The sequence below is a fragment of the Acomys russatus genome, chromosome 15 (assembly GCF_903995435.1).
Source record: "Acomys russatus chromosome 15, mAcoRus1.1, whole genome shotgun sequence".
In the NCBI taxonomy this organism is placed as follows: Eukaryota; Metazoa; Chordata; class Mammalia; order Rodentia; family Muridae; genus Acomys; species Acomys russatus.
Window position 1 is genome coordinate 13,402,665 of NC_067151.1, and position 72,089 is coordinate 13,474,753.

At 43.3% G+C, this 72,089-nt stretch overlaps 1 non-coding gene and 1 pseudogene across 1 annotated transcript; both read right to left on the reverse strand.

Annotated features, from left to right (window-relative positions):
• Positions 1-15,364: 15,364 nt before the first annotated feature.
• On the reverse strand, positions 15,365-15,619 carry LOC127199102 (NADH dehydrogenase [ubiquinone] 1 alpha subcomplex subunit 3-like; annotated as a pseudogene).
• An 11,108-nt stretch (positions 15,620-26,727) lies between these two features.
• Positions 26,728-26,857, reverse strand: LOC127199689 (small nucleolar RNA SNORA17). The gene has a single exon (XR_007831965.1). It is a non-coding gene; the product is annotated as a small nucleolar RNA SNORA17 (small nucleolar RNA).
• Positions 26,858-72,089: the final 45,232 nt, after the last annotated feature.

Sequence of the window (72,089 nt, forward strand, 5' to 3'; positions counted from 1 at the left end):
AAAGAAAAAAGAAAAGAAAAGAAAATATCTTCAGTAAAATCACAGAAGAAAACTCCACAAATCTAGAGAAGGAGATGCCCATCCAGGTACAGGAAGCCTATAGACAAGACCTATAGACAGGACCTATAGATAGGATCTATGGACACCAAATAGACAGGACCAAAAAAGGAATTCTCTATGATGTATTTTAGTTACAGCATTAAAAACAGAATAAAGAAAGGCTCTTGAAAGCTGTACGAGAGAAAAGTTAAGTCACTTTAATTAGCATAGCACCTTATTATCCAACAGAAATCTTTAAAGCCAGAAGGATCTAGAAAGATGTAGTCCAAATTCTGAAAGACCACCCAGCGAAAATATTCATTAGAATTAAGGAGAAATAAAAAACTCTTCATGCTTAAACACAGACTAAGGGAAATGTTTGACTAATAAGCCAGTTCTACAGGGGATAGTAAAAGTGGGTTCAAAAGTGATTAAAAGCAGAGCTAAGACCCTGATATGCAGAACTGCCAATAGGAAAGGAAGAGGGAGAGCTCCTTGATACTCTGGGCAGTGAGACATCAGGTGTAGTCTCCAAACACAGGAAGCAAAACACAAATAGGGAGTGAGGATGACACCACAGAACAGCAGTAAGGAACAGCCCAAGGGACAGGGCACAGTGCTGATCTGAGTCTGACTATGACCTGGATGTGGTTTGTGTCCCCCAAAAACTGGTCTCCAGTGTGGGACCTTTAAGAGGTGGAAGTCACTTTGATATAATTAAGCTGTTGATGACAACACCCTCGGGGGGACCTAATGCAGTAGAGAAGGGCTCTGGTTCGTTTCCTCAGGAGTGTGTTGCTATGGGCTGGAGAGACAGCTCAAAGGTTAAGAGCACTGGCTGCTCTTCCAGAAGTCCTGAGTTCAATTCCCAGAAACCACATGGTGGCTCACAACCATCTATAATGAGACCTGGTGCCCTCTTCTGGTGTGCAGATCTACACGCAGACACAACATTGTATACAGAATAAATAAATACATCTTGATGGATTATCAGCTTTAAAACCATAGCTTAGCTTTTCACAGTGGTACATTTGGGATGTTGAGGCAGGAAGATGGCTATGAGTTTGGGGCCAGCCTTTGTAAAGCAGATCTTGTCGAAAATAAACAAAAGCCTCCAAAACAGTGAGCTAAACAAACTCCTTTTCTTTAAAATTTGCAAACTCAGGTATTTTGTTGTATCAGCAAAATTGGACGATTTTTAGAAGTTAATATCTAATCTGTATGTGGAATTCAAACAACTACTGCAACAGAACAAATAACCTGATATAAAAACAGGCAAAGGACCTGAATAGGTATTTTTCCAAAGATATAAATGGCTAGTAGATACATGAAAGGATGTTCACTGTAACTTATAATTAGAGAGATGCATCCAAAACTGGTGGAAAGTACCGCAATCTCTTGTATACTGTCAGTGGGATTACAAAAGAAACTGCATAGAGGTTCCTCAAAAGTTACACACTGAACTGTCACATGACCCATCATTCCTATTTCTAGATGTATAGATCCACAGGAGATTATGACAGCATTTGGAAGCACCGTCATGCTTAGTGTTACTGCAGCACAGTGACCATGATGTTGGAAAAAAAAAACTATACCGGTGTCTCCGTAGCTGAATGACAAAGAAGAAATCTCTCTCTCTCTCTCTCTCTCTCTCTCTCTCTCTCTCTCTCTCTCTCTCTCTCTCTCACACACACACACACACACACACACACACATACACAAACACATACAGGGAAAGAAGGAAGGAGTGATGGAGAAAGAAAGAGGGAACCGCCAATCCTTACAAATGACGGCTGAGGGCACCCCTGCTACATGAGGTAATTTTGGTGACCCTTGAGGACATTACATTAAGCGGTCAGCCAGAGGCAGCTATCACTGTCACCAAAGCAGGGAGCAGAAGGGTGGCCCCCAGGGGCTGCAGCAAGTGACATGGGGTCCAATTTCAGTTACAGAAAATGGAAAGGTTCCGGGAGTGCAGTGTATGCTATGGGGACTGTGGCTTCCAGTACGCTGCAGTGTACTGGACACTTGCTAAGACAGTTGCGGGTTGAATGAGATGATGAGATGTCTCTCATGGTCTCAGGCACTTGAATACTTAACCCAAGGTTGTGAGTGTTGTCTGGGGAGGTTTAGGAGGCGTGCCCTTGCTGGAGGATGTGTATCAATGGGGGCAGAACTTGAGGATTTAAAGCCTTGCCCTACTTCCTGTTTGCTTTCTCTGCTTTGTGTTTGCTGTTGATGCTGTGAGTGCTAAGCTTTCAGATCCTGCTTGCTGCCTGGTTTCTCCACTGTGATGGAACTGGAAGCCCAACTAAATAATTTCTTCTATTTTGGTAATGGTATTTTATCACAGCAACAGAGAAATAATTAATTCAAGAGTGAATTGTGTGTATTTTCAACACATTTGTGGTATCCATGTTTCTTTTTGTTTTGTTTTTCAAAACAGGGTTTCTCTGTGTCACCCTGGCTGTCCTAGAACTCTGTAGATCAGACTGGCTGAGAACTCACATCAATCCTGCCTTTGCCTCCAGAGTGCTTGGATTCCAGGTGTGTACTACCACGCCCGGCTCCAGGTTACTTGCTAGATACATTAATTAGCTTCATTGTACCAAACTCTTAACAAGTGCATGTATTAAAGCATCAAATCAATCAATAAATAATTGAAGATTATCTCATAAGAGGTAAAGTTGGTGTCAAAATTCTTAAATTCTGGCAGAGGTATTTGAACTGGAATTTTGGGACCATGTGGATATATAGTGCGTTGTAAATGTATTTAGTTGGTATGGAGAAAAAGGTTATAAAATATATTTGTGACAAAGCTGAGAGGGCACAGAGAAACAGTGTCCAACGTGATGGTTAGTGCTAAGAGGCACCTTGACAGAAGCTAGAATCACCAAAGAGGACCAAAAGAGATCTCTGGGTATGCTGGCTCATTTTTATGTCAATTTGACATAGACTAGAGTCATTTGGGAAAAGAGAATCTCATTTGGGAAAATGTTCCACAAGATTGGCCTGTGGGCATTTTCTCTTTCTTTCTTTCTTTCTTTCTTTCTTTCTTTCTTTCTTTCGAGACAGGGTTTCTCTGGGTAGCCATGGCTGCCCTGGACTCACTTTGTAGACCAGGCTGGCCTCGAACTCACATTGATCCACCTGCCTCTGACTCCCAAGTGCTAGGATTAAAGGCGTGTGCCACCATGCCCGGCCTGTGAGCATTTTCTTAATTAGTAATAGATGTGAGAGTGCCCAGCCTTTTGTGGGTAGTACCACTCCTATGCCTATGGTATGGGTGCTATAAGAAATCAAGCTGAAAAAGCTATTGAGAGTAAGGCAGTAAGCAGCATCCTTTCGTGTCCTCTGCATCAGTACCTGTTTCCAGGTTCCTGCCTTGAGGTTCTGCCCGGACTTCCCTGGATGGTGGACTACATACAAGCTGTGAGCTGAAATAAACTCTTTCCTCCCCAGGTTGCTTTTGGTTCTGTTGTTTTTATCACAGCCATTGAACTCTAAGACACTGGGCATGCGTGTAGGGATTCTTTTGATTGTGTTAATAGATGTGGGAAGACCCATGGAAAGCACAGGCGGCGGCAGCCCCTGGGCAGGGGGTCCTGGACTGTAGAAAATGTAGAAATCTCTTTACAGAGTGGACAGGACAATAATGCAATGTCCTGAACCACCATCCCTAAAGAATTGTGGTGGGATCACGGAGATAACTTTGGTGAAATACTGTGAAAGTTTTTTGTCATTTGTTCTGAGCAAGTGTTAGGTGATCATAGACGTTTACTGCTAAGAAGAAGGCTGAAGTCTTAGCAAGGTCTAATCCAACATAAAAATATTTTGCTTATTGGTGTCGATTATCTGGATTTTTTTTTTTTTCGAAGCAGGGTTTTTCTGTGTAGCCTTGGCCATCCTGGACTCACTTTGTAGACCAGGCTGGCCTCGAACTCACAGCGATCCGCCTGCCTCTGCCTCCCGAGTGCTGGGATTAAAGGTGTGCACCACCACGCCCGGCTTCGATTATCTGGATGTTTTATCCTGGAGTATTTATATGGGACCTCTGTTTATACTTTACCCTCATGAATTTAATGTAGCCGGTGCTAGCTGCTTAGTCTAGCCTAGGTCAGTGGAGGAATAGTCACTTATCTCCTTGTCTATGTCAGCACCTGTTTCTTTGGCTGGGTGATCAGTTTATGTGACCAGAAGAGAAATACACATAGTTTACTGGGAGGAAGCAGCTGTGCACCCCTTATCAGGCTTAATCTCATTTGCCTATACTCTACATAAATGTTTACTAACTGTTGTGGGAGGGATAGTAGATTCTAGATGTCTTCTCTATTCCAGCTAGCTCCCAAGTAATCGAGACAGGACCTTCTAGATTTATAATAAGCTTTAAACGCTATAGCTGGGTGGATAGCAGCCTTCTAAGCTATTTTGCTATTTCCCAAGTTATTCACCATCATTGTTCCTACCTGGACTGCTTCTGTTCCATCAGGCCAGCCCTCATGACCACGTGCTCATGCCCCATGGTGACTTCCTTCTCTCCAGCATCCTCTCCTGTTACATCTTCTTCTCCCTCTTTGGTCCCTCTGACCCCCAAGCCCGGGAACCTAAGCCCCACCTACTTTCCTTCTGCCCAGCTACAGGCTGTCAGTTACTTTACTTAACCAGTCAGAGAATATTGGTGAGCAAAGTTTACACAACATCACTTGCTGTACATGAGAATGTGCTTATCTGGGCCACCTCCAGATCTTGGGGGCCATTTATTAGCATTACAGTACATAGCAGCAGACCAACCCCCAAATATTACACATTTTTGCCTAAATAAAAAGGCTCTTTCTCTTACAATAATAAACCCCATACTGCAAGAAGAAATATGATGCTTGTTTCCTTTGATACTTTTGGGGACTCCACCGAATCATCACATATATCTAATATATATTTTATTCTTTCATATCTCTATGGTCAGAATGTGGGTGCATGAGATCCATGGAGTTCAGAAGAATGCATTGTATCGATGAGTTTTGGATGATGGTGAGCCACCATGTGGGTGCTGGGACCTGAACCCTAAGGTTCTCTGCAAGATTAGCAAGTGCTTAACCACTGAGCAGCCTCTCCAGACACTAAATATTTTAAAAATATGAACAGAAGATTAATACATTTACAGTTTAACCTGGGACTTTCGGTTACCCTTCAAGATCTTCATATGCCTCTGGCCACTGTTGGAGAAGGGGCTGGAAAGGCTCTCACTAGTGGAGACCTCCTACCTCCGTGATATCAGTTCACAACCTATGGCTTGTGACCCCTTTGGCGTCGAATGACTCTTTCACAAGGGTCACATATTAGATATCCTGTATATGTGATGTTTACAGTATGATTCACAACAGTAGTAAAATCAGAGTTATGAAGTAGTAATGAGACAATTTTATGGTTGGGGTCACCGCAACATGAGGCATGGCATTAGGAAGGCTGGGAACCAGTGCCCTATGGAAGGTGCAGTCAGACTTACCTGCCATTTCCCCAGCTTCCTGCGTTTTACCACTGTGGTAGACTCTTTGCCATCCCTGAAGCTCTTCCAAAGATTCACCAGCACCTGATTTGAGATCTTATATGCTTATCTCCTAGGGAGTATGGCTTGCTGAAAAATCTGCCCACACTAGTCTCCAAGTGACATGTTTGGCTTTTTTCTTTGTATCTGTTTTTACTTGTGTTAGTGCCGTACAGAGCTAGCTTGTGTATATGTTGACTTAAGTAATTCTGGTCTGCAGAAACCCATCTCACTTTACAAAGATCTTGTCCTGACATAGGACATACCAAAGGTACTAAAGCTTCTACCAGGCCCAAGGTTCCTGATACGGTCGCCTTTTTCTAAGCTACACAGACACACACACCACACACACACACACACACACACACACACACACACACTAAGCTACCTACAGCAAGAAGAACCACAAAACAATCAGGAATTATATAAATGTTACATTCATAGTGTTTTTGACTGTTCTTTATCAACTCTTGTATGGATGAAGTCTTCTCTGACACTGTGGACCGAGCATCAAACACTGGTCGTTTTATGCTTAGTTTTTACCTCCACTGCTGCCGTCATCGTCCTCCTCTGTATCTTATTTTTTTTTTTTCCTTTCCTTACTATCATGTATGGGTTCTAAGTTTTTCGATTCAGGAAGGGCTATTTAGCACAGATTTTAAAAAAATATTTATTTACTTATTTAGCATATATACAAGTATTTTGCCTGCATGTAGACCAGAAGAGGGCACCAGATCTCATTATAGATGGTTGTGAGACACCAAGTGGTTCCTGGGAATTGAACTCAGGACCTTGGAAGAGCAGCCAGTGCTCTTAACATCTAAGCCATCTCGCTAGCCCCTATTTAGCACAGATTTAACTGGTAATTTTTCTTGTATCCTTCCAACTCTAAGAATCAGCATGACATTAACTTAGTTTCATCCTTTACACAAGCAAAACCCCAGCCTTTGGCACATCTTGGCCATAGATAGATGGTCACTGTACACAGCAGTGGTCTCACTGAGCAGCACCTTGGCCGTAAAACACATGGTCATTGTATAGAGCAGTGGTCCCAATGAGCAGCCATCTTGGCCTTAGACACATGGTCACTGTAACAGCAGTGGCCCCTCTGGGCAGCCACTTGACCTTAGACACAGGCATCTCTGTACTCACAACACTGAGTACTACTCACTCATCAAACAGACATGCCACCCTGTTCCACATAGAAGATGACAGCCTATTGGGGTTTTCCTCATGGTCTCCCCACCACACTTTTCTTCTGCATGGAGAACCCAGCCTTGGTGGAATGTTTCAGCACCCTTGCAACTGCTAACACACAGAAGCCGCCACACTATTGCTTTCTTTATAGCCATTTCAAGGACCAGCTGATCAGTTTAGAATAAAGACCTCTCTGAATTGTCCTCAAGAAAGGTCACCTCTGAGAAGGCTTCATTGAGCCTTGGGATGAACACAGTACTCTTTAAGGTAGACAACAAAGTCCAGCACGTGACCAAAACTGTTTCAAGAGGGTAAAACCATGATGTCTCACACCATCACCAGATACAGAAAAATAAGCAGGAGCCATAGAAAGAAGAAAATCAACTGAGATGTGGCGAGAAATGATAAAAATCAGTTGACAAGACCGAAATGTCAATTACATGTTCTATACTCATGATCTAGGGGGAACCACACAGATGACCAACAAAGAAACTGAAGAATAAAAGGACCCAATAGAATTTCTAGACATAGAACTTACAGTGCGGACTAGGCTTCTGTTGGGCATGTGGCTTGCGGACAGCATGTCTCCTGTCCTGCTTGACTGTGAGCAGGCCCTACACAGTTCACACAATGACTTTTATAACGCCAAAGAACTGAGGCCATAAAGTAAACAGGTGAGCTCAAGAGCAAGGCGCTCTTCTAGGGGCTAAGTGATGGCTCCGTGGCTAAAGGCTCCATCTGCCAAGCCTGAGGACCTGAGTTCACTGCCATGAACCTACTTGGTGGCAGGAGAAAACTGACTCCGGTAAGTTGTCCTTTGACTTACACACACACACTGGGGAAATCACGGCCCTCGGGCTAAGTCAGGGGAGCTGGCTCATTTGGCAAAGTGCCTGCCACATAAGCCTGAGGATCTGCCTTCTGTCTCTGGAACCCATATCACAAGCTAGGCATGCTGACATGTGCCTTTAATCCCAGCATTGGGGAGGTGGAGGTAACCAGATTCCTGATGTACACTGGTCAGTTAGCTTAGTGTACTTGGCAAGCTCCAGGACCCAGTAAAAGACCCTGTCTCAAAACTCGGACTGGCTCAGGGTACCTGAGAAATGGCCTCTGAGATTGACCTGTGGGCTCCCCATGCATGCTTCTCTCTCTTACACACAGACTCCCCTAAAGCTGGTACCTATGTAACATTTGGGGCTGGAATGATGGCCAGTGGGTAAGCTCATGTTGAGCTTCTGCAGAGGACCTGAGTTCGGTTCCCAGGACTCATATCAATTGGCTTCCAGCTCCAGTGTCAGGGGATCTGGCCTCCGTGGGCACTGCACTTACATGCACACATCCCCAGCAGACAAGCATGCAAATACACAATTAAAAAAAAAAACTTGCAGAAAAATATGTATAAGAGCTAGAATCTCAACAAATTCTTCCAAGCTGACTGGGCTAACAAATGGATCTCATCTGGGTGCCCCAGGTGTTAGAGCAGACAGTCCAGTAAACTGTTCTTTTTTTGTGGGCCCAATGGGGGAGGGGCTGGGCAGCATAGGCACTGGCTGGACTCCATCAGTGTTTCTCAGAACAGCTTTGACCATCATTTCTTGCCATGTTCCTTCCACCCTGCGTTAGAGGTGGGGAACTTGGCCTGAGGACAGGACTTGCCCTTTCTCCCACTGGCTACAGGCCTTGAGGCCTTATTCCAGAGAAGGGCAAAACCTAATGGTGAGCTGAATTTGGAGGTAGAGCTGAACACACACACACACACACACACACACACACACACACACACACACACACACGGTGAGGGTGGGATAGGGGGGAGTGGGGTGGGGTGGGGCTTGCTCTCATGAGGAGAGCTGGCACTTTGCCGTAACTTAAAAAGTAGCTTAAACCTCATCTGTTGTGACAGACTGGAAAAGTGTGAGGAGATGTAGTTTTTACAAGTCTGAGATAGGTAATGCCCCCCATCCCATGTTTGCAGCCATGTACATCTTTGTTAGAGAAAACCAGTGCCTCCAGCTGAGCAAGTGGCTGTTCTACTGATTGGCAACAAGGCCAGCTATTGGGAAGCCCTGCCAATGTGAAATGGATTAGACAGGGGGTTGTGAGGACAATGGTGGTTTCCATTTATTGAGCACTTACTAGGGCTAGGTTTGTGGTAGCCATTCATTATCTCCTCAGGGGTGCTGACAAAACCAATAGGGCGCTAGATTGGATGACCTCTGTGTGACCTTCAGCCCCAGGACTGTGAAGTCAGAAGCAGCATTAGGCAATTTGTCTGGCATAAATATGGCTCTTGGCTTTTTATCTCCATTATCTTGGGAAAAATGCCTCTGTAGCTCTAAACGTGTAAAGCTTGAAGTTGGGTAGAAATGGCTGGTCCACCCAGTGCTTCCTTTCCCTGCTCTGCCTTCCACAGCCTCCAAAACTGCCACCGGAGACTGTGCCACGGACCATCTGAACTCTGAGGATCTTCCACACAGAACCCTGGAAGAACACGTTTCTTCCTCAGTGTGTTTGACACAGACAGAACAAAAGGACCCGTTTCAGAAAGGGCTCCCTTCCTTGACAGTCTTCCTGTGGCTTCTCAGTAAAATTGTGACCTGCCTTGTGATGAGGTAAAGGAAAGGTTGTTTCTGTCATCTTTTGCAATCACCCTGGTTATCCTGGAAGTTTTGAAGTCTTTTGCCAAAATACAGCCAGAATTCCTTGCAAACCTAGCCTGCACACACGAATGTAACAAAACTGTTATGCCCTGGTTTGATCTTGGGGTGTTTTTTTTTAAAGGTACTATTTTACATGTTCACATCTAAGGTCTGTCACTTGTTTGTTCCCCTCAACTCATTTTTCCCCCAATTAAATAGCTGGAATGATGTGTAAAACCGTTAGCTCCAGACTAAAGAAAACAAAAAGGTAATATTTAGATTAATGCATTTTAATGGACATTTTTTTGAAGGGTTACAGGCACAGGAACAAAAATCAAATTGCTATATGGTTGCCACACTTGAGAAAAAGAGTCAAGTTTAATGATAAAAGTGCTGGCCTTAGAGAGCCAGCCAGAATGGATAGGGTCTGAATAGGATTTAAAAACCCAACTGTGTGCAGAAATTAGAGTTTTGCCCTGAATCATATGGAATTACAGTGCTGGGTGCGTGTGCCATGCCTACACAATAAAACCCAGAGGAAGCAGCTATTTCTGTTGGTTTTATTAAACCAACCAAGCAATTTAATTCTTTTGTTCAGGAGAGTTCTACTTCATTGATTAACAAAAGCAGGGATATAATTTTTTCAGCCTTTTTGAAAAGCCTGAAATGTCAAGCCTTTTAAAGCAGATTATTGTGCCTCTGTGCAGTGAATACAGCCAGAGTAACCTTTTGTCTACAATTAAATATTCTAGCATAAATATAAAAGAAAATCAGAGATGGGAAAGATTGACTCACAAGAGATTGGAGAGGTAGATCCTCTCACTGATAGTGAGGCAGCTTGCTTCTAATTAAATATGCGGCTGACTCTCCCTGCATTTGCTTTCAGCCGCACAGAGGAGAAACGGCTGAGGAGAGGAAGGAAGGAAGCTATCACATCATCTCTCTGTCCACAGGCTTTCCTTGGGGCTTATGAAGGTATTTTAGAATTTTTATATTGGCATTTTTCAGGGGAGATAAAGGTGAACCCTCAAGGGCAGGCAGACCTCAGTCTGGAAAGTTTAGACTCATTGCTGTACACCAGCCTGACTTTCCTAGCTCCCTTCTTCCACAGAAGAAACCAAGGGGAAACAGCAATGACTTTTGTTTTGAGGGTTGGAGCCATCCAGTTAGGCTGCAGCACGAAGTGACCTTTTGTTATTTTGAATTGGGGGTGACTTGATGATTTTCCTCTTCTTTAGCCTATCGCATGGTAAAGTCTTTAGTGCATATTTTGGTATTTGCACCTTAAGAGTATGAACCCAGAAAGCAAAATTCCAGTATCCTTTAGCTGTTTCTAAGAAAATGCATTTTGGAAAATGATAACGTTTGCAGTTGGACTCTTGGCTTTATTGCTATTCATAACCCTTCCATCTACATGTGCACTCACGCATCTTCAGAGAAGTACTTAAACATGGCACTCAGAAAACGCTGATGACATGGAATACGGCTGATCCTCTTAGGGACTGCTGCTTACACAGAAAAACTGGAAAATAATAAGAACTGAAATCTCTACTCCATAACTTTGCCTTTCCATTCCAGGTCTTGGGATTACGGAGAGGAGTGGGGTTGCTCAGAGGAGCATTGCCTGTTGCGTGTCTTATACCCGCAGAAAACCTTTCCCGTTTGTAGGTGAAATTGACGTTCAGTTGTGAAAATAATTGATTGCAGATAGGTTTGAAACAACATCGGAATTCAGTTGGCTTTTCCTTTGTGTATTTACCGTGCTAAGTGTACCCTGGGTTGTGCTTTTGAATACAATCAGACACCTGGTGCCTTTTGGAAGCGTGCCATTGAGAAAGGCTCCATATTTGTAAATTAATAGTTTGTACCACTCAAAAAAGAAAAAAAAAACTGGTTGGGGCAATAATTGAATGTTAGCAATAAAGCTTAAAAATTTTCCACCTTGTAAGGTTTCTCCTCTTTTAATAAGCAAATTTCTCAAGTAACAGCCTCTACTGAAGGGAGGGAAACTCTCAATAAGTCTTAATATGCTATTTGCTTTTCCTCTTATTAGTATAAAGAGTGTGTTCAATGCAGTGTTTAACGAGGACTGTTTAAGCCAGGGTTCAAACTTCGCATTCTGTAGGAAACAGGCACGTGTCTTCGGTTGACAATACTAAATTATTAAACTTTATACATAAAACATCAAGCCACATTAGAAAATAGGAAATTTTAAATGTCAGGGATATACTTTGATGATTTAGAAATTTAGAATGTGACAGGCTGGCTGATTAAAAAAAAAAAAAAAAAAACATATTCCAATAAGGTATCAGTCTTTATAACAATCTGCCTTTCCTAAGTGGTCTAAGATATCACTGACGCTTGGCATGTTTAAGGTGGATTTTTGCACCTGGGATCGAGCTTATAGCATGGATGTAAATGTATAATATGCATCTGTGATTTGTATCATATCAGCACCCCTCTGGTATAAGTGCATTGGTTTTATTTTTGGTTTTTTGGATTTTTTTTTTTTTTTTTAAAGTAGGAATGAAGCATGCTGGTATCTCTGGGGAGAAGTTGTTTTATGTAAAAGATATTTTTTTTCTCTTGGGCAAGAGATACTATTGTGATCAAGTACTATTTCCCTGGCTAGAAATAAATAATAGCAAGCAAGCCAAGAAGTGAAAAACACCAGCAGCTACTTTTAATATGATGAACTGATTTTCAAACTCCACTGGCAAACGCTGGGATTAGTTTATCCTTCTTTTCCACCTCAACTGTGCAGTTGTCTTTGATACATATTTATATCAGACATAATTTAGCATGCAATTGGCCATGCCCTTGCTCTTTTGAAGGAGCTTGTATTTATGCTCTGACGAGAGGACAAATAAACTTGAGTTATTTTTGAAGTTGCTTGCCTCCGATGAGGAAAGGTGATTTGGTTATGCAAATTTAAAACGACTCGGCTTTGCTGGCACGTCTTTTTCATGTTCCCCTTTCACAATTTTACATTTAGTTAACACAAAAATAAAAGATGACCTGCCAATTCATTTGTGAATATGTTAATATATACATATATATGTATATATATTAGCAAATCTGTGATCACAACAAGGCTCCTATGACTTTGGCTTTATTTATTGTTTTCTTTAAAGCAGCCAATGATCTGTAATATTTATGCTTACAAGCAAATTGAATATCGATTACTTCAAAATGCCTAGAAACTTTTCTCATCAGGTATCAGGGCTATGTCAATGGGTTCCGACCGCTGCTCCAATGCTACGCTCTGTGAGGGCATTCCAAAATAGAGAAAACCTACCCAGAGCAGACAGACACAAGCACGCTTGCTCTCACTTCCTTACCAATGCGTGGTGTCAGTAACGCTTTTGATTCTATTATTATTTTCTAAAAATGAAAAAAAAAAACCCTCTTGTTATAATATTTGGCTTCCTTTTAAAGGAATATTGTAATTTATGAGATTTAATTTTTGAACACGTGCAGGGAAATGTCAAGCCCTGAGCTGAATGGCTGTAGCAGGGGCTCAAATTAATTATAAACGACAGTTCATTTACATTTCACTTTCATGACCAATTTAAAATTATGATTTGAATTATACTTGTGTTTAAAAACAAGGTTTGATGATTACATGAAGAACAATCCGGGATTAGAATTATGGGACGGAGGACAGGAGAACCGGGCTGAATCACAGCACAGCGGACTTTGCCGTTTGCTCATTGGTGTGTGAGGACCGAAGTGATTTTATTAAGCGTAAGGAAGTCCTCAGGCTGCAGGGATGCCAGGATGTGCGTAGTAGGGAGATGCTGAAAGAAGTGGACATGCTGTCAGATACTACTCGGGCTGCGCAGGGCAAATTGAGCTGAGCAGCAGCTGAGCGTATCAGCAGAGACCCCGACACACAGGCAACCGTGGCAGACCCTTCCTGTACATTTCTGGCTTCAAAACAATTCCATTATCTTCCTTTTCCTCAGCATCACCATCTTCCCTCATCTTGAAAACTTGGGGCCATTGCCTCAAGAAAGAATTTAAAATCTATGGATTTTAAAAAACTGCGTTAATGTTTCCTATGGCTTAAATTCACTAAATAAGTAAATAAATATCTAGCCAGGGCCTCGCTTTGGGCGCTGAGGTCACGTGCTCCCTATGTTGGCGCTTGTGCCCCTGCAGCTTTCTCCCCTGCTTCTGGGTGCTGTAGGGGAAGAGCTGGAGGCGTGGGCTTGTCCGACAGCTTTGGAAGACAATGCCGGGAGTGGCCCTTTAATGAGTTAGCCTCTTGACAAGGGACCAGATGTGGCTGGGTTACAGTGGGCAGAAAAGCTCAAAATAACCCCTGCAGGCTGTGACTCACCAGTGTGTGTGTGTGTGTGTGTGTGTTGTGTGTGGTGTGTGTGTGTGTCCCTATGCCATGTTTCTGCTCAAATGGTGCTTAAAAATACTGATAATATTTTGCCTCCTCTTGACTCTTGTGATGATCAACTGTGGCTTCTTAAGAAAGAAGCGCAGAGGCTGATCGGAAGTCCGAGGCTGATTGGAAGTCCACATCACCCATGGCGTGCACTGGCAAGGAGTGGGGCTGTGGGAAGCACTCATCTAAAATGTGTCTGGGGGACTTGTTGGTCCAGGTGGACAACGGGAAGGCGAGCAGGTGGCATTTGCTCCTTGGTATCATTGTGGCCTCTTACGCAGATGAGCTACTGTGCTTTTCTGCATTTGTCCAAAGATAATGAATAAAGTATTATTCTTCGTTCCCAGACTGCTGCCGGAGCAGGGACACAACCGCACATGTGATACAAGGTGTGTTAGGAATGCGAGCAGAGCTGGCTTCCATGTTTCCTGGCTTTTGCTTCCATGCTGTGTTTTACAATATTAGGAGAGGCATTTGTTTCCAATGTGTTTGATTGATGTTTTTTTAGCTCATATCATGAGTTTTGGGGGATAGATATGGCCAGAGGCTTGTCAGGGTTTGGACTTTATGAGGCTATATACCTCACTGTGGAGAGAGAGAGAGAGAGAGAGAGAGAGAGAGAGAGAGAGAGGCCCCAGTGTTTGTTTTGGAAAGCAAGAAGAAAGGAAATATATGTGGATAAGTAAAAGAGTAGCCATCTTTTCAGGAGGTACCTGAGGTACAGAGGGGAAAGTCTCTCTACATCTCTGAAGGTGATCAACCCTGCAATCACACCCCAGCATGGAAAATGTTCAGATATAAGGTACTCAGAAAGCCAGTGCCCTTTATTTCATTTTAAGTTTAATTGCCAAATAGATTATATTCTTCAAATTATGAAACTCTTTGTCCATCCCTCAAAGTGATGGTGGCTGTTAAAGAAGCAATAACTACGGTCAACTTTGTACTTGCCTCAACCCTGGTGATGGTTTGCATGCGTCCAAGTACATTTACATGTATTAATGTATTTTAGCCTTGTGTGATGTGTTGTGTGTAGTGTACATGCTTTTAGTGTGCGTGTACACGTGTGCCTCAAGGCCAGAGGTCAACAGCGTGCATCTTCCTCAATCACTCTCCATCCTGGTTTTGAGGCAGAGTCTCTCTCTGAACCTGGAGCGCATAGATTCTGCTAGGCCGGCTGGCCAGTGAGCTTCAAGAATCCACCTGTCTCCTGCTCACCCCAAGGCAAGCCAGAGTTAGGGGTCCACACCACCACATCTGGCTCTTGTGTGGGTTCCGGGACCTCAACTCAGGTCCTCATGCCTGTTGGGCAGCCCACTTTACTCCCCAGCTTCTATACATAGAAATATTTTCTTCTCTTTTATGTAAACAGAAGCCTTACATATTTACTCCTTCATACCCTGTTTTCTCAGGTGATAAATGAGACTCTTCTTAATCATAGGAATTGGTCAATTAAATAAAAAGGATTCACTTTTTTAATTTTTTGTTTTTCACATTTTTATTGGAGGGCAGCAGGGAAGGGGCCTTTTCCATTGGCAGGAGTTTTCACAGGTTCTTCAGCCATTCCATGCTGGGGCCCTGAGGGTTCCATGGCTGGGCATGTGGGGCATGTTCCCATCATCTCGCAAAGGCACTGACTGGGTAATGGTAGGGTATGGCCTGGTTTATCATTTCTGCCTACTTGGTATAGGGGCTGATTATGGGCATAATTACAATGAGTCCCCAGACAGAGAAGGACACTACCAGCACCAGCTCCTTCACCCAGGCATTCTTGAGGAAGGTGGAGACTCTCCCGGTCATCTTGGTCTTGGAGGCGACAAAACCACGGAGCTCTCTGGGAGTTGTGGTCCCTTGCCTTGCATGAGGCTCTGTTCCCGGATTCACTGTTAATGTACCTCACTGAGGATGGCCTACACATCATGAAAGCAGTTGCTATTAGATACTTAGGTTGCTTCCAATATTAGCTCTTTTTAAAAAAATTATTTATTTATTTTATGTGTATGAGTACTCTATCTGCACATACACCTGCATGCCAGAAGAGGGCATCAGGTCCCACTATATACATGGAGTGAGTTGCTGGGAATTGAACTCAGGACCTCTGTAAGAACAGCCAGTGCTCTTAACCTCTGAGCCATCTCTCCAACCCCCAATCTTAGCTCTTATTTAGAAGTGTCAGCACACTTTTGAACAGCTAGTCACAATGCGAAATGTTGCCTCCACTGTGGGAAACTGTCAACTTCTGGAAAGTCAAAGAGTTACTGTGTAACCCAGCAGTTCCATTTGTAGATATGTAACTAACTGAAAGACTTTTAGGAATGATTCCTTCACTTTATGACCTGTTCAACTTGTTTGCTGGCACTCACAGCAGCATTACAAACAGCATCCTGAGTACCAGTGGAAGAATGGACAGACAACGTCTAATCAGCCCTAAACAGGAAGCAGATATGCACATGTTCCAATCCGAGTGACCCAAGAACACATATCAAGTGTGATAAGCATTACCACAAATGCTTATGATAAAAATTGCATGAGGTGCAAGCTGGATGTGGTGGCACATGCCTGTAACTCCACCACTTGGAAGGCAGAGGCAGGAAGATTGCCTCAAGTTCAAAACCAGTCTTGTCTACATAGAAAGCTCCAGCCCATGCAGGGCTACCCAATAAGACCCTGTCTCAAAGCAACAACACTTTATGAAGTATTAAGGAAAGACAACATGTTATTCACAGGGATGGGAGGGGAACAATGGCTGCGAGAGGCTTCACAGGAAGTCAGAGACTCGTGTTTGATGAGGGCAGAAATCTTCTCTGGGAAGATGAAAAAAAATGAAGAAAATGGACAGTGTTGAAGGTCGTGTAATAATAGGAATGTGGTCCACAGTGCTAGCTGGACACTTAAAAACATCATCCCTGGGGCTGGAGAGGGTTCGGCGGTTAAGAGAGTGTACTGCCCTGCAGAGATTTCAGTCTCCAGCACTCACACCAGGCAGCCCACCCACGACCACCAGCAACTGCAGACCTGGGGCTTTGAGCACCTTCTTCTGGACCCCATGAGCAGCCCGGCATTCATTTGCACAAATACACATGCACACACACGCACACATGGCACGCACACACACACACACCACACCACACACACACAGAGAGAGAGAGAGAGAGAGAGAGAGAGAGGATGAGAGAGGAGCGAGAGGAGAGGAGAGAGAGAGAGAGAGAGAGAGAGAGAGAGAGAGAGAATAAAAAATTTAAAGGTCAGCATTGTAAATTTTATTTTTTTAACAGTTAAAAAAATTACCCAAAAACAAGGCAGAAAGAACTTTGTATATCCACGACTTTAAAAAAAAAGTATACCTATCTATCTATTGTCTGTCTGTCTATCTATCTATCTATCTATCTATCCATCCATTTGTATATGTATGCACATGTGCTACAGCATGGCTTGTGTTGGGGCAGAGGACACCTGGCAAGAAGCAGTTCTCTCATTTCAGGCTTGGTACCCAATATTTTTATTCTCTGAGTGATCTTGCTAGCCTGGCACCTGTGCCCTGTGTGTGTGTGTGTGCGTGTGCGTGTGCACGTGTGTGTGTTGCATCCTTTTGTATCCATGGATGGCCTGGAACTCATTATGTAGATCGGGATGGCTTCAAGCACACAGAGCCCTGCCTGCCTGTTTCTGGGGTGCACCGTATGACCGGCAGCCATCTTCTTGATGAATTCTTAGTATGTTCTGGTGTGTGCATCTGTGCTTACCTACCTCCTCACAGCCTCATGCTGCACTGAGTCAAGCTTTCAGTTGCCATTTTTACTAAGAAAAGGACTCTGTACCTGCATAGATTCCCTGTGGGAGACGGAACTGGGATCCAGGTGGCTTAATGTATGTGAATGGGGGTGAGGCACCTTTGAGCTTTAAGCCCTGCACTAACAGAAGCCAACCCCTTCCTCCATTCCCATCCTCTCTCCCTGCCATCCCTTTCCTTTTATTCTTTCTCTTCCCCCTCCCTCCCTTCCCTTCCTGTCTCTTTCTCTCTCTTCTCTTCTTCCTTCACTCCTCTTCCCTCCATTTTCTTCCCTTCCCATCTCTTCTTTTTGGCTATTGAGACAGGGTCTCGCTGTGCAGTCTAGACTGGCCTAGAACTCACTTTGTAGCCTGGGCCACTCTTGACCTTGCCATCCTCTCTTGGGCCTCTGATTCCTGAGTGTGGAGCAGTAGCTGTGTTTAAAAAGATGTCACTGGCTGCCAGATACATCATATGTTAACTTGCAAACAGCCTCAGCTCAAGATGGGTTACAGAGTCCGCTCACAAGATGAGTGTGGCATGGCTTCAAACTCCGTGCTTTGCGACTGGATGGGATTTCAGCTTTAATTGCCGGGTATTAATTAACCAAGAAGTTCAAAACGCGAGGGGGAGTTACTCCAGTAAGTACGTGATTGAAATACAGGATGATGTGCAGCTAGTTGGGGTTGCCAAAGGAGCTCAGAGTGGGGTGACTCTTTGGAGTCAGTGGCAAGAGCAAGAAAGGCTTTCCAACGAGTGTGTCTCTGACGTGAGTCCTTCCCAACAAGTAAGGTCACGCAGGGAGGGATCTTGAGAAGGGAAGGTGTGGGCTCTGAAGGACACTGAGCTTGGACGGCCTGTGGCTGGAGTTGGTTTGCCTTAGGATTTCTTCTGAACTAGAAGCTCGAGGGAGATGATTAAGGACAAAGCTAGGTTTTGTTTGTATTTGCAAGTTCCTTTTACACCAGGGATGGAATGTGTAACAAACACATCTCCTATTTCTCATATCTCTCCCCCATTTCTGTGATGCCTCTCCCTCCCTAGCTGCCTTCTTCAACCTCTCCTGGAATCCTCTCTGCATCCCCCCACACCTCCTGTTGCCTCTCTAACTATTTCTGTTGGCCAGGCTTCGTGGCCTGATTTTGTGTTGAATATTGGGATACAGTATGCTGAACCTGTAAGCATGAGTGGGAGCCATCGCCTGTTCACACCAGTGTTCTCTAGATGCTGTCTTGTGCACTCACTATGTCACAGGCTGCCTCAAGGTCACCACAGGCTCTTTGGTGTGACTGGCCATCGCTAGTCTGAGGTCTGCTCATGAGTGTGCCCATAGCCATTTGCAGAGTGCAAGGAAATGTGTATTGCTAAGCTATCTGAGACAGGAGATGAGAGGAGGGAGGGAAGAGAGGAAAGAGAAAAGTGAGAAGAGAAAGTCCCCCTCCCCTTAGAGGAGGGGGAGGAAGAGAGAAAAAAAAGAGGAGATATTGCTTATGGAGCGCTTTCCTTGGGTAAGTGTTTTAGTGCCTGCTAACTTTCTCAAAATTGTCCTGTGATGGTTTGAATAGGTTTGGCCCCATAGACTCATGTGTTTGAATGTTTGGCCATAGGAGTGGCACTGTTAGGAGGTGTGGTCTTGTTGGAGTAGGCATGGCTTTGTTGGAGGAAGTGTGTCACTGGATGTGGGCTTTGAGGTCTCCAGTTCCCAGGCCACCCCTAGTGTGACTCAGAGTTCTTCCTGCTGCCTGTGGATCAAGACGTAGAATTCTCAGGTCCTTCCCCAGCCCTATGTCTGCCTGCATGCTGCCATGATGATACTGGACTAAACCTCTGAAGCTGTGAGCCAGCCTCGGTTAATAAGAGTAGTAGTCATGGCCGTGTTGTGTCTCTTCACAGCAATAGAACGGAGACACGCCCGGAGCATGGAACGTCATATGCGGGTGCTTTCCTGAACGGATTTCATAGCTGTGTGACAGTACGAGCCTGAGGTTGCACACCACAGTAGCATCTATGGTTATCTAGCTTGCATTTGCAAGAGCCTCCAAATGGCTCTAAATGGCGGTGGTAAGGAAGGCAATTTGTGCTGTTCACCAGATGAGTCCTCCAGGCTGTTTGTAAACTATGGTGGAGGATGAAAGACAACTTCCAGGTGGGTGGGCTGAGGCGGTTGATCTCCAGGGTCCAGCTGTAGGAAGCCCTGGGTGTGCTTTTACACCAGGCAACTTGGACTTGTTCATGGAAGGTGCTCTATAGCTGACAGCAAACACACGGGTCTGCAGTCTGGTGGCACAGCACAGGATGCTGGGAGCTTGCTATTCATCCAAGGCTCCAGGTCTTACAGTGAAAATGTTTATTTTAATCTAATAATATGAGTTGGAGAGAGGGCCCCAATCATTGAAGGGTTAGGCTTGCAAGCATGAGGAACTGAGTTTATCCCCAGAACCTATGTTTTTTTTTAAAAAGCTGGGTTTGTGGTAGTACATGCTTAGAACCCCATCAGTGGGGAGGGAGAGACAGGAGAATCCCAGAGACTGCCTAGCCAGGGTAGTCAGATCCATGAGCTCAAAGCTATTGAGATACCCTGTCTCAACAAAGGTGGCCCTCACCCGAGGAATGGCAGCCACGGTTCTCTGACCTCCGTACACACCCACCTAGGCATGCAGAGAACAGCAACTATAATCTAACAACTTAAATACAGGAAGGTATCAATTATTTCCTACCCAGTGAAAAGCCCCCAAAGGAGTGTAGCCTGGGTGTCGGCACCCCCAAGGACTTGCCGATTCAGCCTCTCATCCCCTGTCACTCAGCTTCTGGCTGAACAAGCTGACTAGGCTCGGAACACTTGAGCGATGATCACTTCAAACAGTGATCCTGACACCAGGGCCGGATGGCAGGACCTGCTAAGGAACCCAGTGTCTACAAATTCACCTGATGGTTCGTCTTCAGGATCACCTGCTCGGGATGAAGGGTCACCTAGGAGAGACACTCCTTGGCCTGTGTGTGAGGAAGCCCTTGGAGAGGTTTCACCGAGGGTTGCATGACCTACTTTGAATGTAGGCTACACCATTCCGTGACCTTGGACTGAATAAAAAGGAGAAATAAGTCAGCAGCGTTCATCCACCTTTCTTCTTCCTGAGGTGAGACAGTGTGACCAGGCAACCTCGCCTCTGCCTGTCATGCCTTCCTGTTGCAGTGTTCTTAAGTCAAGGCCTTCCTTAAGCTGTATTTGCCAAATCTTTTGTCACAGTGGTGAAAAAACTTAACTGCTAAGAAGCCCCGTGTGGCTGTCCTTGGTGACTACTTTTAATCATGGTCATGCCCCTGTGTGCCCCAGGATCTGTGAACTCTATTGGGAATTACAGTACCACATGCTGCTAAGAGGACCATGTTGTCTGACTCGAGTCTCCTCTGCAGTGCTCCCCATGACTTTTCTGCATGGAGAGGGTTGGCCGGTCTTTTTGGCCTCCTCTGTTGCATTGTTTTTATGCAGGAGTTTTCTCTGCTGTCAACATGGCTGAGCCTTCCCGAGTGTGCAATCAGAATTTTAGCTTTATCACTGAAGACTTGTGCAAGTCCTGCATCCTGCCTTGTAGCTCCATCCTGTCCCCTGAATCCTTGGCTGCCTGGGACATTCCTGCCCCAAAGCGTTCACCCACCCCAAGCTAACCCGCTAAAGCATTTTCCTAGCAAAGGTGAGTCTTTCACTAGAACAGAATCTTATACTGGCTGCTGGGGGAATAAAGTGTTCTTCTTACCAGCCCCTAATAATAAAGCAACAGAGGTTGAGAGTGATTTATTTTCTTTAAAAAAATAAATTAGAACAAGCTCAAGGTTATCTTGGTAATAATAGCCCTGTCTCTCTCTCCCTTGCATTCCAATATGGGACTGAATGGGAGTGGAAGCCGAGACGTTACTACTCGCTCAAAAGGAACCGAGCACGGAGTGCTGCTATCTGTACGTTGCAGGGGACAAAAGAGCCCCGCGACTCCTGACAGCAGTTATCTGGCTTCTGGGTCTGCGTTCCCAGAGTCGGATTTGCACCCTCCCAGCAAGCACATGGCGCCTTGGGCACAACTCACACAAGTATTCTTTGTGTGGAGCCGACATCAGCTTTCTAGAGAACCTGTCTCTGCAGTCTAACTCTATTTATGCGAGTTCAGACCTGGCTAATTTCATTTGAGTTACAGCCTTGTAAACTATCCATCTTAAACAGAGATCTGATAAACCACTTTCTTGACCGAAATTGTCAGTGGCTCCCTGCTACCCAGGGAATAAATCTCCCAGCTTCCTCAATTAGGTTTGATCAAACACTGCTTTTAGCCTTCGGCTGTCGGTTCCACCTTGGTCCATGTTATAAATGTGTGTGCCATTCCATTCTGCTTCTTTCTACCATGAGTGGTTTTGTTTTTTCCTATCCAGTTGCTAACCAAGCTTAAGCACACTTAGCTTCTCAAACCAGAGAGGGCCAGGCATTATCAAGGTATGTCCGTAGCTTTGAGCCGCCTTATTTAACTTTTATTGCCTCTGGGACTTTTAGGGCCTTTTAGATCTCTGCTTTCCTGTTGTCACCCGTCACGTGAACCTTGAGCCCTTGAACTATGGGCAGCCAAGTTGAAGTGTTCTGTCAGTGTGAGTTACAGACTGGTTTAAAGGCTTAGTACAGATTATAAATATCTCATTAGTGGCTTTTAACATTGGTTATGTGGTAAAGGGACTAATTTGGTTATATTGCTTTATCTAGGTCATATTGTTAGACTCATTTTACATTAAAAGCCCTTTCAACATGACTATTATAGAATTAAGTTATATATGGGCTCACACTACTGGAATGCTGTTGGACCCCACTTTAATCCATGAGAGGGGGCTCAGTGCTAATCACCTTGAGTCATCACTGTGCGTACTTCTGTTCCTGCTGCTGCCACTGACATTCTCTGGGGTCAGGCTCTCAACTTCCTGTACTCGTTCATTCAGCCATAATTCAATGTCTCCGAGCTCATGCCTTTAACTCAGAATGCAGAGGCAATCAGATATCTGTGAGTTCCTGACTAGTCTAGCATACACAGAATGTTCAATGCCAGAGAGAGCTTTGCAGTGAGACCTAGTCTTGCTCTCTCTCTCTCTCTCACACACACACAACTTCAGTGAATGCACAATACATGTTGCCTTGACGTTTCTATTGCTGTGATAAAAATATCATCACCAAAAGCAACCTGGGAAGGAAAAAGTTTATTTTCATCTTATGCTTCTGGGGAAGTCAGGGCATGACCTCAAAGCAGGAATCTGGAGGCAGGAACTGATGCAGAGGTCATGGGGAAGTGCTACATACTGGCTCGGTCCCCATGCCTTGCTCAGCCTGTTTCCCTAGAGCATCCAGGACCACCTGCCCAGAGGACCCTCCCACATCAATGACCCATCAGGGAAAGGTACACCAGGCATGCGCATAGGACAATTTGGTGGGATAATTTTCTCAACTGAGGTTCCTTCTTCCTAAGTGACTCTAGATGATACCAAGCTGACATAAATCTAGCCAGAACACATGTTAATAAAATAAAATAGAAAGTGCTTTATCAGAAGAGGTCAGAAACTCAAATTCTGAAAGAAACATGGCAAAAAGCATATGAAGTTAACTGGTTTTGTTGTTGTTGTTGTTGTTTTGGTTTTTTGAGACAGGGTTTCTCTTATAGTCCTGGCTGTTCTGGATTCACTTTGTAGACCAGGCTGGCCTCGAACTCACAGAGATCCACCGCCTCTGCCTCCTGAGTGCTGGAATTAAAGGTGTGTACCACCATGCCCGGTGTTAACTGGTCTTAATAGACATTAAAATGCTGAGGACAAGTGAGGGCAGTGGCTCTCAACCTTCCTAATGCTGTAGTCCTTTAATATGGTTTCTCACATTATGGTGACCCCAACCATAAAATTATTTTTGCTGCTATTTCATGGCTGTACTTTTGCTACTGTCATGAACTGTAATGTAAATATTTTTGGAGATAGCAACTTGACAAAGTGGTCGTGACCCACAGGTTGAGAACCACTGAGGTGGGCAGTTGGGCGTAGGCTTGCAGGGATGATGGCTGCTTGCAGGCCCACTACTGTTGCTTTAGAAAAATCCAGTGAAGGAGAACTATCCATCAAAATTGGATAGTGTCTTGAGATCAAAGAAAGAGAAGAAAGCCGGGACTGCGCACAAGGATGTCCACATAGCAGCACACTTGAGCACGCATGGGACAGAGAGTCCCTGCCCCGTGACCCATGAGGGTGTGCTTTGCTATGATAGCCAGACAAAGGTAGCCGGGAATGTGTCTGGGCTTTCTCAAAAACTATTAACTTGTCAAATGTCAGTTGTGGAGCAGTTCAGCACACACTACCTGGAAGGCTCTACTGACAGCTATGTTAACCCTGTAATGCTTGGGGTTCATAACAGGATCATCTGATGGGCAAATGGCGGTCACCACCAACGTGGTTATCGTCCTGTCAGCTTGTGAAAGTGCCAGCTATTTCCCTGTCCCAGCTGGGTTATTCCTACAGGGGCACAGGCCCAGATCTGCAAAGATATCTGAATTTTCTAGTGAACCTGGATTTTTCTGTGAACTTAACTTATTTCAATGTGTGTCATGGTTGAAAACCTGTGTGGGCTAACAAAAGCAGGTCAATGGCCTGGACACTGCCTGAAAAAAATGCTTGCTTTAAAAAAGTATTTATTTATTTATATATTTATTCATTTATTCATTTATTTATGTATTTATTTTTGTCTAAATGGTAAGACTATGTCAAAGAAGGACAGAACAGCCAGGGTTATTAGCAGAGAGTTAATCAAGAGTATTGGCAGATGCGTGGGCTTGCTGCTGTTCGAAGGTTGATGGCGCTGCTAAGGCTCTCAAGTACCATGGTTTTTGTTTGTTTGTTTGTTTGATTTTGTTTGTTTTTGTTTGTTTTTTTTTTGTTTTTTTTTTTGTTTGTTTTCTGTGTAGCCTTGGCTGTCCTGCACTTGCTTTGGAGACCAGACTGGCCTCGAACCCACATCGATCTGCCTGCCTCTGCCTCCTATGTGCTGGGATTAAAGGCATGAGCCACCATGCCTGGCCAAGTTTTTTAATGTCTTTGTGTAAGTTTTCAAGATTTAGGTATTTAAGAAAAGCAGAAGGGAATGGGTATATAAAGTAAGTTTTTCTTTGTGCTTGCCTTTTCAGAAGTGTGAAACTGCCAACTTAACTAGACTAATGAATACAAAAGATTCTGCGCTTAGAGTAGGTCCTCATTCGTAATTAATTTTTGTCATCCAATAAAGCTCACTAGCCTGTGGTCCCAACACCAGAGCTGGCTATTAAGAGGTGATTACTCCACTGAGCAAGAGAGAACTGAAGGCATATGAAACTGCGTTCCAATTTCATAGTTTTGGTTTTATCCATAAAGCAAGCCCCTGAAATCAGTGTCTATTTATAATGTTGCCTTTGAGAGTCACCTGTCATGAGTATGCCAACATAGAGAATTGTTAAAAAACACTTTAGTAAACAGAAAAAAGGAACCTGCTCTGAGATGAACCAAATAGCTTGGTGCTCCCTTTTGTTAAGGAAAGCATTTATTTATTTATTTAAAATTGGTTCTTTGAGAATTTCACATTGTACACTCCAATCCCACTCATATTCCCCCTCCCCTCACTCCCTCCCTTGCAACCTCCCCCCAACGGAGAAAAAAAATCTCATTGTGGAAGGTGTAGTGTGCCACAGTGTGTTCCACAGTATCCTCTCTTGTCTACACTTCTTTGCTTGCAAATGTTCGTTACAATGACTCTTCAGTCTGGTACGAGGCCTCTGGCTTCTGTGACTCTATCAATACTGGAATCTCACTGGGACTCCTCTTGGATAGCTCGTTGTTGCCCTGTGTCATGGAGATCTGTAGTTTTGGATCTGTAAGACTGGCCCCTTCACTCACTCAGGCGGATAGATCATTGATGGGATGGATGTTGGGATGAGCCAATTCAAAGCCCTGGATCTGGCCCTGAGAGGTATCTGAGCTGCTCAGCCCACTGGCCCTCCTGCTCTCACGTTCTCAGGGCCACTTACCAGCAAACCCTGAAACTAGGGCTAGCTCTACCCTGCTGCCCAGGTGAGGTGCAGGACTTGCTCTCCTTGGGGTTGTAGCAGATGTGAGACAGGGCCAGTTCTCCCACTCTCATGACCCTGGGGCCACCTCTCCCATCTGGCACAGATGGTAAGGGGTGAGGAAGACAGAAGGGCATCTCTGTCTTGTCCACGCCACTGCCCAGCAGGCAAGAGGCAGGGCGAGCTCTCATCCTGTGCTCACACCCTCTTGGTGGCTCACCTGCAGCTCCCCTAATATGCCGGAGCCCACTCTCTCCCAAGTACTGTAAGGGTGGGGTCATGGCCCCAAGGCCAGCTCTTCTATGATGCCCAGGTGAGGAGTGGGGCGGGTTCTGTACAGCCCTCAGATGTCACATGTCCCCAGGCTGCCGTCCTGACCAGGGATGTCTGCCTGGCCTTTGGTGGTAACAGATCCCTGCTGTTGCAGGCCCACAGACCCAGACATGGGCCACCCCCACCCCCCACCCCCAGCAGCACAGGCCAGGACCCCACCATGGTCTCAAGTGACATCACCGGCTACCACGTCAGGCTGTTCCTCACTACCCTGGAGTCTCCAGTTCTGTCTCTCTTCATTGTGCCCACATCCTCTGTTTCTCTTCCTCTTCCCTTCCTCCACCACTTACTTGTTCCTCCTAGTGGCACTTGGGGTCTCTGAATGTCTGGTGTTATCTTAGGAGTGCTATGCCCCGCTCATGCATTATGGCTCCAGGCAGGGGTCAGGGGTCATCTCAAGCATGGGCTCCCCTTACCCCTACCCCAGCCTGCCTGGCACTGGACTGGTGGTCATCTTAGGCTAGCCCCCTGTCCAGGCTCCATGGTACCAGTCTGGTGGTCATCTTGGACTTGCTTCTTGTCCCACCTGTCTGAGTGGCCCCTTGTGAGGGTCGTCTGCCTTGGGCTCACTCCCTGTCTGGGGTTGTGGTTCCATGTGAGGTTCTTCTAATCTCTGGCTCATTCCTCATCCAGGGAGTTGGTCTGAGCCTGCCTGGTGCCCGACTGGTGGTAGTTTCAGGCTAGCTCTGGCTCCCCTTCTTCCCCCAGGGAATGTTAGCTACTAATCATTCAGATTTTCATAGGTCAGACACTGAGTGTAGACACAGCATTTCTCCTCTCTGCTACATACTTAGGCACATGTGACACAGGAGCCACACCTGCACCGCCTCTAGCAGCAGGAAGCATACTTGAGAGGCAGAGGGTAGGTGGCTCTCTCTAAGTTCCAGCACAGCCATGGCTACACAGAGAAACTCTGTCTTGAAAAACAAAACACAGCAAAATAATATAAATAAATACATAGAAGAACAGTTGTGAAGAAATCTGAAATGTGTGTTCAGATGACTTGCATATCAATAGGTTGGAAATTCATTCGCATTTGCAGAGAGCCTCTGCTCTTGTCCCTGCTGTGTTTCTATGCCTCAGTTTCCCTGCTTGCAAGGCAGCCATAACAGTCACATCTGCCTCTTACAAACACTTAAATGCTGGTGCAGAAGACAGTGGCCATCTGACAATCTGTCCTCAGAGATGGGCACACTGGTGTGGATTTCATGTTTGCATCCTGAGAATGTAGTAAACATTAGAGAAGAATAGCCTGGATGAATTTTAATATTCTTTTGCTTTCTCCTCCTCTTCCTCCTCCTCCTCCTCCTTTCTCTCCTCCTCCTCCTCCTTCCTCTCCTTCTCTTCCTCCTCCTCCTCTTCTTCTTCCTCTTCTTCATCTTATTGTTCACAAGATTAAAGAGCAGATGTTATTACTCAGTTCTAAAAGCTTTTTATTAACATTGGAAGTGTTGCACCAATTAAAGTGATCAAACATCAAGTGCCTATTTACATAAATGGTAAAATAATGCTGGCATAGAAATCTCTTCATGGGGAAAGATCTACATATCAAACAAGAAAGCTACAGCGCTCTCCAGAGTGTCTTCCAGTCCTATTTCAAATACATTTGACCTTCATTCAGAGTTGCTCCCACAAGGAAGAATATTGTTCCTTTTAGCTGTCATGCCATCTTACTTGAAATAGACCCCTGTGACAAAAACCATATTAGCTGGAGAAGAAGCAGTCATTTGTGACCATGTGTTGGTCACCCCATTACAATATCAACTTTATGGTGGCATGAAGACAGTTTGCCCCCATCAGAAATCATACCAGTTTTAGAACTTTGACCTTTGCTAGCTTAGCGATGCGTGGCACAATAGGACCTTGCGCTGGGCAGTGGCCACAGCTCCAGCCAGTGGCCAGTAGATGAGAAACCAGCATTCCCTACTGCTAAACTACTGTGATGAAGAGGTTAGGATGGAGGTCTTAAGGGGAAAGGGCTTCTAAGTATGAGCTAGATCTGGAGATAGTTCAGCAGTTACAAAGCTTGCTACCCTTCCAGAGAACCCAGGTTTGGTTCCCAGCATCCATGTTGGGCAGCTGACAACCAGTGTAATTCCAACTCCAGGGTATATGACTCCCTCTTCTGGCTCCATGGACACCATACACAGGTGGAATACACTCATAAAGACACATTTTGTTGTTGTTTTGAGGTAGGGTATCTCTGTGTAGCCCTGGCCATCCTGGAATCCATTACATAACTAGGCTGACTTCAAATTCAGAGATCACCCACCTCTGCCTTCTGAGTGTTGGGATTAAAGGTGTGGGCCACCACTGCCCAACCAGGACATAAATTAAAAAAAAAATGTATTTAACTACATTATATACATGTATAAAATACAATAATGTTGCATAACTCCTTCCTCTAAGATTGACACATTTCATCCTGCATGGACGCTCCTTAAGCAAGAAGGTAACTCTCAAAATAGCTTCAGGAAATCCCTGAAACTGACCAGACTCCTGAGGCCTTTTTCTCTAAAGCTTTAGCAGTAAAGATAGTGGAGAATCACACTCAGACAAGTCAACCTGGAAAGAAGACTGAGACCAGACCAGCTGCCCAGACCAAACAGAAAGCAGCTGAGTACATTGAATGATGGCCTTAGACCAACTGAGTCACTGGGAAGGACATCCTCCAAGCTGCTGAGCTGCCTGCAGGCTGTGCGGTGTGCTCCAGGTTCCCTGCTTTTGTGAGCTGTCACCCATGCTGGGGTGATATTTAGTGATGCAGCTGTCTTTGAGCAATTTCTGCTCCGGTAAGTTACCTCTCACCCGTATTCCTCCAAGTAATCCCCCAAAACCACATTGGTTTACCAAGCTGAGCTTGGTGGTATCTGTTGGGCTTTGCTTTACTGTGCGCTCCCTATCTGAGATAAATATACATGTGTGGCATCTCCCCAGGAAAAGTCTTGTCACATAACATATAGTAAATCTGATTATTTTGTATAAATAATATATGCTAGATATTAAAATGGCTATGCCTTCTTGCTTCTTGTGACCATTTACTTGGAATATTTTTTTCCAGCCTTTCACCCTAAGGTAATGTCTGTCTTTATGGGTGAGATGTGTTTCTTGAATGCAGAAGAATGTTTGATCTTGTTTATGCATCCATTCAGTTAGTCTGTGTCTTTTTGTTGGAGAATTGAGACCGTTGATGTTGAGAGATATTAATGACTAGAGACTATTAAGAGTCTTAATTTTGATGTTGGTTCCAGCAGAGCATTTGTGTGGTTGTGTTTTTGCAGTGGTGTAGTTATCTCTTTCCTGTGTAGTTTTGGTTGTAGCTTGTCCCTTTGGGGTGGAGTTTTCCTTCTAGTACCTTCTGTAAAGCTGGATTTGTGGATAGGTACTGTTTGACTTTGCTTTTGTCATGGAATATTTTGTTTTCTCCGTCAATGATTATTGATAGTTTTGCTGGGTAAAGTAGTCTGGCCTGGCATCTATGGTCTCTTAGGGTTTGTAGAATCTCTGTCCAGGCCCTTCTGGCTTTTATGGTTTCTGCTGAGAAGTCAGGTGTAATTCTGATAAGTTTGCCATTAAATGTTATTTGACCCTTTCCCCTTGCAGCTTTTAATGTTTTTCTTTGTTCTGTATATTTTATGTTTTGGTTAAAATATGAGTTTCTTCCATTGCCTCTTTATAGGCCTTCAGAGCTTGAACAGTGTTATTGATTTCCTTCATCTGGTTGTTTGTATTTTCCTGAATATTTTCTAGTGCCTCTTTTTTTTTTTTTAAATTTATGTGCATTGGTGGGAGGGTGTCAAATCTTAGAGTTACAGACAGTTGTGAGCTGCCATGTGGGTGCTGGGAGTTGAACCCAGGTCTTTTGCAAGAGCAGGCAGTGCTCATAACCATCTCTCCAACCCCTCCAGTGCCTCTCTATAGGCCTCTTTTATGTCTTCCACCTGTTTGGCTGCATCTTCCTGCATTTTACTATGAATTTTATTTGTTTCCTCCATTATCCTCCTCATTACTATGGATTTGAGGTCATTTTCTTGTATTTCCATTGTGTTTGAGTTCTCTGGGTTGTTTTCTCTGGGATAGCTGGCATGTGGAGATGCCATATTACTTTGGTTTTTTTTTGCATATGATTTTATGCTGTCCTTTAGTCATGTTACCATCTCTGTGTTTGGCAGGTAGCTTCCAGAATTGGGTGGAGGGAGTCTGGGGATAGATTCACCCATTTTCTCATGATTTCCCTAGACTGGAAGCTCTGATGCTTCACTGGTCTGAATGGCAGGACCTTAGCCTTGTAGTTTCAGTCTCTCACAGCCAGTGATCACCAGCTCCCCTGTACTGTGGGCCCTGTGATCTTCCTGGGACTCTGAATGTGCATTGGGTCAGACCAAAGTGTCCACATCCTTCTGGGTCCCCTTGTATGGCTGGAGCTCTCCAGGGACTGAAGCAGGTCGGGTGGAGGGGGTCTAATGGCCACTCTACTCCCTGTCCTCCTGAGATTTCCTTAGTCCTGGAGCTCTGATGCTCCGCTGGTCTGTGGTTCCCCGTAGTGTTTCGGGACCCATACCACTCGCAGAGTCCAGGTTAGTGTCACGGGGCCCAAACCTCACACACACTGAGTCCAGTTTGTGTCTCTGGACCCAAGCAGGTCTCGGGGCTTAATCCATGCACTTAGTCCAGTTAGTGCTGAGTTCAACCAGGCCCAAACCACACACTGAGCTCACCAAGTCCAGCTAGAGTCTTGGGGCTGGACCACACGCTGGACTCAGCTAGAGTCTCTGGGACCAAACGGCCCGCCAAGCTCAGCCAGGGACTCTGGCCCCAAACCACATGCCAAACTCAGCTAGAGTCTCAGGTGTGGAACTGCACACCCAGCTCAGCCAGGGACTCTGGGCCCAAACCACGTGCCAAGCTCAGCTAGAGTCTCAGGGGCGGAAGTGCGTACCCAGCTCAGCCACGGACTCTGGAGCCAAACTGCATGCTGAATTCAGCCAGGGACTCTGGGCCCAAACTGTGCACAGAGTCCAGTCAGAGTCTCTGGGCCAGGACTGTGTGCCAAGCTCAGCTAGGGTCTCAGGGGCTGAACCGTATGCTGAGTCCAGTTTGGGTCTCAGGGCATGAGCTGTGTGCTGAGCTAAGCTTGGGTCATGGGGCCCAAACCGCCAGGCGAGTTCAGCTAGGGTCGCGGGGCCCAAATCTTGCACAGAGTCCCCTCTCCTGCAGTGATTCCCACCAGTTACTATGCCAGTTGCCTTTGCTGGAGGGTTCCCAGCTGCAGACCTCAGCCACCGCCGCCACTGCCACTCTGGTCCAAGAACATCCACACTTCTCCCATATGCAGGGGTATGCAGATTTTTTGTATTTTGGTCCTTTCCAACTGTGGAGTATTCCCACTGTAGTGTGGTGGGGACGGTGTTCCTCATCCAGAATTCTGTGCAATTCCCTGAATCATTTACTGGAGCTTCTAAACACAGTTCCCCGCTGTTTGCCGCCATATTGGATCCTCTCAAATAATCTATGCTAATATAAATAATTCATAATCAAAAAAGACAAAAAAGAGACTTCTGTATTCTAGGCTGGCCTTGAATTGTGTAGCTTAGGATGACCTTGACCTACTAATCCTCCTGCCTCCACTAACCAGGTGCTGGGCTTGTAGAGAAGTGTTTATGTGGGGCTAAGATGGAATCTATGGCCTTGTGCATAGTAGGCAAACACTCTACACATTGAGCCACACTCCAACTTCTGCTTTGTCTTTGTTGTTATGCTTCTTAAAGGAGTATAATAACAAGGGACCTCTTGGGATGATGCTTGCAGAGTTTCTAGTGAAGTTAAAGGATTGGACTCTTTAAAAACATGTTTGATGCATTTCCAGTGTTGCTTCTCTTTCAACCGTGGGTTCTTGGGGGGGAGGGTGAACTCAGGTTAGTAAGCTTCAGCACCAATGCATTTTATCTTTCCAATGATTTCACCTGCCCATAAGGTTGAGCTCTTTACAGAGACAAACTAGGCATGAATGGCTATTTAAAAAATACGTAAGACTTTGCACCACAATCATAGGTTATTCTGGTGTTCCTCAGACTTGGTCTTTGTTTCTCCTGAAGTATTTTCATCTACTCTGTTGCCATCATCACCATCATTGTGGGTCTGGGATGGATTGATCCCAACATGCAGCATTTCTTCAAATTAAAACACACACACACACACACACACACACACACACACACACACACACACACACTGGGCCAGTGTAGTAGCACATACCTTTAATTCTAACACTTGGTAGGTAGAGGCAGGCAGATCTCTGTGAGTTTGAGGCCATTCTGGTTAACAAAGTGATTCCAGGACAGCTAAGGCTACACAGAGAAACCCTGCCTTGAAAAAAACAACAAAACAAAACACTGTGTCAATATCATTCTTCAAACAATCAGAAAGTTATCAAAGCTTTGTCATGTTTTCATGTGGTGCCCCTTCTGGCTGGGTGTAAGCAGCCCACAGGCCAGTCCTGACTAACAGAAGCAGTCACAGAACTTTTGGGCTGGGGGGCTTTGTCTGATCCTGGCTGTACTATAAGACTTTCCTTCTAGCCTGACTGCCACCATCTTCAGGATCTGCTGTGCCTGTTTGCAAGTGATCATCCCAGCTGGGTCTGTTGACCCTTGACCTTCCCTCATCAAAGTAGTGAGCAGAGAGGATCATGGGATCTTCCCCTGAGTATTCAGCTACTTTTTCCAACCAGCTGATTGCATTGTCATAACTGCATGAGGTCTTGGGGGAGAGGCTAGAGAATATAGGGGGTAAGGAAGAGGGGAGGTGGCTTCATCTATGCATCCTTGGGGACACCATCATCCCTGCTGGGTACAGACTTTCCAGTACGGTTGCTTTAAGGTTACCAATGCTCCTTCCCATGTAGGAGATGGGGTGGTCATGTATGAAGGAGGTGGTGGAGTAGTGGCTGTGTGCTATGGTGGACAAACTGGCCCACTATGTATTTTTTGACAGTCTTCCATGAATTACATCATTTTATTCCTGTTTATTGATGTTAGCTAGGCTGACAAGTGACTTACAATGGCTAAATTTTTAAATTTTTTCTTTTTATTATAATTTATTCACATTACATCTGTATTGTAATCCCTCACTCTTATCTTCCTGTTCCCAATTCCCTTAATTCCACCCCACCTCCAATCTATTACCCTCCCCTAGACCTCTGACAGCTGGGGTCCCCCACTCCCACCATCTGACTACAGCCTATTAAGTCTCATCCAGACAGTCTGCATCCCCCCTCCTTTGTGTTCCCACAGGGCTTCTCTGCTAAGGAGGAGTGATCAAATCCCAGGTACCAGAGATCTTGTCAGAGGCAGTGTCCTGCTCCTCCCACTCCCCCATGTGGAGAATGAGCTGTCCATTGGCTACACCTGAACAGGGGTCCAGATCTTCTTTTTGCATGGTCTTTGGTTGGTACATCAGTCTGTGCAGACCCCCTGGATCCAGATTCATCAGCCTTGATAGTCTCTTTGTGGAGCTCCTGATACTCCCCTTCCATCTGCCATCTCTTCCATACAACTCCCAGCTCTTCCCCCAGAATCTGGCTGCAAGACCCAGTATCTGTCCCAATCCCCTACTGGGTAGAGTCTCTCAGAGGACATCTATGTTGGGCTAATATCCACTTATAAGTGAGTATACACCATGAGTGTCTTTCTGGGTCTGGGTTACGTCACTCAGGATGATCAATCATTTATAGTTCCATCCATTTGCCTGCAAATTTCAAGATTTCATTGTTTTTAATAGCTAGTTAGTTAGTATTCCATTGCCTGCAAATTTCAAGATTTCATTGTTTTTAATAGCTAGTTAGTTAGTATTCCATTGTATAAATATGCCAGAGTTTCTTTATCCATTCTTTTGTTGAGAGACATCCAGGTTGTTCCCAGATTCTGGCTATTATGATAAAGCTACTATGAATATAGTTGAGCCAATGTCCTTGTTGTATGGCAGAGTATCTTTCAGGTACATGCCCAGAAGTGGTATGGCTGAGTCTTGGGGTAGAGTTATTCACAAAATTCTGAGAAAGCACCAGATTGATTTCCAATGTGGTTGTACAAGTTTTCACTCCCACCAGCAGTGGAGGAGTGTTCGTTCCCCTTCCTCTACATCCTTGCCAGCATGTACTGTCACTTGAATTTTTAATCTTAGCCATTCTGATAGGTGTAGGATAGAATCTCAGAGTTGTTTTGAGTTGTGTTTCCCTGATGATTAAGGATGTTGAGCATTTCTTTAAGTGTTTCTCAGCCATTTGATATTCCTCTCTTGAGAATTCTCTGTTTAGCTCTGTATCCTATTTTTTAATTGAGTTATTTGATTTGGTGGTGTTTAATTTTTTGAGTTCTTTATATGTTTTGAATATTAGCCCTTTGTTGGATATAGGGTTGCTGAAAATCTTTTCTCAGTTTATATGCTGTTGCTTTGTTCTGTTGACAGTGTCCTTTGCCTTACAGAAGCTGTTCAGTTTCATGAGGTCCCATTTATTAAGTGTTGATCTTAGAGCCTGAGCTGTTGGTGTTCTGTTCAGGAAGTTGTCTCCTGTGCCAGTGAGTTCAAGGTTCTTTCCCACTTTTTCTTCTAACAGATTTAGTGTGTCAGGTTTTATGTTGAGATCTTTAATCCACTTGGACTTTAGTTTTTTACGGGATGATAAATATGAGTCTACTTAAATTTTTCTACATGTAGCCATCCAGTTAGACCAGCACCATTTGTTAAAGATGTTATCTTTTTTCCATTGTATGGATTTGGCTTCTTTGCCAAAAATCAAGTGTTCATATGTATGTGGATTCATTTCTGGGTCTTTGATTCTATTTCATTGATCAACCAGCCTATTTCTGTGCCATTCCCATGCCATTTTATTACCGTTGCTCTATAGCACATCTTGAGATCTGTGATGGGGATTCCTCCAGAAGATCTTTATTGTTCAGGATTGTTTTATCTATTCTGGTTTTGTTGTTGTTGTTGTTGTTTTGTTTTCCCATATGAAATTGAGAATTGCTCTTTAAAGGTTGGTAAAAAAAATTGTGTAGTTATTTCAATGGGAATTGCATTGAATCTGTAGATTGCTTTTGGTAAGATGACCATTTTTTATTTATTTATTTTTATTATTTTTTATTTATTTTTATTAATTTATTCTTGTTACATCTCAATGTTTATCCCATCCCTTGTATCCTCCCATTCCTCCCCCTCCCCATTTTCCCATTATTCCCCTCCCCTATGACTGTTCCTGAGGGGGATTACCTCCCCCTATATATTCTACTATGTTGATTCTCCCGATCCACGAGCATGTGAGATCTTTCCATCTTCTGATATCTCCTTCAGTTTTTTTCTTCAGAGATTTGAAGTTTTTTTTCATACAGGTCTTTCACTTCATTGGTTAGAGTTACACCAAGATACTTTGTATTATTCGTGGCTATTGTGAAGAGTGTAGTTTCTCTAACTTCTTTTTCACCCTGCTTGTCATTTGGATACAGGAGGGCGACTGATTTTTTTAGTTGATTTTGTATCTAGGTGCTTTGCTGAAGGTGTTTATTAGCTGTAGGAGTTCTCTGGTTACATTTTTGGGTTCACTTAATGTATACTATTATATCTTCTATCAGTAGTGATTGTTTGAGTTCGTTCTTTCTAATCTGTATCCCTTTGATCTCCTTTAGTTGTCTTATGGCTCTAGATAGGACTTCAAATACTGTATTGAAGAGATACAGAGAGAGTGGACAACGTTGTCTTGTCCCTTCTTTCAGGGGAATTGATTTAAGTATCTCTCCATTTAGTTTGATGTTGGCTACATACTTGCTGTATATTGACTATGTTTAGGTATGTGCCTTGTATCCCTGTACTCTCTTTTAACTTTTAACATGAATGGGTGTTGGATTTTGTCAAATGCTTTTTTGGCATATAAGGAGACTATCATGTGGTATTTTTCTTTCAGTTTTCCTATATAATGGATTACATTGATAAATTTCCTTTATTATATCACCCCTGCATGTCTGGGATGAAGCCTACTTGGTCATGGTGAATGATATTTTCGATATGTTCTTGAATTCAGTTTATGAGTATTTTATTTAGTATTTTTTGCCTCAGTATTCATAAGAGAAATCGGTCTGAAATTTAATGTCTTTGTTAAGTCTTTCTGTGGTTTTGGTATCGAGGTGACTGTGGCCTCATGAATGAGTTTGGTAGTGTTCCTTCTGATTCTATTTTGTGGAATAGTTTGACAAGAATTGGTGTTAGCTCTTCTCTGAAGGTCTGGTAGAATTCTGCACTCAATCCACCTGGCCCTGGGCTCTTTTTGGTTGGGAGACTTTTAATGACTGCCTCTATTTCCATAGGAGACATAGTACTATTCAATTTGTTTACCTGATCTTGATTCAAATTTGGTAATTGGTAGCTATCAAGAAAATTTTCCATTTTATTTAGATTTTCATATTTTGTGGCATATAGGCTTTTAAAGTAGGACCTATTGATTCTTTAGATTTCCTCAGTGTCTGTCATTATGTCCCCCTTTTCATTTCCGATTTTGTTGATTTGAGTACTTTTACTCTGACTTTTAGTTAGTTTGCCCAAGGATTAGTCAGTCTTGTTGATTTTCTCAAAGAACCAGCTCTTGGTTTTGTTGATTCTTTGAATTCTTCTCTTTGTTTCTAACTTATTGATTTCATCTCTGAGTTTGATGATTTTCAGCTGTCTACTCCTCTTGGGTGTGATTGCCTCTTTTTGTTCAGGTATGCAGTTAAGTTGCTAGTATGAGATCTCTCCAATTTCTTTATAAAGGCGCTTAGTGCTATTAACTTTCCTCTTAGCACTGCTTTCATTGTGTTCTGTAAGTTTGGGTATGTTGTGCCTTCAGTTTCATTGAATTCTAGGAAGTTTTTAATTTCTCTTTTTATTTTGTCTCTTACCCAGAGATCATTGAGTAGGGAATTTTTCAGTTTCCATGACTTTGTAGGCTTTCTGTTGTTTCTTTGTTATTGAATTCCAGATGTAATCCATGGTGGTCTGATAAAATGCAAGGGATTATTTCAATTTTTTGTGACTGTTGAGGTTTGTTTTGTGACAAAGTATATGGTCAGGTTTGGAGAAGGTTCTGTGAGGGTCTGAGAAAAAGGCGTATTCTTTTGTGTTTGGGTGAAATGTTCTGTAGATATCAGTTAGCTCCATTTGGTTCATGACATCTATTAGTTTCAGTGTTTCTCCATTTAGTTGTTGTTTTGATGATCTGTCTATCGGGGAGAGTGGAGTGTTGAAGTCTCCCATTATTAATGTGTGGGGTTCAATGTATGATTTAAGCTTTAGTAATGTTTCCTTTTCATTTTTTTTTTAGTATGGTAACTTTTTTATTTAAGTGATTTATTCATATTACATCTCAGTTGTTATGCCCTCACATGTATCTTCCCATTCCCCCTCCCTCCCTCTTTCATCCTATTCCTCAATAATGTTTCTTTTACAATTGTGGATGTTCCTGAATTTGGGGCATAACTGTTCAAAATTGAGACATTATCATGGTGTATTTTTCCTTTGATAAATATGAAGTATCCTTCCCCATCTCTTTTGATCAGTTGTGGTTGAAAGTCTATGTTTTTTAGATACTAGAATGGCTACTCCAGCTTGCTTCTTGAGTCTGTTTTCTTGGAATATCTTTTTCCAGTCATTTACTGTGAGATAATGTCTACCTTGTTCCTGAGGTGTGTTTATTGTATGCAGCAGAATGATGGGTCCTGTTTTGCATCCATTCTCTTAGCCTGTGTCTTTTTATTGAGGAGTTGAGGCCATTGATGTTGAAAGATATTAATGATGAGTGGTTGTTAGTTCTTGTTTTCTTTTATGTTGGTGTTGGTGGTTTTGTGTGTGTGTGTGTGTGTGTGTGTGTGTGTGTGTGTGTGTATGTTTTCTTTCTTTTGCACATGTGGGATTCTTTACTTCCTGTGCTTTCCTGGTTGTAGTTAATCTCTCTGGGTTGGAGTTTTCCTTCTAGTATCTTCTGTAGGGCTGGATTTGTGGCTAGGTACTGATTAAATTTGGTTTTGTCAAGGTAAATCTTGTTTTCTCCATCTATGATGATGGAAAGTTTTGCTGGGTATAGTAGTCCGGGTTGGCATCTGTGGTCTCTTGGTGTCTGCATGTTTTCTATCCAGACCCTTCTGGCTTTCATAGTCTCTGTTGAGAAGTCAGGTGTAATTTTGATAGGTTTTCCTTTATATGTGACTTGACCTTTTTCTCTTGCAGCTTTTAAAATTCTTTCTTTGTTCTGTACACTTAACGTTTTGATTATTATGTACCAGGAAGAATTTCTTTTCTGGTCCAAACTAATTGGAGATCTGTAGGCTTCTTCTATGTTTATGGCATTTCTTTCTTTAGGTTGGAGAAGTTTTCTTCCATGATTTTGCTGAAAATGTTTTCTGGGCCTTGTAGTTTGGAGTCTCTTCTTCTTCTTCTTCTTCTTCTTCTTCTTCTTCTTCTTCTTCTTCTTCTTCTTCTTCTTCTTCTTCTTTCTTCCTATTATTTTTAGGTTTGGTCTTTTTATAGTGTCCCAGATTTCTTGGGTGTTTTGTGTCAGGAACTATTTAGTTTTAATGTTTTATTTGACTGATGTATATCGATACTTCAGTTGTATTTTCCACACTTGAGATCCTCTCTTCCATCTCTTATATTCTGTTGGCATTGCTTGTGTCTGTAGTCTCTGTTCTCTTCCTAATGTTTTCCACTCTAAGATTGTCTCAGATTGTGTTTTTCTTGTTGGTTCTAATTCCCTTTTTTGATCTTGAATAGTTTTATTTATTTCTTTTACGCATTTGATTAAATTTCCCTGTAATTCTTTATAGGATTTATTCAATTCTTTCATCTGTTTGAATGTATTTTCCTGTGATATATTTTCCTCCTTCGAGGCTTCTATAATTTTCATCACCTTAGATTTAAAGTCTTCTTGCTCCTCATGGGTGTTCATCTCTCCTGAGATTACTGTGGTAGGATCACTGGTTTCTGGTGGTGTTATTTGGCTCTGAGTTGCCTTCTAGCACTGGTCTCTAGTCATCTGATTGTCTCTGGTGTTAGCAGGCCTAGAGGTTCCTCCAATGGGGATCCTATCTGTGTTCCACATGGGCCAGGCAGGTTGGAAACAAACAACAAGAGCTCCAAGTTGGAGGTTATTTGCTAGGGCTCCCCAGAGGGCTCCTCAGGAGGTGGATAATAGATGTTGGAGCCTATACCAACCTCAGCTCTGCTGTGCTCCCTGTCTGTATCCCAGTTGGGTCAGGCAGGAGAGGAGCAGGCTGAGATAGTTCCAACCCCAAAGCTGTCCACGTGCTCCACATTCCTTGTTGAAATGGCAGGGCTCTGCCTATCTGCTCTGTGTCCCAGATGGGCCAGGCTGATAAGCATCTGGTGGGTAGAGGGAGATATAAGCCCAAAGCTGCTCAGGTGCCCCATAGTCTTTCTTGAGATGGCATCTCATATGGATTGTGGCTGGCACTGGGACTCAGCTCTGCCTGTCTGCTCTGTGTCCTACATGGGCCAACTCAATGAGCAGCAGGCAAGTGGAGATAAAGCTGAGCCCAAAGCTGCACAGGTGTCTCACAGTCCTCAGGATGATGGGTAATGTGGGTTGTCCCCCAGAGACTTTTCTGTGAATTAGCTGGGTGGCCCAGGGTCAGACTCACCCATGCTGCACACATGGTAGACGCTCTTACCTGGGAATTAGAAGCACTGGTGTTTTGATGACCTCATGGAAATCATGTCTATATTTAGAAACTCAGCTAGATGGAAAGTTAGTACTGAAAATTTTTGATCTAAGTAATACCTCAGAGCCAAAAGCCAATTTGAGAAACTGAGCACATTCCTATAGTTTAAGCTTTATTATTTTAAACTGATACATGGATATAGAAAAGTTGTACGTGTTAGTATGCCATCTACTATTTAGATCAATCCAATGTACCTTTCTTCACCAATGTTTATCATTTCTTATACGGAGACCTTCTTAAGTCCTGTCTGCTGGCTCTGAAGTGCCTGTAAGTGGCTGCTGTCTGTAGTGACCCTTATGCATGGTGGTACCAATATCTCTTGCCCTTCTTTGACTGTAACTGGTACCCCTCATGCAGCTTTTCCCTGCTTCTCTCTCTACTCTCCCTGCAGCTTCCCTGAGCTCAGAATTCATGCAATGAGATCATTCAGTATTTGTCTTTTTGAATCTGGATTGATGATTTAGTACAACAATCTCCACCTCCTATATATGCTGTTGTAAATATTAGGATTGTGCTCTGTTTATGACTGATTGTAGTTGAGGTGTGCATGGCCAATCTTCTTTATTAGTTGGTGACACTCCACTGTGACTCTTTTAGGTCTTCCTACAGTGGCTGTGATTACAGATGCCTCCTTGACATTTTGATTTCATTTTCTTTGGATTTATACTGAGGAGTGAGAATGCTGGGCCATTGTGACAGCTATTCTTAGTTGTCAACTTGACTGTACCTGGAATTAACTAAAACACAAGTGGCTGAGCACACTTGTGAAAGACTTTTTTTTTTTAAATTTTGAGACAAGGTTTTTCTGTGTAGCCTTGAGTGTCCTGGACTGGCTTTGTAGACCAGGCTGGTCTGGAAATCATAGAGATCTGCCTGCCTCTGCTTCCCTGAGTCCTGGGATGAAAGGCATGTGCCACCACTGCTGGGAAGGATTTTTTTCTTAATTAAATCATTTGAAGTGGGAAAAGCCACTTTTAATCTGTATCTTTTGAGGCAGGAAGACACACCTTTAATCTGGGACACTTTTGCTGGCAGCCTATATAAATGGAAGAAAGAAGCTTGCTCTCTCTGCCTGCTTGCTTTCCCTCTTTCTGGCAAGTCCATTCCTTCACTGGAATTAGAGCCTACTTCTTCAAGATTCTGTCTAGTACTGAAGACCGCCTGAAAAATCAAGTCTCATGGACTGAACAACTATTGGATACTTGGACCTTCCATTGGTAGGCAGCCACTGTTGTACTAGCTGAACCACAGCCTGTAAGCCATCATAATATATATATATATATATATATATATATATATATAAATTCCATAAGCTCTGCCCTTCTAGAGAACCCTGACTAATACAGACTTTGGTACCAGAAGTGGCTCTAGAGAAACATAAGTGTAAAGATGAAAATGTAAAGTATCTGGACTAGGCCTTTCAATTCACTGACATCTACAGTGACTGAAGCCTCTCCTAGGAGCTCAGAGTACTGTCTTACAAACTTAAGGGACCAGATGCACTTGTATCCTGATTGACACGAGAGATAAGATTTGGTGACTCTGTATATCAAATTTTGAGAATTTGTGGAAAAATAAGGAAAATGATGATGCGTTGGGGACGATAGGCCATATGGCCAATGTTCAGCCATCTTGTCAGAGCCTGCACCTTTAAGTCTCTGTTTTTCCTCAAGCTTGCCTTTCACCAGAAACTAGCTGACCCTGTTGTGGATCAGCAATTAGACTAAAGACAGATAGAGATAGAGCGACCCTGTTATGGTTTAACAGCTAGACTAGACAAAGAGGGAGCCAGATACTCTGTGTGGCAGGACATTATGACCCTGCCTAAAATTCCCTGTGTTTTGAAAAAAGTCTACAGCTGGGTTGCTATAACAATATGCTTCCCTGCCTTCTGAATTATAAAAGCTGCTGTCTGACTAATAAAGTTTGAGAGTTTGATCAATCAGACTTGCTCTCCTTCTTTATGTCTTAGATTTTTCAACAGATGACCCTCCTCCCGAGTTTTAGTCAAACCCCGCAGGTCGGGTCAGTGATGCTGGTTGGTTGCTCCTAGCATCACTGGATAAATTGACAGAGGAGAAGAATGAGCTCTTTGATAAAATTAACCAGCTTCTATCACCTCCGAATATGGTGAAGGACAACAATGAACTCAGTGATACAACTGCCTGGCTCCAGGTGCGCATCAACAGTCTACAGGTTTCTAAGTGTGTCCTGGACGGGAATCTTCTCTCCAGCAGCCACAGAACTCAAGTCTCAGGAAACCAAGCCAAGACCTTATTATAAGATTGGTTGAATTATAGCCTGGGGTGGCTCAGAGGGTGTTGGCAGTTAAAGTGAGGGTGTTAAGTGGCAAAGAATGGGATCCTGTAAGTTGGGCTGGGGATGGGTAGGAGTCTATTGAGGCTGAAAAATTAGAGCCCTCAAGATTCTCAAGAGTTTATCTTACCTGAGGGAGTCATCTCTCCACCCTTCACAGAAGACGTGCTCCCAACCCCAGCCCCTGAAAATCTGCCTTTTCTGACTTGGACTGATAAAATGAATCCTTTGTTGTCTGCTCAACTGGAAGTGACGTTCTCAGATGGAAATGCCTGGTGAGACAATACTGATGTCCCTCAGGGACCACCAGTAGTTGCTTCTATCCCTATAACCAGCTGCAGGCTAAGCAGACTCCTAGAGGGATCTAGAAGAATAGGCCATGAGGAGGTGTGCCACGCTACCAAAGAGCTTAATAAGTTTGCCACTTCATTCAGGCAGATGTCTGGGGAATATGTGTGGGAATGGACTTTTAGGCTTTGAAATAATAGTGGAGGGAACATAAAACAGGATCAGGCTGAGCTTAATGACATAGAATCTCCCTCAGTGGAGATTCTAGGTTTTATTAGGAAACTCACACAGTTTTAAAAAAAAAAAGTATTAAAAGAGTGTGGGAATGATTGGCCGGAGCATTTGTCCAAATATGGCCTATTAAGAAGGAGCTGGAGGTGCCTGATTCCCGTGGCTTAGTGTTGATGAAGGGGTTTTAAGGACCTGGGAAATGGCAATGCTAGAGTGGACATATTGTGTAAAAGATAATCCTCCACACTGGCTTTCACACAAACCCTGGTGCCCCATATTTGACCACATCCCCTGGGTGAGGAGGCCTGGTGGCACTCAGAGGAAGGATAGCAGGCTACCAAGAAGAGACTTGATACCCTATGGGCATATACAGGGGGAGGAGGCCCCCCTGGCACAGTCATAGGGGACAGGAGTAAGGGGAAAGCAGGAGGGAGGGAGGAATGGGAGGATACAAGGCATGGGATAACTATTGAGATGTAAAATGAATGAATTAATTAAAAAATTAAAAAAGATAATTGTCCACAATGAGAAGGCTAGGAAGGCATGCCCTTCACGAATCCTATAAAACAGAAAATGGTGAGGGGGGGTCACCAGCACGTGTAAAGAGCTTTGTTGTCACCATTTTCCTTGTGCCAGACCTTAGGGTCTGAGATGCTGCTGCTCAGTTGTTTGAATTAAATGCTGTAGGTTTCATTGGGCCCCAAATAAGCAGGAATCAGGTGGCAGCACTGAGTCACCAAAAGAAGGTTATTGTAGTTATCAAGATGGGCAGCAGAGCAAAGCAATGTTCATAATGGGCTGCCCAGGCAAAGTGATTTTTGTCATGGTATGACTCGTATGGACCTTTGGTGCTGGCTAATCAATCATGGTGGTTTGGGGCATGAAACAGATATGAAGCCTTTTGCATTTTTGTTTGGTCTGTATAAGCAAAAACAAGCAAAAGAATGATGACAAACTCAAGCAAATGAAGGGAAGGCTACGCTGGATCATGGCAGAGAGGAATCTCAGCCAGTGAATCAATTTCCAGACTTGAGGCAGTTTGTAGACCCAGAACTCCTTCAATGAATCGATCATTCTATAAGTCCTATAAGCTCTGTTCCTCTGGAGAATCCTAATACAGTCACCTAGAACTATTTTTAAGGAGAGAGAGAGAGAGAGAGAGAGAGAGAGAGAGAGAGAGAGAGAGAGAGAGAGAGAGAGAGAGTAACCTTCACGCTGGCTTCTATAGTGGAGGTTTCCACCAACAGATTGCAGGTTCCTATGTTCCATCTCTGTAGGCTTTGAACTTTTTCAAACCTACTTTATTTAGGGTTCTTTAATGCTTATACCTCCCTTCCAGCCACCTGGCCTAGATAGGAGAGAACAGAGGTTAGTAGGAACAGAAGAGATAGACCCTGTTTAGACACAGTTCTTTGGAGCGATTCCACTGGCTTAGTAGGCAGGATTCCAATAGACCAGTCAAACACTAAACCAGCAATTCAGCAAAGGTGGCTGCAACCGCAGCTGCTGGAACGTGGAGCAGCAGCTGGAGCCCTGAGCCTCGAAGCCTTCACTGGAGTGGTTCTCTCTAGGAGTGTCTTGAAGTGCAGTGATGAACAGCCAAGCCTAAAAAAGCCTCACCTCTTGTTTTGGGCATATGTGTATATATATGTGAGTCTGTGAGTCTGTACTAGGATGTTTGTCAGTTGGCAAAGACCAGTCCCCTGCAAGAGGCAGTTCCTTTTCCAGTGGACAAACATTACCTGTTCTCTCACAAGCCTGTTTTTAATGGGAAAACACCGCACACCCTCACACAGTCTGTTTCACATCCGATACTTTGGATCGAGATATATATATATGCTTTCCACTCACTTCCTCATCCCTCCACCCCATGCCAACCAATTGCCCATTTTAAATTGAATTATTTATTTGCCAGGGAGGTTTTGGAGTTCTTGCTATATATTCTGGGTATCAACTTTTGTTAAATGTATGCCCTTGAAATATTTGTTTCTATCCCATAGCTTTTTCTGCATGCTGTTCCATGTTTTCTTTTGCTGTGCAGAAGCTTTTTAGTTTCATGAAGTCTTGCTTGTTTTTTTTATAACCTCACACTTTCTGTATTTTTGTGCTTTTTCCCAATAAATATGTGTGTACCCCAATGCTTAGAAGTATCTTACATGTTTTTTTTTTCCTCATAGTTTCAGGCTTACATTGAGTTAACCTTCGTAGTTGGTGAGAGAAGTCCAGCTATACTCTGCATGTAGGTGTTCAATTTTCTCCATGATATTTATTGAAGATTTTCCTTTCTCCAATGTGTGTCTTTAGCACATTTGTAAAGAATAACTTCATTATAGGTGTGTAGGTTTATGCCTAGGGTTTTCTGTTCTGTCCCATTAGCTCATGTGTGGTGTGTGTGTGTGTGTGTGTGTGTGTGTGTGTGTGTGTGTGCGCGTGCACGCACGCCAGTGTCATGCTGTTTTATTAATGGAGCTTTGTAACATGTTTTGAAGTCAGATAATGTCTTAGTTACTTTTCTGTTGCTGTGAAGAAACACCATGAACAAGGCAACTTATAAAAGAAAACAGTTGGAGTCTTGTTTATAGTTTCAAGGCATTAGTCCTTAGTCATCATGGCAGAAAGCACAGTGGCAGGCAGGCAAGCGGGCAGGCAGGCAGACAGGCAGACAGGCAGGCAGGCAGGCAGACAGGCAGGCAGGCAGGCAGGCAGGCAGGCGGGAAGGCAAGTGGGCAGGCAAGTAGGCAGGTGGGCAGGCCAGCATGGCACTGGAGCAGCAGATGAGAACTCATATCTGATCCACAAGAAGGATGCAGAGACAGAGACTCCGGGATGGCATAAGGTTTTGAAGCCTCAGAGCCCACCCTGATGGGAAACCTCCAGGATGGAAGTCAGCAGCACTCCAGCATGGCTGGTCTGAAACATGGCCACACCTCCTAATCCCCTGCACAGTCCACCAATTAGGAACCAAGCAGTCAAATACTTGAGCCAACGGAGCCGCTCTCATTGAGACCACTGCAGACCACACAGGCTCCTTACACTTTGCTGTTGTTAACCAAAATGGCTTTGGGTTACTGGGGCTTTTTGTAGTTTCATATAAACTTTAGAGTTGTTTTTACATAGTTCTATGAATTAGCACTTCCATTAATATTTTGATAAGATTTTCATTGACTCTGTCAATCACTTGAAGCACATGGCTATTTTAACAATATTGCTTTTTCCAATTTAAGAATGTAAAATGTTTTTCTACATTTTTCTTTTTCAATTTCTTTTCACCAAGGCCTTTTATTACCTATTTTAGAAGTTCTTTATATAATTGGTTAAATTCATTGTTAGATGTTTAATTTTTTTGGTAGCTATTGTAAATAGATCACTTCCTTGATTTCTATTTCAGGTAATTTTTATTTTTGTTTTTGTTTTGTTTTGTTTTGTTTTGTTTTGTTTTTGAGACAGAATTTCTCTGTGTAGCCCTGGCTGTCCTGGACTCTCTTTGTAGACCAGGCTGGCCTCGAACTCACAGCGATCCACCAGCCTCTGCCTCCCGAGTGCTGGGATTATAGGCGTGTACCACCACGCCTGGCTCTAACTATTTTTTTAAAAGTCTATTTCCCATTATTCATTGCTGGTATGCAAAAATAAAACTGACATATTGATTGCCCTAAGAGTGAATAAGCTTTAAAAGTTGTATGTATGAATTATTTGCCTATATGGATGTATGGGTTCTGTGTGCATGGCTGATGCCTGTGGGAGTCCAAAGAACTTGGATTCCCTGGAACTGGAGATACAGACAGTTGTGAACTGACATGTGGGTACAGGAAACCAAACCCAGATCCTCTGTAAGAACATTTACTGCTCTTTTTATATGCTGCTGGCTTTGGTTGCTGGAACTTTAGTGAACATTTTTGCATTCAAGTTCAAAAATATTAGCTTGTGTCTTTCTTTCTTTTCTTTTTAAAGATTTATTTATTTATTATTTATACAATATTCTGCCCTAATATGTGCCTACAGGCCAGAAGAGGGCACCAGATCACATTATGGATGGTTGTGAGCCACCATGTGGTTGCTGGGGATTGAACTCAGGACCTTTGGATGAATGGATAGTGCTCTGAACCATCTCTCTAGCCTGGCTTTCTTTCTTTTATTGTGTAATTATGGGCTTACGTTTATAAATCCTCTGTCACCAATTTTCTTTATCAAGGATTTGCTTCACAGAAAGACTAGATACAAGGCTTAGTTTAACAGTTCGTGTTTGTGCCTATAATAAATTTGTCTATTAAATAGTTAAGATTTTTGTAGCTGATTTAATAGTTTTCAGTTGAGATTTACCCATTAAGATAAACTGTTTCAAATTTATGTGGTCTTATTTTCAGAACCATTAATGGCCCCCACTTTTCTCACACTTCAAACCAGACTTGCCCTCTGAGCTCCATCACTCTGGATGTGTGTGGGAGGCATTGGCTTCCTGGTCCTATGTGTAACACTAGAGTAAGAACATCTCAGCATCAGAGGTGTTGCTCACTGTTGCATCCCTGTGCAGGAAATGATGCTGAGGTCAAGAAGAGTTGGGTCCATACAGAGCTTTAAAAACTTAATAACTTCATGCAGTATCTCGAGTTACTTGCTATTTGGACAAAATCCTATGTAACTTACAATCCCTGAGAATTTTAAGATCCTTAATGTGTACCGAGACTTAAAAAAAATTCCACCTTTCATCAGTGTAGGAAATGACCAGTGCAAAGCCCTAATGGGTGGGTTCATCCCCAGGGAGCCTCCCCCATGTGGGAAGGGGTTGTCTCTCAGGTGAGCAACCCCTAAATGTGATCAGAGTTACTTGGGGGGCAAACATCTGTCAAGTTGTGGCTTCTGTTGTATTTAGCAAGATTGCTACTTTACAGGACTATAGCACGAGTGAAGGGATGGGATGGGGCACGTCTGTCTGCCCTTGGTATGTTTTTCTGCTGTTAGAGCACTTGTCACACACTATGGTTCTCTAGCTGCATTTCTAGAAGTAAGCATCTGAGGATGAGTAGCTGCGTCTTGTTCACCTCACAAGACTCGATCGCTGTCCACCCTCATGTGGGCAGTAGTTGATGTGGAACCCTGGTGCTAATCCTGCCTCTTCATCTTATTGGCTGGGTGGGTGGTGCTAACTCATCTAGCCTTTTGCTTGTTTATTTGCTTCTGTTACAACATACGTTTTAAAATAACTCGGCTTCATAGAAAAGTTGAGAGAAGGTGCAGAGAGTTCCTGCATCCCACTCCATCTTCAGCCCATGGTTGCATAGCCCTCCATACCCCTGCTGGCTAGGACATCTGGTAAAATGGATGAGTCTGGACTCATTACAGTTACCCACAGGGTGTATGGTTGACACCTGAGTCCACTGTAGGCACTCTACATCCTGTGAGTTTTAACAAATGTACAGTGAAATATGGGCTGGAGAAATGGTCCAGCAGTTAGGAGCACTGGCTACTACTCTTCCAGAAGACCCAAGTTCAATTCCTAGCACCCACATGGTGGCTCACAGACCATTCATCACTCTAGACCTAAGGTACCTGATAGCCTCCTCTGGCCTCTCTGAGCACTGCACATACATAATACACAAACATATATATAAGCAAAGCACATATACAATAGTTTAAAAAACCCACAATGAAATCTATCCAGCATTACAGCTATTTGTTAAATCTCATCCTCACCTCAACCAGTCCTGTTTGGTTCTATCTTAGGTCTCTGGGCTACCCAGCCTCTGGTTCCTGGCCATACAGGCAGGGTCAGGTGTGGGCTCCCTCTCATGGTGTGGGCCTCAAGTCTCTAGGTTGTATTTCAAAAGTCAGCTGTGGTCAGAGACAACTAGAGCTGGTAAAGGACATATATCTTGACTCCCTCCCAAGTTCCTAGGACTTTCCAGGGCTCCACCTCACAAGCCAGTCTTATGGTCCCATGGTGTCTGTGAACCTCCGACTCTAGAGGTAATTCTAAGCCTCACTTATATTGTATGGGTTATACAGAGTTAAGTGTACACTGAGGGGACACTCATTCCTCTCACTCATGAAATTCTGATTTTTTTAAAAATCAGATAGTCTGGTGTGAAATCCAAGTACCAGAATTGGATTTGTATTTGTGTGTGTGTGTATTTTATGAATGTGTGTATGTATGTATATGTATTTTATGAATGTATATGCAGGTACACATGTGTGTATAGTGAGTAAGCTTGCATGTGTGTACACATATGTATAGAGGCCAGAGAACAATTTTGAGTGGTATTCCTCAGGTACCATACACTCTCTGTCCTTCTTTTCCTTCCTTCTTCCTTCTTCCTTCCTTCTGTGTATGCGTGTGTGTGTGTGTGTATATATACACACACACATTGGCCTGGAACTCAGTAAGTAGGCTTGGTTGGCTGGCCAGTGAGCCCCAGGGCTATCCATGGTGCCCCTTTAAATATATTCTGGGGCCTGAACTCAGGTTCTTGTGCTTGCAAAGTACGCTGATTTTTTTTTTTTTTTTTAATTCTAAACTAAAGTTATCTTTAGTTTGAGATGAGGGAAGAATTGTCAACTTCAGATTGGCTTGTGTGCATGTCTGCAGGGCAATTTTTGATTGATGATCAATCTAGGAGGGCCCAGCCTACTGTGGACAGTGCTTTTCCTGGGCAAATGGTCTTGGATTGTACTAGAAAGAAAGCTGAGCAAACTCTGGATAACAAGCCACTAAGCAGCATGTCTCTGAGGTCTGGCCTTCATTTGATGGCTTGAGTTACCATCTTGGCTTCAACAAATGGTTTCACTCTTGATCACTGGGTCTTATGTCCAATTAGAGTGCTGTTGGTTACCACGAAGATATTTGTTTCTGTCTGTCTGTCTCTGTCTGTCTGTCTCTGTCTCTCTCTCTCTCTGCCTCCTTTCCTCTCTTATGTGATATTGTACTGTTTCCTTCACCACTCTCCTCTTCTCTTGGTTTCTTACTCTCAATGAACGGGCACATGTTCTGAGTGGAGTCAGCCCACAAAACCTGATGATTTTTCAATTAGTGCTCTACTCCTTTGAAATCTCATCCCAAAGAAATTGAGAGCATTCATTTTCTCCACAACATCTTTTGTGTTGTTCTAGCCAGCATATTTCCCATTTCATGGCGCCTTATAATTCTGATTGATTTTGATTATATATTCACAGAGGTGTTTTTTTTTTTCCTCTGTAAAGAGAAGTAGAAAGTCCTTCAACATTTTCTCCCCTACCCTCCCTCCTCCCGAGAGTGTCTTTGAAGTAGCCCCTGCACACAGGTAAATTGTGGCTGGGGACCGCCTCCCTGGAAGGGGGCCACAGGATTTCCTCATACTTCCAACTGCCTTTTCTTGGAAGTACTCTTTTCAGTCACCACTGTACTTGTCTGTGAGCTGTGACCTGCTTTTGGCTCTGCCCTCCAGATGTTCTGTCCGCAGGTTTTTCATTCCTTCTGATTGGTACTGGGGGCTACTCTTGGAGCTAGTTTTTTTTGTTTGGCGCTAGATTTTATATTTATTTTACCTGGGATACATAATGTTATCAGCAGCTTAAATATCATGTTTCTTACAGCAAAGAAGGGATTTCTGCCTGGTGCCTCCCTTGTCCATGTATAAACTGCCTGCCCGCCCAACACCGTCAGTGGGCTTTAATGGTTAGGTCACTCCTGTGTTAGCCTTTTGATGAGATGAAGAAACCCTTGGTAGCTTGTCACACAGCCATTTTTGGATGTTTTGCTGACATGTGGTATAGATGGTAAAGACTTGGAAATATATTATTATTTTTCCTCATTTAAGGCAAATATGTGCTCTGATTTTTCATCTGCAGACATGGTTTCGCAAGTGGTTCATTTATGGCAACAAAGGGCAACAGAATTGGCAGGTCAGGCACTGAGGGATGGTGAATAGAACTGGCTGGATTAGACCTTTGGTTGCCTCTTTCTCCTTCCCCCTCTTTTGAAAGGTTCTGGAGTTGGAGTACATTTTATAGCCCGTACACATTGTTAATATGATAGAGTTCCTGTTTGAGTTTTGCACAGACTTTAATACACCCCCCCCCCCACTATTTCTACCTCAGTATAAAATGAGTTGTAAACTGTGGCAGCAGAAACTTACAGAGAGAGTAAACCTGCCGGTGTTGTTGGTGATAAGATGGAGGGCATAGCTCTCTTTGAGCATCCCAGGCAGTAACCTGTGCCAAGGCTTGGGAATGAGACAGCCTTCCTGCTTTGGTCTGAGGTAAAATAGTTCCCCAAGTAGAGAAATGTGGTGCAGTCTCTGCTCTGGCAGCTGGCTATGTTAACAAATGGTGGTGCCAGAAGTTTCCTCCTAATATTACAAATGCCACAGAGTTACTCTGGGGGCCCTAAGAGAGTGTGGGGCACCTCCCCTTTGATACAAATGGCTCTGAGTCTCCTGGGGGACCAAAGGTTAACTGGTTTGAAATGGTGCCTGAGGAAGAGCCCTGGGGTCCAGGGAAGAAGTTCACCGATGAGGAAATCATAGGCTCTGTTTATGTGTGCAGTTTGTGGAAGCCTCCACAGTTGAGGGGCTGACAGGGAAAGGCAAAGAAAATTATAGAATCTTAAAGAAAGTCTTTAAGAAAGCTTTACATTTTTCTAATTTTTTTTGCAGTTAGGATGTACATTTTCAAACCGTAACAGAATAAAATAGATCTGCCTGTGAGCCTTTTGGGGGAGAGGGACCCTGTCATCACAGAGCTGGGTTTGAGGAAATCCTCTATAGATCATAAATGTGAGGAGTGTTGTCTGTACGAGAAATGGTAGACGCTTCAGACGAGTATGGTGGGTGGTCCTCACTCATTTCATTTGGCTGATACATGAGTTCAGTGTCAGCTTGGCCCCGGTCCTTAACTGTGAGGAATCTCATTGGATGTATAATTACAGACTGATAACTTAAAATCTATTAAACATCAAAGGTTCTAAGTATAGTGTATTGAAAGATGCATTTGCAGTAACGTGTTGCAAGCCACACACTCCCAGTTCCCAGGTCCCTGCCATAGTTGGAGTACACATGTGGGGAGGAGAAAGGATTTCCTTCAGAGAGGCCATTCCTTGTCCCACTGTTCCCTCAGATGATGTGGAAACTCTTCCTGTCCCTAAATACCAATAATAAATAGTGTTTGTGGACACTGGCCTCTAAAAAAATGCCTTCATGTGCCTGGCAGTTACATTGCACTGTCTTCTGGAGCCTAGCAATCTGTCCTCAGGAAGGACTTCAGAGAGGCACTCTCTCACTTGTCAAGGAACAATAACCCTGAATTGTACATTTCAATTACTGCCTCTCTCTCTCAAGGGATTTAACGGCTGCTCCAGTAAAAAGTTGACCCAAAAATAGAACAGTGATTATTATAGTTGGAAAAGGTGTGTGAGTGGGAGGGTAGGCCATGGGAGGCCGAGTTTAATTACTGTATGCTGCGTTGAGGTAGCGCTCTGTACCACATTAATATGTGTAATTAATACACGTTAATCAAAAATAAAATGAAATATTAAAAGTACTTACTTAACCCCTGAGTAGTCCTACTAGTGGTAGCCCTTCGACGTTTGTTCTTTAGGGGCACAATAGAATAATAACAACGGCAGGCTTTTGTTTGAACATGGAATCAAGGTAATTTATTAATTTTTTATGCATTGCCTATTTCTTCATCTTTTTTTTACTTGTTGACTCCCTTGACAGCCACACAGGCTGAGGTTAAACTGGGACTTTAGGAAATACATTAGGAATAATTACTATGGCTGGGTAGTTTTATTTGAAATTATTTAATTATACTGAACAATTTTAGAGTAAGCTACATGAACCACAAATTCGGAGCCCAACTTTGCTGAAGTTGTGTATCGGAACTGGGAGTCCTCAGTGGGATTGTTAAAGTATAGGATCCCATGATCTTTAAGTTGGGGGTAACTTAGCTCTCTTCTCTCGCCCTGTTACTTCCTACTCTTGCCTCTCAGCTCAAGGCTCCAGGTTATGTACGGTTTCCCTCTCCCCACTCCTTAGCTTTCCGTGTTTACCCCTTCTGCCCGGGGCTGGCTTCACATCACTCACATCCTTCACTATGTTGAGGTCGTTCCCTCTTCTGTAACTAGTTTCTTTAGGTTCTTATGAAAATGTGGTGAATTTTGTCAAATGCCCCTTCACTTTGCAGCTATTGTAATGATGGTGTGACTTCTGTTCTTAATTCTATTTACACATCGTCTCATTTTTTCAATCTCCCTTTTGGTAGTTTTCAAGCCTGTCTCAGAACCATCTTCTCACCTGATAGCATAAGGACACCCTATTTCACCCCTGGAGTTTTACTGCCTCCTTTATACTTAGCTGGTGTCTACCCAAAGCCAGAAAAATTAATGTCAAGTGTAAGGAAGTAATTGAATTTCATTCTTTCCCTATGTGTATATATGACTAATACCTTATAATTTTTGAAGGAATGAATTGTTTCCATCAGTTTAAGTGTTGGGTTTGATATTATCCCGACGCCCATGTTTCTGTGAGTATCCCTCTACCCAGCTCATCTGTGCCTGTGTTAATTGTACCCTGTCAAAATTTGCACAGCACTATGACGAGCTGTGACTGTTACATCCCGAATAAGCCCTGCCAGCTTTCGCCCAATTTCAAGATTTTTTTGTTAATTTTGACTATTTTTATTTCCACCTAACTTATTTTTATTTTATTTTTACATCTCTTGATTTATTTTTCTTGTGTGTATGCGTATGAGTGCACACTGTGTGACTTCTAGGAATGGACCTCAGGTCATCAGGCTTGGCTGTAAGCACCTATACCCATCAAGCCGTTTCCCTGGCCCTCCATATATGTTTACATATTAGAAACATTATATCACCAGGCTGCCTCTGAATTCACGAGTCTCCTACTTTCACTTCCAAGTGTTCAGATTACAAGTGTGTGACACCACACATGGTTTATTTTCATATGCTTTTAAGAGGACCTTGTCAGTATTCACAAATAAACTTTGAGAATTTTGAATGGCATAATGTTGTCCTGTAGTTGAATTTATAGAACATACCCATCAATTCACTTAGAAATCACGAATGTGTATAAAATTTAGGGGCATCATTTATAGGTCCTATAAATATATTTTAAAATTGATTATTAGAGTTTAACTTTTGGGTCCTACTAAAATTGTATCTTCAGGTATTACTTATAGAAAATATATAACAATGGTGTTTTTGTATTTTCATGTTGCATTTAGTTATCTTTATTTGTTCCAAAAATTTATCCATAGATTTTTATATTTCTTATGTAAATAACTGTTGTGTATAAAAAGTGAACTTATTTCTTCCTTATGGTGTATGTTTCCTATTTCTGTTTCCTCTTTTACTCCATGTGCTAAATGAATGTGAATTCCTACATTTTAAAACTTATTTTAAATTCAGTGTTAAGATGTAAGTTCTGTACACATCTTCTATGGCCTTTCTAGTGTGACATCTGTTTATTCTGTGTGCCTCTACTCACTGAGCCATCGTCAAGCCCCTACCCCAACATTCTATCTTCCTGGCGAACAGCAACTTTGTAGTTTGTGAAATGTGCCTCTTTACCTTTAATAATTCATTTTTGATTGAAGTCTCCTTTACTGACTGAGCTGATAATATATAAGGATAGTATCAGCTAATATGTAATTTGTACCAGTTTTCTGTGAGATAAGCCAACATATATGCCATTTCGGTTTCCTTTTGCCTAGCATATGTTTTTCTACACGTTGGATTTCATGGCTTATTTGATATTTACAATGATGCCAAGCAGTTAGGAGCGTGGAACATATGTTTTTGGGAAACAACTGCTAGAGCTCTGCAGTTCTGTGTGGGCTTCTTTTTGAGTTAAGCTGTCTGTTTCTATGTAGGGCAGGGTTGTCTGTGGAATGCAGGTTCCCAATCACAGTCCCGATGTGGTGGGACTGGGTAACCAGTCAGCTCTGTAGCATATGGAAACGCCTTTGTCAGCTGAGCTTGTCTGTAGAGGGCAGAAGAAGCTCGGAGTGAGTGACATCTGAGTGAATGTGCGCCACCGTGGGCTTCCACATGGCCATGTCAAGAACCCCAGAGCCTCAGACACATGGGAAGATGGCATAGCCTTCCTCTCAGGGCAGGGAGGGAAATGGCAAACCTTCCTCTGGTCCATGTGTAGATGTTGATGGTGTGTGCAGAACGTGTCCACCATAGCTTTCTTCCATCCGATATTTATGTGCCCCTTCCCTACAGAGACAGCGCCTACGAAGATTAGCTAAACCTGTTCCTTTGATCCAGCTGTATACTCTGCCTCTGGGCTTCTCTGGATGTAATATCCCTGCCTCTCTGTCCGACATGCTGAGTATGATGGTTTTAAATGAGGATGGCTCCCATAGGCTTCATATGTTGAAATACTCTGTCCCCAGTTCCAATTGGTGGAACTGTTTGGGAAGGATTAGAGGGTGTGGCCTTGTTGGAGGAAGTGGGTCACTGGGGGTGGGCTTTTGAGGTTTCAAAAGCCCATGATACTCCAGAGTCTTTCTTTCTGTGTGTCCTACTTGTGGATAAGGATGTCAGCTCTCAGCCACTGCTCCAGAGCCATGCCTGTCTGCCCTGTCCCTGCCATGGTGATCATGGACTCTAGCCCTCTGGAACTGTGAGCCTCAACTTACATGCTTTCTTTGCCTTGTTCATGGTGTGCTACCTCAACAATACAAAAATAACTGAGACACTGAGCTTCCAGGGTGCTGGCTTTCTCAACTGAGAGTCTAGACCACCCCACCTAAGCTTTCTGTACCTGTGAGATCAGTCTTTTTCTTCACTCCCTTGCTGCCCAGTCATAAAGTCCCTGGAAGCGGAGCAAGGACTAGGCAGCTGGTGCTGGGTTAGGGAGTTCTGCTATCCACATAAAGGGCCCCTTCTAAGCCTCACACGTTACATTTGCTGTAATACTTCCCTGTAAGGAAATGGGGATTAGCAATTAAAACCCGGAGACCTCAGTAATTCAGCAAGAACAGAGAGAAAGTAGTGCTTAGCTCATCTAGAGGCCCGGTGGGATCGTCCTGTTTTCAGGGGCCTGTGACCCCTCTGTTGAAGCCCATGGGCAGAACAAAGCCTTTCGCCTATTCTTTCCCATCTTCAATTTCAGATGATCTTGGATCTTGACCTTATCTTCAAAATATCCGGCCTTACCGTATACATCCCATCCCATAGAGGAAGCTGTCTCTCAGATGGGTGTGTAAGGGCGCTGTTGCTTGTGCCCTTGAGTTAGTCATCATAACCTAGGGAACGGCTTCAGGGCACTCAGCCAACAAAGGAGCTGCCTCCCGTGCTAGCACAGGGCAGCCACAGACTCCTGCGCTCTCTTCGTTCCTTGGGAATTCGAGAAACTCAAGAAGCAAGCCAGTGTTGCAATCCCCTTCTTATCTTGGATGGTGCACACATGCAGTTCTGACACACATTATATTATTAGTTCCCACTTTCTCAATTTTAATTAAAAATAGAATGAATTATTTTAATCTACCATTTTAAAAGTCAGCGTTATTGCACACAATTATCCTCTGAAATGGGGTTAGCACGGAAAATAATGATATTTAAAATATTATCTATACCATTTGAGTTTGCTCGCCTAGCAAGTCTTAATTTAGACCTGAAATCTTCTTTTTATACATGATCCTAAGTAAATAGGTATTTATCCAGTGGATCAAGAATCTAAGTGTTGACGTTTCAAGTATTATTATGTAAGCTGTCTTCTGTGATTAGAAGCCTTAAACTCTCCTGGCATTTTCAACTGGACATAGTGTTTCAAAACCCCACGTACTAATGGTAGGTAGAGTTTAGAAACTACCACCAAGGACATGGTCAAGTGACCATGTGACTCTGTATTATGCCTGGACTGGCCCTGGTTTACTTGAGGCCTGTGTATACCAGTGATCAATTGCACTTTCAGAATGTCTTGTTGTGAGGATATGTTATGCAGGTACCCTATCTGTAAGCTAATTTAATACAGTTGTAGAAATTATGCAAAACAAAGAATGATTAATTGCAGCATTTAAGGAAGAGATGTTTTGACTAACCAATAAATAAATGCAAATATGTTTCTCGAGGCAGGTGAATTTGATCACAATGCAGGATTATGTTACCTTATTCACCCTAAACTAACGGCATACAAATTTCTGGGATGGAACTTTGTCATTAGTATTGTTTTATGAGTTGGTTTTAATTGCATGGGGGAGGGGCTCACATGAGCCATAGCATACACTGAGGGGTCTAAGGAAAGCTGTTGTGAGTCACTTCTCTCCTTCCACCATGTGCACCCCAGGAATTAACTGGAGTCATCAGGCCTGGCAGCAGGTGCCGTTAACCCTCAAGCCATCTCACCGGCCCCATGGTACTGTTTTAAATAGATAATAATTTCACAGATAATTGGAAAAATGTTGCGACCTGCTGGGATTATATTTTGTACACTTAAATTGACCTCATGTTCAGATTTATTTGACACTGATTAATTAATCAATTGTGTGAGGTGTATGTAAATATATATGTGTGTAAAGGCCGTGTGGAAGCACACACACGTGTGCAACATCAGGAGTGTATTCCTTTCCCTCTACATTAATTTTTGAGGCAGTCCACTGGATGAGGAGCTCAGCTGATTCTCTAGGCTGGCCAGCCAGCTCTAGGGCTGCATCTATCCCTACCTCCCCAGCACTGGGATTATATGTGTGTGCTGCTGTGCACAGGAGTGCACATGCTTTTACGTGAGTGCTGGGGATCCAAACTCAGATCTTCATGCTTGTGTGGCAAATGCCGTCATATCTAGCCTCCAAAGAAATGTTTTAAACAAACAGCAGGACTATCCAGTGTTGTGCTTGACTAAGTTTGAAGCTAGTTTACTGTGTGCAATAAGCAATAAATTAAAACCTTACTTGTCAGTTTCATATATATGTGTGTGTGTGTGTGTGTGTGTGTGTGTGTGTGTGTGTGTGTATATATATATATATATATATATATATATATATATATATTTTTTTTTTTTTTTTTTTTTTTTTTGGTGTCTCGAGACAGGGTTTCTCTGTGTAGCTGTCCTGGACCTTGCTCTGTAGACACCAGGCTGGCCTTGAACTCACAGAGATCTGCCTGCCTCTGCCTCTCAAGTACTGGGATTGCAGGTGTGTGCCACATCACCACCTGGCATCACAAAAATAATTTAATGATTGCAATGTTTCCTGTTTTTCTCCCCTCTCTGTTAACTTAGTTTTTAAGTAAGCTTTCGATGTTAATGTAGCTGTTGGAGTTGCAAATCACTGCTGCCATTGCATTGATTGCCCAACTTTTTTATTTGTTTGTTTTTACTGGTTTCTTTAAAATAAAAATTCTTTGCAAATTTTTAAAAGTTAAAATGTAATTACATTATTCTCCATCCTTCTCCTCCTTCAAACTCTCACCATATCTTCGCCTCCACCTCAAATTCCTGGTGCCCTTACAAGGTGCGAGATGGCAGGCATAGGATGCACACTTTTAATTGTAGCTGCCCAACGACTGGGGTGGAAACACAGGTTCAAGGCCAGTTTGGGAAACTTAGCAAGACCCATTCTAAAAATAAAACAAAGGAGGTCTAGGGATATGGGTCAGTGGTAAGGGTCTGTCTAGGTGTATATGAGGCTCTAGGTTGAAGTCCTAGTACTAGGGGGAGAGACATCTAGAATTAACTCTTACAGACAGATAGTATATATCTTCTTCATAGAGACTAAAGTCTGTTCTAGAGAGGATTTTTTTTTTTTTTTTGCAGTTGAACCTTTAAAAAAAATATTTGTTTATTATGCATACAGTGTTTTGCCTGCATGTACACCTGCACGCCAGAAGAGGGCACCAGATCTCATTATAGATGGTTGTGAGCCACCATGTGGTTGCTGGGAATTGTACTTAGGACCTTTGGAAGAGCAGACAGTGCTCTTGGCCTCTGAGTCATGTTTCTAGCCCTACAGTTGGGCCTTTTGTAATGTGTCCAGTGGTCGAGTAGACGCCTTAGAGGAGTAGGCAGTGGCAGTCCTGGGAATTACCTGGAGTCAGTCTGTGGGTTGCTATAATGAAATATTTACACTGGTGATTCATAAGGAGCAAAGAACTTATCTCTCTTTGATACATATTCCATGCTTGCTTGATGTAACTGTACATATTTTGGGGTAACAGTGTTGTCTATTTTTTTTTTTTCCTTTTTCTTGTCTCTTTTCCTTTCTTTTCTGACACAGACTCTGACTAATGTAGCCTTGCCTAGTCTGGACCTGGCTACGTAGACCAGATTGGCTTGAACTCACAGAGGTCTGTCTACTTTTACCTCCCAAGTGCTGGTATTAAAGGTGTTCATTACCATGCCTGATGTAGTATGGTATTTCTGCATATGTGCATACCACATGGAACAATTGGACCAAAATAAATTGCATATTTATTCCATTAAGCATCTGTTGCCTCTTCATGCTGGGAGTATCAGTGCTCTCTCCATAACCTACCATGAAATACAAAGTTACTCACTGTCAATCATAGTCACTTTGCAGTCCTGTAGGGGTATAGAAATTGTCTTTCTTCTCAGTCATGCCTCTGCATGCATTAGCCACTCTTTCTCTGTTCTCTCTACCACACTCTTGCCAGATTACCACTCTTTTGTAATTTTTTTTTTGAGAATTTAACATTGAGTATTATGGTTAAAATATGTCCACCCATTCTTCTTCCCCTTGTAATTTCTACTATGTTTCCCAACTCCCTCAAAACTTGATGGTCTCTTTCTCTTTATTTTTATATATATTCACATGTATGTATAAAAGAGCCTCCTGACTTCATTTAGTATGTATGTATTTAGGGCTAGGATTGTATAACCTCCTTTCCTCCCCTCCCCTCCCCTCCCCTCCCGTCCCCTCCTCCCCTCCCCTCCCCTCCCCCCTCCTCTCCTCTCTTCTCCTCTCCTCTCCTCTCCTCTCCTCTCCTCTCCTCTCCTCTCCTCTCCTCTTCTCTTCTCTTCTCTTCTCTTCTCCTCTCTTCTCTTCTCTCTCTGTGCCTCTTCTCTCTCTCTGTCACTCTTCATCTATGGGTAGGGTCTTATATTTCTCCCACCTGTATGTCAGCTGGTGTTGTTATTGTGCAGGTCTTTTTTAGATGGCATGTTGCGAGGAGTCGTGGGTACAGGTTCCCTGACTTACAGAACACATTGCCTCACACCAGACATTCTGCTCCTCCGGGTGTTGTATATGTATGTATCAACCAGGGTTGCGTGCACCAGGGTTAGTTGTTCTCTTAATGTTATAGTCTCCATCTGCTGCAAAGGGAAGCTTCTTTAATGAGAGGTGAGGGCTACCTGTGTACATAAGAAGAAGAACTGTGAACGTGGTTAGAACTTACACTTGTTCCGGAAAGTGGTGGTAGTAATGTCTTCTCCTCTAGGGTCTTACAAGCTCGGTGTATACAATACCGAGGATGAACTTTCCTCTTCGAGTGAGCCTTAATTAGACAGCTGTTGGTTATCCTCAAGATAAAAGTACAGCTATTGCACCATCTGGCGGACCTGGCTGTTGCGGTTCATAGGCTTCCCAGCTGTATCTGCCTTTAGTTGTTCTTCCCCCTTGACGGTTTGCATGGCTCCTTCACAGGAGACTTTCAGTTCAGATCCAGATCAATCTCTCCAAGTTCTGGGTCTGAAATACATTTACCACTCTTCTATTCTTCCGTGACACCAACTTTTTAAGCCTTCCATATATAAGTGAAAACATGTGGTATTTATTTGTCTTTCCAGATCAAGCTAGTCCTCACTGATAGATGCTATAGAATTATGTTCTTTTATAAATCTGAATGCTATTCTATTGTATGTTTATGCCACATTTTATTAATGTACTCACCCATTGCTATACACCCAGATGGAGTCTAAATCTTGGCTCTCATGGACGGTACAAAAACCAATGCAGAAGCACAGATGTCTCTGTCCTGTGTTGACTTCATTTCCTTGTGTCATCTATCCTGCAGTGGGATTATTGGGTCACATTTGAACAAAACTTCATTGCTTCTAGAGTTTGAGGAATCTTAAAGGGTCAAAACAGTAGATTCAGGGTTTGTTCAAAGATGGTGCTGTATTCTGACTGAGAGTGGCCCCCGTTGGCTCATATATTTGAATGCTTAGTTAATGGAACTGTTTGGGAAGGATTAGAAGGCATGGCCTTGTTTTAGAAGGTATGTCACTAGGGATGGGATTTGAATTTCCAAAGCCCCAGTCATGCCCAGTCCTGTTCTCTCTGCCTGAAGTTTACAGATCAGATGTCAGCTCCCAGCTAATCTTCAAAGCCACACTTGCCTCTTTGTCTTCATCCTCTCCTGCTATGATGACCATAGACTACCCTCTAAAACTGGAAGCAAGCCCCAATTTAAGTACTTTCTTTTATTTTTTTTAATTTTTATTATTAATTTATTCTTGTTACATCTCAATGGTTATCCCATCCCTTGTGTCCTCCCATTCTTCCCTCCCTCCCCCTTTCCCCTTATTCCCCTCCCCTATGACTGTTCCTGAGGGGGATTACCTCCCCCTGTATATGCTCATAGGGTATCAAGTCTCTTCTTGGCAACTTGTTGTCCTTCCTCTGAGTGCCACCAGGTCTTCCCCTCCAGGGGACATGGTCAAATGTGAGGCACCAGAGTACGTGAGAAAGTTATATCCCACTCTCTACTCAAGTGTGGAGACTGTTCTGATCATTGGCTAGATCTGGGTAGGTGTTTAAAGTTTACCACCTGTATTGTCCTTGGCTGGGGCCTTAGTTTCAGCAGGACCCATGGGTCCAAATTTCCCTATCATAATGTTCTACTTGTAGGTTTCTAGGACCCTCTGGATCCTTCTACTTTGCTATTCTCCCATGCTTCTCTCATCTAGAGTCCCAATAGGATGTCCTCCAGTCTGTCCCTGTTTCCTGGTAAGTGAAGGCTTTCGTGGGACATGCTCCTTGGGCTAGTATGCAGATATAAGTGAGTATATACCATTTAAGTCTTTCTGCTTCTGGGTTAACTCACTCATTATGATCATTTCTAGCTCAATCCATTTATCCACAAATTTTGGGAGTTCCTTGTTTTTAATAGCTGAGTAGTATTCCATAGTGTATATGTACCACAGTTTCTTTATCCATTCTTCTACTGATGGACACTTAGGCTGTTTCCATGTTCTGGCCATTATGAATAAGGCTGCTGTGAACATGGTTGAGCAAATGTTCTTGTTGTGTGCTGGAGCATCTTCTGGGTATATTCCAAGGAGTGGAATAGCTGGGTCTTGAGGAAGCCCTATTTCCATTTTTCTGAGATAGCACCAGATAGATTTCCAAAGTGGCTGTACTAGTTTGCATTCCCACCAGCAATGAAGGAGTGTTCCTCTCTCCCCACATCCTCGCCAGCATGTGGTGTCGCTTGAGTTTTTGATCTTAGCCATTCTGATGGGTGTAAGATGGAATCCCAGAGTTGTTTTGATTTGCATTTCCCTGATGACTAAGGAGGTTGAGCATGTCTTTAAGTGTTTCTCAGCCATTTGGTATTCCTCTGTTGAGAATTCTCTGTTTAGCTCCAAGCCCCATTTCTCAATTGGGTTATTTGGTTTGGTGGTGTTTAGATTCTTGAGTTCTTTATATATTTTGGATATTAGACCTTTGTCAGATGTAGGGTTGGTGAAGATCTTTTCCCAGTCTGTAGGCTGTTGCTTTGTTCTCTTGACGGTGTCTCCAGCCTTACAGAAGATTCTCAGCCTCATGAGGTCCCATTTATTAATTGTTGCCATTAAGGCCTGTGCTGTTGGTGTTCTGTTCAGGAAGTTGTCTCCTGTGCCAATATGTTCCAGGCTCTTCCCCACTTTTTCTTCTAAGTGACTTAGTGTCTCTGGTTTTATGCTGAGGTCTTTAATCCACTTGGATTTGATTTTTGTGCAAGGTGACAAATATGGGTCCAGTTGCATTTTTTTACACATAGACCTCCGGTTAGACCAGCACCATTTGTTGAAGATGCTATCTTTTTTCCATTGGATGAATTTGGCTTCTTTGTCAAAAATCAAGTGACCATATATGTGTGGATTCATATCTGGGTCTTCGATTCGATTCCACTGATCAACCAGCCTGTTGCTGTGCCAGTACCAAGCTGTTTTAAATACTATTGCTTTATAGTACAGTTTGAGATCAGGTATGGAGATTCCTCCGGAGCACGTTTTATTGTACAAGATTGTTTTAGCTATTCTTGGTTTTTTGTTTTTCCATATGAAGTTCAGAATTGAACTTTCAATGTCTTTAAAAAATTGTGTAGGTATTTTGATAGGGATTGCATTGAATCTGTAGATTGCTTTTGGTAGGATGGCCATTTTTACTATGTTAATTCTCCCGATCCATGAGCAAGGAAGATCATTCCTTTTTCTCAGGTCATCTTTAATCTCTTACTTCAGAGTTTTGAATTTTTTTTCAAACAAGTCCTTCACTTGCTTAGTTAGAGTGACTCCTAGATATTTTATATTGCTTGTGGCTAATGTGAAGGGTGTGGCTTTCCTAATTTCTTCCTCTGCAAGCTTGTCATTTGTGTATAGGAAGGCTACAGACTTTTTGGAGTCAATTTTGTATCCAGCTAATTTGCTGAAGGTGTTTATCAGCTGTAGGAGTTCTCTGGTGGAATTTTGAGGGTCACTTATGTACACTATCATACCATCTGCAAATAGGGATAATTTGACTTCCTCCTTTCCCATTTGGATACCCTTGATCTCCTTTTGTTGTCTTATTGCTCTGGCTAGAACTTCGAGTACTATATTGAAGAGATATGGAGAGAGTAGGCTGCCTTGCCTTGTTCCCGATTTTAGAGGAATTTCCTTGAGTATCTCACCATTTACTTTGATTTTGGCTATTGGCTTAGTGTATATAGCCTTTATTATGTTGAGGAAAGTGCCTTGTATCCCCGATCTCTCTAAAACTTTAAACATGAATGGGTGTTGGATTTTATCAAATGCTTTCTCTGCCTCTAAAGAGATTATCATGTGGTTTTTTTATTTTCAGTTTGTTTATATGGTGGATTACATTGATGGATTTCTGTATATTAAACCATCCCTGCATGCCTGGAATGAAGCCTACTTGGTCATAGTGAATGATATCTTTGATGTGTTCTTGTATTCGTTTTGCAAGTATTTTATTTAGTATTTTTGCATCGATGTTCATGAGAGAAATTGGTCTGAAATTCTCTTTCTTTGTTGAGTCTTTGTGAGGTTTAGATATCAATGAGACTATGGCCTCATAGAATGAATTTTGTAATATTCCATCCATTTCTATCTTTTGGAGTAGCTTGAAAAGTATCGGTATTAGCTCACCCTTGAAGGTCTGGTAGAATTCTGCACTGAAACCATCTGGCCCAGGGCTTTTTTTTGGTTGGAAGACTATCAATGATTGCTTCTATTTCTATAGGGGACATGGGACTATTTAGCTTGTTTATCTGTTCTTTACTCAACTTTGGCAAATGAAATTGATCAAGAAAATCGTCCATTTCCCCTAGATTTTCAAATTTTGTGGCATATATGCCTTCAAAGTAGGATCTTATGATTCTTTGTATTTCTTCAATGTCTGTTGTTATGTCTCCCTTTTCGTTTCTTATTTTGTTGATTTCAATACTGTCTCTCTGCCTTTTAGTTAGTTTGACTAATGGTCTGTCTATCTTGTTGATTTTCTCAAAGAATCAGCTCTTGGTTTTGTTGATTCTTTGGACTGTTTTCTTAGTTTCTAATTTGTTAATTTCACCCCTGAGTTTGATTATTTCCAGACGTCTACTCCTTTTGGGTGTTTCTGCTTCTTTTTTTTCTAGGGCTTCCAGTTGTGTCGTTAAGATGCTTATGTGCGATGTTTTCAATTTCTTTTTAAAGGCACTTAGTGCTATGAATTTTCCTCTTAGCACTGCTTTCAATGTATCCCACAAATTTGGGTACGTTGTTCCCTCATTTTCATTGAATTTCAGAAACTCCTTGATTTCTTTCTTTATTTCTTCCCTGACCCAGGTGTCATTTAGCAGAGAGTTGTTTAGTTTCCATGTACGTGTAGGCTTTTTGTTATTTCTGTTGTTGTTGAATTGCAGCCTAAGAGCATGGTGATCTGATAGGATACAAGGTATTATTTCAATCCTCTTGTATCTGTTGAGGCTTGCTTTGTGACCTACGATGTGATCAATTTTGGAGAAGGTTCCATGGGGTGCAGAGAAGAAGGTATATTCTTTCTTGTTTGGGTGAAAGGTTCTATAGATATCTGTTAGATCCATTTGTCCCATGGCATTGGTTAATGATGTTATTTCTCGGTTTAGTTTCTGTTTCAATGACTTATCCTTCAGTGAGAGTGGGGTGTTGAAGTCTCCCACAATTATTGTGTGGGGATTGATGTGTGGTTTAAGCTTTTTTAGCAGATCTTTTGCAAATGTGGGTGCCCTTGTATTGGGAGCATAGATGTTCAGAATTGTGATGTCATCTTGGTTGACTTTACCTTTGATGAGTATGAAGTGTCCTTCCTGATCCCTTTTGATTAATTTTGGTTGAAAGTCTATTTTGTTTCATACTAAAATGGCTACGTCTGCTTGCTTCTTGTGACCATTTGCTTGGAATATTTTTTCCCAACCTTTTACCCTGAGGTAATGCCTATCATTATGGGTGAGATGTGTTTCTTGAATGCAGAAGAATGTTGGATCTTGTTTATGCACCCATTCAGTTAGTCTGTGTCTTTTTATTGGAGAATTGAGACCATTGATGCTGAGAGATATTAATGACCAGTGACTGTTGAGAGTCTTAATAGTGATGTTGGTTCCAGTCGAGTGTTTGTGTAGTTGTGTTTTTGCCATGGTATAGTTATCTATTTCCTGAGTAGTTTTGGTTGTAGCTTGACCCTTTGGGATGGAGTTTTCCTTCTAGTACCTTCTGTAAAGCTGGATTTGTGGATAGGTACTGTTTGACTTTGCTTTTGTCATGGAATATTTTGTTTTCTCCGTCAATGGTTATTGATAGTTTTGCTGGGTAAAGTAGTCTGGCCTGGCATCTGTAGTCTTTTAGGGTTTGCAGGATTTCTGTCCAGGCCCTTCTGGCTTTTATGGTCTCTGCTGAGAAGTCGGGTGTAATTCTGATAGGTTTGCCATTAAATGTTATTTGGCCCTTTTCCCTTGCAGCTTTTAATAGTTTTTTCTTTGTCCTGTATGTTTTGTGGTTTGATTATTATGTGATGGGCAGTTTTTCTTTTCTGGTCAATTCTATTTGGTGTTCTGTAGGCCTCTTGTATGTTTATAGGCATCTCTTTCTTTAGATTGGGGAAATTTTCTTCCATGATTTTATTGAGAATAGTTTCTGGGCCTTGGAGACTGATATCTTCTCTTTCTTCAATGCCTATTATCCTCAGATTTCTTCTTTTCATAGTGTCCTTAATTTCTTTGATGTTTTGTGTCAGGAGTTTTACAGATTTCGCATTTTCCTTAATGGTTGCTTCAAGATCTGTGATTGTATCTTCTAGACCTGAGATTCGTTCTTCCATCTCTTGGATTCTGTTAGAAAAGCTCACCTCTGTGTTGCTCGCCTTCTTCTCTGAGGTCTCACGTTCTCGTTTTTCTTCTGTCTGTGTGTTTATCATTGAATCTATTTTCATCTTCAGATCTTGAACTGATTTTTTTCATTTCTTTCATCTGGTTGTTTGCATTTTCCTGAAATTTTTCCAGCTTCTTTTATGTCTCTCACCTGTTTGGCTGCGTCCTCCTGCATTTGATTACGAATTTCATTTGTTTCCTCCATTAATATCCTCATTACTAAGGATTTGAGGTCATTTTCTTGTATTTCCGTTGTATTTGAGTTCTCTGGGTTGTTTTCTTTGGGATAGCTGGAAACTGGAGACGCCATGTTGTTTTGGGGTTTTTTGCGTATGCTTTTACGCTGTCCTTTAGACATCTTGGTGTCTTTGTTTTTGTTGGGTAGCTTCCAGAGTTGGATGGAGGGAGTCTGATGGTAGATTCACTTGTTTTCTCACAATTTCTGTAGGCTGGAATTTCTGATACTTCACTGGTGTGGATGGCAGGAGGTTAGCCCTGTCGTTCTGGTCTCTCACAGCCAGTGATCCTCAGCTCCCCTGTGCTGTGGGTCTTGCAATCGTTCTGGGTCTCTGAATGAGCGTTGGGTCAGGCCAAGGTATCCACAGCCTTCTGGGTTCCCTGCCATGTCCAGCCAGGGACACTGGGCCCTAACCATGCGCCGAGCTCAGCTAGATTCTCAGGGTCTGAACTGTCTGCCGAGCCCAGCTAGGGATTCTGAGTACAAAATGCACACAGGGTCCAGCCAGAATTTTGGGGGGCTGGGACTGTACACCAAGTTCAGCTAGGGGCTTTTGGCCCAAAGTGTGTGCTGTGGTCAGTTATTGACTCAGGGCCTGAACTGTCCGCCAAGCTCAGCCAGGAATTCTGGATTCAAACTGCACACTGTGTCCAACCAGAATCTTAGAGCCGGGACTGTGCCAAAAGCTCCGCTAGAGTCTCTGGGCCCAATCTGTTTGCCAAGCACAGTTAAGGGACTCAGGCCCCAAACTGCACGCCGAGCTCCACCCGAGTCTCCGGGGCGGAATTGTGCACCAAGCTCAGCCAGGGACTCTGGACTCACACTGCACACTGAATTCAGCCCGGGACTCCGGGCCTATACTGTGTGGATAGTCCAGCCAGAGTCTTGCAGCCACCAAGCCTGTGCACACAGCTCAACTAGAGTCTCTGGGCCCAATCTGCCCGGCAAGTCCAGCTAGGGCCTCTGGGCTGAATCTGCGTGCTGATCTCAGCCTGTGTAAGTGCCCCAGAACTGCCTGCTGAGCTGTGCTAGTGTCTTGGGCAGAACTGCTCATTGATGTGAGCTAGTGCCTCTGGTTTAGCTGAGTGCTCCGCCCAGCCTGCGTCACAGCCGGAGAATTGCGGCTGCACTGAGCTGGTGCCTAGGGTGGAACTGAGAGCTCCGCCCAGCCTGCGTCACAGCAGGAGAACTGCGGCTGCGCTGAGCTGGTGCCTAGGGTGGAATTGAGTGCTCCACCCAGCCTGTGTCACAGCAGGGGAGCTGTGGCTGAGTTGAGCTAGTGCCTAGGGCAGAATTGCTTGCTGCGCTGAGACAGCGTCTCCATGGCACTACGCATTGAGCTGAACCCGGGAGTCTGGGGCTGAACTGTCCGCCGAGTCCAGTTTGGGTCACAAGGCACCACGCGACCCAAATCCCATCCAGAGTCCCCTCTCCCGCAGTAACTCCCACTGGCCACCACACTAATCGCCTCCACCGGAAGGCTCAGAGCTGCAAACCTCTGCCACTGCCACTGCTGCCGCCACTGCTGTTGCTGCTGCCCCTGCCGCTGCTGCTCCAATCTGAGAAAATCTGCGCTCCTCCCGTGTGCAGGGGCACGCAGGTCCTCCGCACCCTGGTCCCTCCGAACCATGGAGCATTCCCGCTGCCGTGGTGTGGGGACCTTGGTGTTCCTGGCTCAGAAATCTGTGCAATTCCCTGAATTTTTCACTGGAGCCTCCAAACATGGTTCACACTGCTCGCCGCCATCTTGGATCCCCCAGTACTTTCTTTTATAAGATGTATTGATCATGGTGTCTCTTCACAACAATAGAACAGTAACTAAGACAAACAATTGGAGGAGAGATAAACCTGTTTTTTAGGATTCCAAGTGTGGGATCGGAATGGTCTCGAGAAAGAACGGGTGAGGTTAATTCACTAGAAGAGCAACCACCTCGTGCAGGAGCTTAATTGTCGCCAGCTGAAAAGATCCTGTGAACAGACTCTGGGAGGAGGTATATAAATGAGCCCCAAACTGGAGGTGGGGCTTTTTGGAGACTTGGGAAAGATTTGGCTGTTTATCGCTACACTTCAAGACACTCCTAGAGAAAACCGCTCGAGGGAAGGCTTCGGGGCTCCAGTTCCTGCTGAGGTTCTGGGTTCTGGTTACCCCAGGTTCCAGCAAAAGAAATGCTGTGGCTCACATCTGGAGAATCGTTCCTCGGAACTGATATCCTTAAGGTTTTGTTATTGTGTCCATTAATCCTCATTTCCTATTGTTTTGGTTAGTCGGGTTATAAGTGACATATGCTCGGTCACTAAGTTGTTAATAAAATATATTAGTTAAGAGAACTGAGCCTAAAACCAATAACCCTGTTATGACTGATAACCCCCTAAAGGCTCCACTTTTTAATACAATTGTGCTGGCTATTAAGCATCCAACACATGAGTTTTAGCAGACGTCAACATCCATGTTAGAACAATGAACATTCATGCTAACATGAGAATTGTCACTCCCATGGAATTCTGGGGGCTGAAAAGCTGTGAAAGATTTGGAAGAAGAAGAAGAACAACAACAACAAAAGACACTAACTTCGCTAGGTATTTCTAGAAGATTCTAAGGTAAGACAGCTCCTGGGGAGACCTTCAGTGAGCTGCAAGGGCAGATCCTGTTTTTTTTGCCTCCATAATGTGTTGAATTTTTCAGAAGACACCAAGAATTTAGTGTTAAGCTTTTACTATTTAAAATAGTATTTTAACATTGAGACTATTAACTTCAAGCATCTCCAGGCCTCTGTGAAGCACAAGTTTTAGTCTGTGTGTCTATAATGTATCCGCTGCTGCTATTTATTTTGCTTTAACAAGTGAATGTACTTATTATAACTGATACCTGTGTTTGAAGAGACTGGCACATCACACCAAGTTGTCTATAAAGAAGTCAGGGCCAGCTTGATCTGTCTAGAGTAGGTGACATTGTATAACAGTGTCCCTGCTGAGCCATTAGGGTGAACTCATTTAGTCGTGCTAAAATTACAGAACTTCAAAAGGACACAAAGTATGCATTTAAAGATCTTGAAGTGTAAGATAATGTATCACATGTTGGAAGGCATCTGTCTCAATTTAAATATGCTCTTTAGGAGACAGAAATTAGCTTCTTTGAAGAATTTGTTTTAGCAAAAGGCACTTTCAGAAGATCAGGTTTACCTAAAGAGTAAGCAAATACGCTTAGTTTAGCCTTTTTTGCTTGTCCTCTGATAGTCATATAACCAAATATGTGGGCCTAACGATGACTCAGTGGGCCTGGGAGTTTTAAAAATAGCTGTGTGTTGGAAAGTGAATATTCTAGGGCTGTAGTTTTCAAAGTGTGAGTTCCTGGCTCAGCAGCTGTAGGGTTCCCTGGGTGTATCATACAGATGAATTTTTATTTGTTTGTTTATGCTTTTCTGGTCCTGAACCTCTCTATGTAGCTGAGGCTCTTGATCCTCCTGCCTCCAACCTGCTGAGTGCCAGCATCACAGGTTGAGTTACCACATTCAGTGTGTGTGGTGCTGGGGAGACAACTCTGGACTTCACATATGCCATGCAAGGACTCTCTACCAGTTGGGCACCATTGTAAAATGTGAAGCCTTGATCCCTACCACAGACTTGCTGACCCACATCTGGTCGTGGCGCTCGGCAGCTTGTGCTAACGTTGTGAGGTGACTCTGATATTCTCCAAATGCAGAGGTTTGCAGGGACTACTGTCCTAGTTTCTTTCCTGCACCTCTATAAAGTACTTCAACAAAAGCAACTTAAGAGCTGGAGAGATGACTCAGTGGTCGAGAGTATAAGCTGCTCTTCCAGAGGACTGGTGTTTGGTTCCCAGCACCAGCATTGATGGTTAACAACCACCTGTCACTCTAGCTCCAGGGGATCCAATGCCTCTGGCTTCTGTGGGTACCTGCACTCAGAGTCACACACCCACATGCACACACACACACACACACACACACACACACACACACACACACACGCACACACACATGCACACACCTATAGACAATTAAAATTAAAATAAATATATTTTAAAAAAAACCAACTTATCAGGGGGAAAGGCTTATTTCATTTCCTAGTTCAAGGTACAGCCCCACATGCAGGGGACATAGGAGCTGGTGGCTGTTAATGCCATTGTACCTGCAGTAAAGAAGCAGACACCAAAGGATGCAGGCCTGCTAAAGGGCAGCTCTCTCTCTCTCCAATTACACAGCCAGGATTGTAGGTGTAGGGGATGGCTCCACCCACAGTTAAGGTGAGGCTTCAGCATCAGTTAGTGCAATCAAGACAACACTCAGAGGGGGTGCACAGAAGCCCAACTTGCAGAAGGTTCTGGATTCTCTCAAGTCAACAATGAACACCAAGCCCCTGAGCTGCTGTGCCAGGTAACTGGGGTGAGGAGGACATTGATTTGGGAAGGCACGGTGATGTGAAAACCCAAGCAGGTTTACTATGTCCTTTGAAGAATCTGTTTATGGAGCATGGTTTGCAGGCTGGCTGTGCCCATGCATGATGGTAATTGCTTACTGTTGTAAAACAATAGGGTGTTCTGTGAGCAAATTTGCATATAGTTTGTGCACATCTGCTTCATCTTGTCCATTTTCTTTTTCTCGATGAATTCATTATTTTAAAAATAAATATCTGGCTAGCAGCTTACTTTTGAATATCTCTTCCCAGTCTACATGCTATGTAAATATTTAAAAGTTCCATTTTATCTTATAGTGGAGTGAATACAGATTTATTAAAAGAAAGTGAGAGAGAACTGAGAGCAGAAGGGAAGACAGTGGAAGAGGAATACCTGAGCTATTTACATGTGACATCTTATGGCATTTATTTAGTGTGTGTGTGTGTGTGTGTGTGTACATATGTATGCACATTGCATGTATGTGCATGTGCGTTGCAAGTCTTGGTCTGGGTTGATCTAGCAGCACAACTTCCTTCTACTTGGTGTCACATGGTATAAACTCTATTTAAACCAAAAGCCCCCAGAAACACCTAACTAATGGCCTTCGCTGTGGTAGGACTCCTGTATGGGATAACCAGGGACTGTTTACAGATAAGACAGTGTAGCCAGGAATCTAGCTTTTGAGACTCTCCCTGAATCGTTCAGATCCAAGTTGCTCCCTTCAGTCTTTGGAGCTGTGTGCCCACTATTTAGCTCCTGTTTTTCTTGGTCAGCATCCTCAACAGAGCTTACTGTAGAGATGATGGATCAAATGGATTCCAATGGCTTGTGAAACAGCATGAACTCGGCCAGTCATTTTTTGACTAACAGACCAGGGGAAAAGAGATGGTCAGTAATGTGCAGCCACATGAGGGTCAAGTGAGGGGCTTTTTTGTCTGTGGGCTGGGCCCTTTGTCAACAGAACTTATGGTTTGGTGGCCCTTATGGTTTCTGCTTCTAGTGTGCTAGGGACACATCTCAGAATGTACGACTGACATGTGCAGAACCTAGGTTTGTCTCCAGCACTGCCAAACAAAAGTAACAACCTCCCCCACAAAACCTTCTGCTTTTATGTTTTTGTCTTCATGCAAACACATCTGCTGGGCACCCTGGACTCTCCCATGGCCAGTTGTCTGTGTATAGCAGGTTCAGTGGAGTTTAAGTTCTTGATGACAGTAAGCAGATCCAGCCTACCTCACCTCACTTCTCTCTGGGGATTCCTTGAACATTCTCTC